Source organism: Nicotiana attenuata, chromosome 1, assembly GCF_001879085.1.
Source record: "Nicotiana attenuata strain UT chromosome 1, NIATTr2, whole genome shotgun sequence".
Taxonomy (NCBI): Eukaryota; Viridiplantae; Streptophyta; class Magnoliopsida; order Solanales; family Solanaceae; genus Nicotiana; species Nicotiana attenuata.
The window spans coordinates 3,553,983-3,609,813 of NC_031989.1; the positions used below are offsets into that span (position 1 = coordinate 3,553,983).

At 43.7% G+C, this 55,831-nt stretch overlaps 1 pseudogene; it reads right to left on the reverse strand.

Annotated features, from left to right (window-relative positions):
• Positions 12,811 to 36,482, reverse strand: LOC109232506 (annotated as a pseudogene).

The following is a 55,831-nucleotide window of genomic DNA, read 5'->3' on the forward strand; positions in this document are numbered from 1 at the left end:
TCGAATTGGGAGAAATGCCAGTTTTATGGTGGAAGAAGGTGTAGTGCTGGGCCACAAGATTTCAAAAAATGGGATTGAGGTTGATAAGGCAAAAATCGAGGTGATTTCTCGACTCCCTCCCCCTACTTCTTTCAAAGGGGTGAGGAGTTTTCTTGGTCACGCCGGGTTCTACCGGAGGTTTATCAAAGACTTCTCGAGGGTTGTGAATCCATTGTGCAAGCTACTAGAGAAGGATGCCAAGTTCATTTTTGATGAAAAATGCATGGAGGCTTTTGAGCTCTTAAAACACAAGTTGACCACTACCCCTATCATAACCGCGCCTAATTGGAGTTTGCTCTTTGAATTGATGTGTGTTGCTAGTGATGTTGCATTGGGGGCGGTGTTGGGTCAACGGGTTAACAAAATGTTCCATCCCGTGTATTATGCAAGTAAGACTATGAATGAGGCTCAACGGAACTACACGGTGACGGAGAAGGAGCTATTAGCCATTGTATTTGCCATGGAGAAATTTTGGCCCTATCTTATGGGGGCCAAGGTGATTGTGCACACGGACCATGCAGCCCTTCGATATCTAATGACCAAAAAGGATTCCAAAGCAAGATTGATGAGATGGGTGTTGCTTCTTCAAGAATTTGACTTAGAGATACTGGATCGGAGGGGAAGTGAGAACCAAGTTGCGGACCATTTGTCCCGGCTAGAGGAAGAAGGGAGGCCATGTGACGGTCTCGTGATAAATGATGCATTCCCCGACGAGCAACTTCTTTCTGTGTCAATATGTGACATGCCATGATTTGCGGACATCGCCAACTTCATTGTGACCGGAACTGCCCCGTCTGAGCTCTCTTCCAACCAAAAGAAGAAACTCAAACGGGATAGTTTGGATTTTTATTGGGATGATCCGTACTTGTTCAAAATTTGCACGGATGGAGTAATAAGAAGATGTGTCCCGAAAGGTGAACAGTTGAGCATATTGGAGGCTTGTCACTCCTCCCCCTATGGTGGCCATCACAGAGGGGTGAGGACGGCTTTAAAGGTTTTGAGTTGCGGTTTCTATTGGCCAACGTTATTTAAAGATGCTAGTGATTTGGTGAAGAGATGTGATGCATGCCAAAGGGCCGCAAAATTTCAAAAAGGGATGAGATGCCTCTCAACACGATTCTCGAGGTGGATATTTTTGATGTTTGGGGCATCGATTTCATGGGTCCATTCGTGAGCTCTTGTGGTAACACTTATATTCTCGTGGCAGTGGATTATGTCTCAAAGTGGGTGGAAGCCGTGGCTTTACCCAACAATGAAGCCCGAAGTGTAGTAGCATTCTTGAAAAAGAGTATCTTCACAAGGTTTGGTACCCCTCGTGCTATCATTAGTGATGGGGGGTCTCACTTTTGCAACAAAGCTTTTGATTCATTGCTTGCTAAATATGGAGAAAATCACAAAGTGAACACCCCCTATCATCCTCAAGCCAGTGGTCAAGTGGAAGTGTCCAACCGAGAAATAAAGAGTATCTTGTCCAAGACGGTAAATGCTAATAGGACCGATTGGTCAAGAAATTGGATGATGCTCTTTGGGCCTATCGGACGGCTTACAAGACCCCAATCGGTATGTCTCCGTATCGGTTGATGTTTGGTAAAGCTTGCCATCTTCCGGTGGAATTGGAGCACAAGGCTATGTGGGCATTGAGAAAGTTGAACTTGGAATGGGATGTTGCCGCAAATCTCCGGGTTGAGCAATTAAATGAGCTTGATGAGTTTAGATTTCATGCCTACTCCAGCTCGTCCTTGTATAAGGACAAGATGAAGTACCTTCACGACAAATATGCTCGGGGAAAGGAATTCAAGGTTGGTGATATGGTTCTTCTTTTCAACTCCCGGTTGAGGTTATTTCCGGGAAGCTCAAGTCTAAGTGGAGTGGCCCTTTTGAAGTGGTATGTGTGACTCCTTTTGGTGCTCTTGATCTCAAGAACAAGAATGGTGAAATATTCCGGGTCAATGGACATCGTGTCAAGCACTATTTGGGAAAGATTGATGATAGCCACGTGGTGGCACTTATTCATTTGAAGTGATATGATGGTAACATGCGTCGTGCCGCGACGTTAAATCAGGCGCTTCTTGGGAGGCAACCCATGTCTTTTTCTTTCTCTTTGATTTTCTTTGTAGATTAGGATTTTTGAGCTAATTGTTTGTGAGATGTTGCAGGGATTGTATTGAAGCAGTGCAAAACAAAGTATAAAAAATGCACAGTTGCTGAAGTTGCCAGTGCGGCCGCGGTGGGATTTGTGCGGTCTGCACCGACATAAGCTGAAGATGCAGGTTCTCTGAAGTTTGCTAACGCGGCCGCGGTCATATTTCTGCGGCCCGCGTTGGTCTTGCGCGGCCGCGTCCCAATTTGTGCGGTCCGCATGGGCTACTTCCTGCAAAGGTTTCAAAATTAAACCCAGCGCGGTCCGCGGTCATTTTTACGCGGCCGCGCTGGTGGGTGAGTATGGGGTCCCACAGTTCTCTATAAGTAGGAACCTTAGGCCTCATTTTACACTTTTTACACTCTGAACTCCTGAACCCTAATTTTCACTGTTCATCTGAGATTTTCTTGTGTATTGCATCAAGTGCTTTGATTCTTCTTATTCCTGGTAACAATTCTTGTTATTATCCTTAATTAGTGTTTATTTTTCATTTTTTTACTATCTCCCAGTAGTGTAACTTCTTGTTCTTTCGTTTTTTCTTGAATTCAATTATTAGGTTAGTTTAAATGTTGTTATTGGATGCTGGGTATGAATTCCATGTAGGGTAATTGAGTAGGGACAACTAGGATTCACGAACTTGAACAAAAATGGACTAATTTGTAAAACCCTAACTCAGTTCCTGTCTTTGCCTCAGCGCGGGCCGCGGTCATTTTCTCGCGGTCCGCGGTGGCCCATTACTTGTAAAGCTAACTTTCTCCAGCGCGGCCGCGTTCCTAATTGTGCGGTCCGCGCTGGTTCAACGCAGCCGCGCTCCCATTTTTCGCGGGCCGCGTTGGTGAGATTCAGAGAGGTGTTATTACTGAGGTTTGTTCAGTGCGGCCCGCGGTGCCTTCCATGCGGCCGCGTCCCTAAATTGCACGGTCCGCGGTGGCCTGTTCTGCACCATGTTCTGCAACTTTTCACCCTGATATTGTGCAATTATTTTCATCAACTTATACACTGCCAGTGCTTCAACTAACAAAGTTAGACATGCTTGTTTGCAGGAAATGGTTAAACTAAGAGGTCGAGGTGCAAAACAACCCGGACGAGGTGAATCCTCCCGGAGAGGAAAAGGGAAACAAACAAAACTCACTTCCCGACCAAAACTGAAAACAAGAAAACAAGTGGTAGTGAGTGATGATGACCAGTCGGGGAGTGAGTATCTACCTTCTCAGGACCTCTCAGCTGATTCAGGGCAAGCCCCCTCAGTCCCAGCCCCACCTACAGCCCAAGCTCCACAAAGTGTTCAGTCTGAGTCGTCTGATGGCTCAGCAGCGGGCAGCGGCGAATACTCCACCTCTCCCACAGCTTCAGTATCTGGGGAGAGTGCAGCAGGGGGGACTCATACTGATGAGAAGGTTCTGGATAGTGGGGTGCCTCAGGTTGGTGGAATCGAACGAACAAGAAAAGCGGAGGTTTGGGAAGACCGGTTTGTTAGCCAGGTGGCTTTCCACAAATTCAGGGAACTGTGGCCTAAAAGAAAGCTGATTACAGAGAGGAGTATAATCACCCGAGATCTATTGCCCTTTCTCCCCAATGTACACAGACAGTTTCATACCAGAGTAGGATGGGAGCATTTTTGTGATGACTTGGTAGATGCCAACGGGCACATGGTAAAGGAGTTTTACTGCAATGTAGCCCACACCAAAAAGGGCTCAATTGCGACCAAAGTGCGGGACAAAAACATAGTATTTTCTGGGAGGGCTTTCAATGAGTATTTGGGTTTTGATGATGAAGACGAAACTCAATACAATGAGAAGTTGGCAATGAAGGAGGAAGTTCGCCCATGGTTGGCTGAGCATTTGGCTCATCCGGGTACTATTCCGGATTGGATACAGGCGGGGGTGAAAATCTTGAGGAAGAATTTGAACTTCGAAGCTAGAGGGTGGTTTACATTTGTGTGCAACAGGCTTGACCCTACCTCCCACGACCAGACTATCCCTCTTCCTCGTGTGGTGCTGATTGCCTCTATCATGGCGGGTTTCCCTATTAATGTGGGGAATGTGATGAACAGGGCGATCACCTCGGTGGGAGTTGAGAGTATTGGGAACTATCCATTTCCCAACACTCTCAGCATGTATTTCCGGGATGCGAAGGTGAAGAAGAAGCCTTATGATGTGAAAGTTCGCCCCGTGTCCCCATTCTCATGGTTCAGCATTCAGGGGCCGGACAACCCAAAGGACAAGAAGCACAAGGCATCCACCTCTACCCCGATTGGCCAGTCTGAGGAGCCAGTTGCGGTAGAGTCTGCTGTGGAGCCTTCTACTGAGCTTCCCTCCATCCCAGCTGCCACAATTATTGCTGATGTGCCCTCCTCTTCTGCGGGTCCTAGTTCTTCAGCTGGCCCGTCAGTCCCTGCTTCCCGGACCAACCCTCTCACAGCCCATCAGTTAGCAAAGACTTTGGCCAGTTTGAACAACTGGATGTCAGCTGCGACATCCAAGTTGTCAACATTGGCTACTTCAGTTGAGGCCCAGTCAGCACCAGCCACTGCTCAGATTCCTCAGTCTATTGAGGAAACATTGAAAAAGCTCCTGGCCAACCAGGAGAAGATTTTAGAGACTCAGGCCACCTTGACTAAGGTGGTAGATTCACATGGCAAAGCTCTGAAAGAGCTTGCCAAGGAGCATAGAAAGATGAGAAAGTCAAGGGCGTCTAAGGAGTCGGTGAAGGCACTTCGAGCAGATGTGGACAAGCTATTGGCAGATCAAATGCCTTTAGACTTGCTATTTGAGGATCCAGCTCCTCCAACAGCAGCATCTGAGCCACGGCAGGAGCAGGCACCCCAACCTCCAAGGAAGAAGAGGAAGCTTCCCAATGCAGAGGGTGTAGTGATTGAGCTTGCGGAGACTCAGAGGATTCCCTCCAGTGATGCACCCACTATTTAGCCGGTCCAGGAGCAGGCCACTATCCCAGCAACAGAGCAACAGCAGGTAGGGGACCAGTCTGAGGTTCCCGCCCATATAGGGGATCAGGGGACCACTGAGGATCCTATGCAGACGGACCAGGACTAGGGAGCTCTTCTATATCCTTTCACTGATATTTTGTGCTTATTTGTGTAGTTGGCATTAGGGACAATGCCAGCTCTTATTCATGGGGTTGCGCCCTACATTTTTTGGATTATCTGGATGATTGTACATATTAGACTTTCATTTTATGTTCTGTTTATTTGATTTCCTAGTTGGTCTGTATATAACTTTACATTTTAGCTACTTTTATCGTACTTTTTCTTCTCTTTTGGTCTGTATATAAAGTTACATTTGGTATATTTTCATCCCTCATTGTATATTCTATTCCCCTATTGTATATATTCATTCTGTTTTTCTATTTTCGCAAATTTTTTCGTTTTTAGCTTCGTAGATAGGCTCGTAGCCTTTTGTGTTGTTTTTGGCGTTTTCAATAAGCCCTTGGTTTTCTTAATGCCACGGTTCTTTCCAAGGGTGGAGTATAGTGCGAACCGGGTGGCTCTTCCCAATGATAGATGGCGTGATAACCTTCTTAAGGGTTTGAGTCCGTTTTTGATTTTTCTTTTGTTTTTGTTATTTCGTAGTTAAGGGTACCTCAGGCAAAGCTTCACTTGGGCCTAATACATTTGCCTTCGATCCCATGATCAAAGACATAATGTTGTGTTTAGGATGGTGAAAGTCGTGGCCTTGAGACTCTTGTGTTGACCAAACAATCATCATGTGGTCTTTTTGGACCATTGTGCGCTTGAATCATAACTGAGGTCGTTGTGGGCCCTCGACTCGATGTCTTTAGCAATCCCCTAGCATGTGTGGTGAGGAATCGAATTGTGAGTCCAAGTCCCGAGCCAATGGTCTAGAACTTGACTTGAGAAGTGATTGTAGGCTCTCCTTGATCCCAATGTTGAGTTAAACAATTCAATGGCCTACCAATGAAATGATCCCTAGTTAACCCTTTCGAGCCTTGAACCTTTTTCTTTCAAGAACCAATGTTACAAGCCTATACCCGTTCTAAAAGATACCCTCTCTTGGCACCCAAAATCTTCCCTTGAGTAATGGCAAATGTCTAAGTTTGGGGGAGGAGAGACAAGAAAGGAAGCAATAGTGGTAAAAGGTACGAAAGCAAAAAGAAAAAAAGGAAGCATTGATTTGAATAAAGAAAAAGACAAAAAGAAAGAACAATGCGAAAAAGAATAAAAAGGGGATACAAGGGAAACAAAAGTGAAAAAAGGCTAGAAGAAAGTAGAAAAAGGAGAAATGATTTGAATTGCATAAGAAAGAGTGAAAATGTGTCCCTCTAACCCCTTGAAAAGAAGTGAAATGCTCAAATGAGTCAAGAAAGTGTGCCAAAATGAATCAAATGAAGTGCTTAAGGGAAGATTGAACCCATTTGAACTAAAACATGTCCTATCCTTACCCAAACGCCTTCACAATGACTCCACAAAAGCCCTATATGATCTTGAGTTGAAGGAAACCTACATTAGTGGATACTTACATAAGGGGCAAGCATATGGTACCTAGAGCCGGACTTGTGACATTATTCTTGAGAGAGATGAGTGAAATTCCATCAACCTCGGTTTGTGTGTCAATACTCTAAAAAGGTAAGGTTCGCTTAGGGAGAGTTGAGGATGCGTGAGTTTGGGTTCCACAATGACCAAGGTATTTGAGAAAAGTTCTTTGATGAAATATGTCAACCCTTGATGCTCTTGTGTCACACTTGATCCATAGTTTTCGAAGTTTAAAATGTGTTAATGATGCATTCGTATTGAGGGCAATTGTTAGTCCCAATTGATGCTTGTTGAGGTTACTTTAGGACAGCTGGAATCACTTGGATGTTCCTTTATGAGGTGGGTTTTATTTTGTTTGCTTGAGGACAAGCAAAGGTTTAAGTTTGGGGGAGTTGATAAGTAGGATTTTAACGTGTTTTATGCCCCTACTTGCCTATGCTTTGAGTATAATTTGATACAAAATAATCCCAAAATGCTCACAGGTTGTGCTTGATTGCAGGTTTGAGCGACAAAGTGACTGAATTGTCAAAGATCGACTCAAAACGGAGTGAAACCTGCTCAAGCATCAAAGGCCAAGAAAAGTGAAGGAAAAAGATCCTAGTGCGGACCGCACAAAAGTGCACGCGGCCGCACTAGGAGAATCAGAGAAGTGCTAATTCAGGTCTCTCACAACGCGGCCGCGGTTGGACTAACACGGTCCGCGTTCAGCTCACGCGGCCGCACCATATTTTTACGCGGTCCGCGTGAAGAGATTCAGAGAGATGAAATTTGGGGACCAAAGCTAGCCACGCGGCCGCGGTCACATTTACGCGGTTCGCGCCAGATCCCACGCGGCCGCGCTACACTTTTGCGCGGCCCGCTATCCTCAACTTCAGAGAGCCAATCTTAAGATTTCAGGAGCCCACACGGCAGCGCTACCTTTTTGCGCGGCCCGCTGACCCCGCATGGGTATTTTTGTCCAAGTTTTTCAGCCACTATAAATAGATCCTTTTTCCATTTTTAGGTTAAGTCTTTGTATACGGAAGGCTGCTGAGCTCGTGAGAACATTGGGTTTAGCCATTTTTGGCATTTTTAACTTCTAATTTTGTATTTCTTCCTTAGTAATCAATTATTATGTTTGCTTCTTCATCTATTTCTTTAATTTTTGCAACTAGCATGAGTAGCTAAACTCACTAGCTAGGGTTGTGGCTCAACCCTAGTGTGTGTAATTAATGGGTGCTGCAATCTAAGGAGAGATTGATATTGGGTGTTTGCTATTTGGGTTAATTTTAGGTTTTCATTAAGGATTGGTGGTTGTAAACACTGATTCTAGCTTGGTGGGTTTGACTCTTCTTGAGAAAGAGAGTCTATAACCCCAAAATTGACCCAACAAGGAATTGGGATGGACCCATGAGAAATTGTAGACCCAATTAACGGGTTAAACCTCGAGAGAGTAATTACCCTACTTGAACCCTAGTTGCTTGGTCAAATTGGCCTACCCAATTAGTCTCGAGAGAGTCAATTGGGCGAAATCACTCTCTCTACCGAGAGGTGTGAGAGTGGGTACAATTGAGCAAAGGTTATAGCATAAGCCCCAAATATGTCAATTTACCCTTAGTAGCATCTACCCGTTGATTAGCCACCTAAGTAATGCCACAACCTTAGTGCTTTTCTCTATATTAATTACAACTTAGCAATATTTCCATAGTATAATTTAGCTTCAAATATTAGTCTTAAAGTAGAAGATATAAAAATCAAAACCGAAAATGTTAGAAGTGATATTAGAAGCTCAACTACAATTCTAGACTAAGCAGATAATACAACTCCCTCTCTAGCTCCCTGTGGAAAATCGATCCCGATCCACTATCGGGTAAAAGTTGTTGCGACCTGCTCTTCCTACCTTAGTGTAGTGTTGAGTCGGCAACGATAAATTTCATTCCTGTTGCAGTCTCCTATTCTTCTGAGAGGTTAGCTGAGATCTATATTCGGGAGATTGTTCGCCTTCATGGTGTGCCCGTGTCTATCATTTCGGACCGAGGTACGCAGTCTACCTTACGCTTCTAAGGGCAGTTCAGCGAGAGTTGGGCACGCGGGTTGAGTTGAGCACAGCATTTCACCCTCAGACGGACGGGCAGTCCGAGCGGACCATTCAGATTTTTGAGGATATGCTCCGAGCTTGTGTCATTGACTTTGGGGGCTCGTGGGATCAGTTTTTTCCTTTAGCAGAGTTTGCCTACAACAACAACTACCAGTTGAGTATTCAGATGGCTCCTTATGAGGCTTTATATGGTAGGCGGTGTCGGTCTCCGGTTGGATGGTTTGAGCCGGGAGAGGCTCAGTTGTTGGGTACGGACCTAGTTCAGGATGCCTTGGACAAGGTCAGGATTATTCAGGATAGGCTTCGTACAGCTCAGTCCAGGCAAAAGAGTTATGTAGACCGCAAGGTTCGTGATTTGGCATTCATGGTCGGTGAGCGAGTATTGCTTCGAGTGTCGCCTATGAAGGGCGTGATGAGGTTTGGGAAGAAGGGCAAGCTTAGCCCTAGGTTCATTGGCCCGTTTGAGATTCTTGATCGAGTGTGGGAGGTGGCTTATAGACTTGCATTGCCGCCGGGCTTATGAGCCGTGCATCCAGTGTTTCATGTGTCCATGCTTCGGAAGTATCACGGTGATCCATCCCACGTGTTAGATTTCAGCACTGTCCAGTTGGACAAGTACTTGTGTTATGAGGAGGAGCCGGTAGCTATTCTAGACCGGCAGGTTCGTCAGTTGAGATCGAAGAGTTTTCCTTCTGTTCGTGTTCAGTGGAGAGGTCAGCCTCCTGAGGCATCGACCTGGGAGTCCGAGTCAGATATGCGGAGCTGTTATCCCCATCTTTTCCCCCACTCAGGTACTTCCTTCTTCTGTCCGTTCGAGAACGAACGGTTAAATTAGAGGTGGAGAATGTGATGACCCATGAAATTCTACGTTCCGAGGCCTTAAAAACTCTCTTAGCATCACCTCGATTTGCATGCGCAGTCCGAGCGCGTAGCCAGCAAGCCTAAATGTGAAAATCTGTGAAAAATGATAAATTTTGACTATAAAGTGAATTAATTTGACTTCGGTCAACGTTTTGGGTAAACGGACCCGGACCCCTGATTTGACGGTCTCAGAGGGCCCGTAGGAAAATATGGGACTTGGGCGTATACCCGGAATCGAATTCCGAGGTCCCAAGCTCGAGAAATGAATTTTCGATGAAAATTGTTTTCTGAAATTGTCTATAAGGTTTGGAAATGAATTTTGATTAGAACATGTTGGTATCGGGCCTGTATTTTGGTTCCGACGTCCGGTACAGGTCTTATATATGATTTAAGATAATTCAGTGAAATTTGGTAAGAAATGGACTTGAAACGACGTGAATCGGATAGTTATTGAGAAAATTGGAAATTTGAAGTCTTGAGAAAAGTTTCATGATTTTGATGCTAAATTCATAGTTGTTGATGTTATTTTAGTGATTTGAATGCACGAGCGAGTCCATCTGATGTTTTTAGGGTGGTGTGTATGTTTGGTTTGGAGCCCCGAGGGCTCGGTAGAGTTTTGGATAGGCCACGGGGTAAAATTTTGGACTTAAGGAATTGCAGGCCTGCAGGCTTCGCATTTCCCAACCTCCCTTCGCAATTCCCTGTTCGCCAGTTCGCAATTCCCACTTTGCATTTCCCAAACTCCCTTCGCAATTCCCAGTTCGCATTTCTCAAACTCCCTTCGCTATTCCCAAGCCAGCAGGGGTCGGGGTTCGCACTTGCGAACCCCTGTTCGCAATTCCCATATCTGAGACCTGTAACTTTTATACTTAGACGATTTAAAACCCATTTTTCACATCTTTTCAAAACACAAACTCCTTAAGGCGATTTTCCAAGAACAACTCTTCTTCCAAATCGATTGTAAGTTAATTTTAACTCATTTCCTTCAATCATTAACATCTTTCAATATGATTTCAACTTAAAATCAATGATTTTCATGGGGGAAATTGGGTGCTTTGGGTAGAACCTAGGTTTTTCAAAAATTGGGGATTTGGACCTCGGTTTGAGGTCCTATTTCAAAACAAATTATATATTTGGGTTCGTGGGGGAATGGGTAATCCGGTTTTGGTTCGAACCTCGGGTTTTGACCATGTGGGCCCGGGGGAGATCTTTGTCTTTTTGGGCAAAACTTTGGAAAACTCATTTTTATGCACTCAAATTGATTCATTTGGCGTTTATTGATGTAATTAAGTAACTTGTGACTAGATACGAGCGAATTGGTGGTGGAATCAAGGGGTAAGGCTATAATTGGATCGTGAATTGTGTTTGTGGCATCAAGGTAAGTGTTTGGTCTAACCTTAGCTTAAGGGATTAGGAGTCGGGTCCTATTTGCTATGTAGTAATTGTTGAGTACGACATATAGGCATGGTGATGAGTATCTATATGTTGGTGTCTAGCATGCCCGTGAGTCTTTATATTATGATTATCATGACTTCGTTGTATCTTTCATGCCTTAGTGGTGGTTTCTATTTGTTGTATAAAGTATGTGGAAGGAAATTGTGACCTATGAACATTGAGGAGTGTTGGCTCAAGTTGCGTAACGAATTGTGAAAGTGTAAATGATAATTGAACCTCCAGAGCATTGGCTCGAGTTGTGAAGTGACTTGTGAAGTAAAAGTGAGAAAGAGAAGAGATCATTATGTTGTCATTCTTGTCGGGCTATTGTTGATTTATTCGTTATCTCCCTTGCCGGGATGTTGATGTTATTGATGTTGCTCCCTTGCCGGGATTTAATTGTTGACTTGTTGCTCCCTTGCCGGGATTCTTATTGTAAATTTCCTTTATTCCCTTGCCCTATTGTTTGTGATTGTTGTTTGGGTGAGGAAGAGAGTTAAAGCACGAAGGGTGATGCCGTGCATTATTTGTTTTGTGAGGAAAGAGTGTAAAGCACGAAGGGTGATGCCGTGTGTGATTGTGAGAAAAGAGTGTAAAGCACGAAGGGTGATGCCGTGCCGCACAATGTACCATTCCGTGCCAATTCTTTGATTTTATGGTGAGGAAAGAGAGTAAAAGCACGAAGGGTGATGCCGTGCACATTTTTATTATATGATTGCATTGGTGAGGACGAGAGTAAAAGCACGAAGGGTGATGCCGTGCATTTATTGAATTCTGATTCGTTGTTGATATCCGGGTTATGTTGTCTCTTTCGTTTACTTGATGTCTTTCTATTCGGAATAGTTATCTCCCCCACAGCATGCTTCCCCTCCCATACTTGACTGGTTATCTCTGTATTTCTTTTCCGCTGTAACTGCACAGATTTATTTGGTAGTCTGGTCCTAGCCTCGTCACTACTTCGCCGAGGTTAGGCTAGGCACTTACCAGCACATGGGGTCGGTTGTGCTGATACTACACTATGCACTATGTGCAGATCCCGGAGCAGCTATCGGACCATAGTTGGAGGTTACCTTCTCCACCCGGAGATCCAAGGTAGACCTGCAGGCGTCCGCAGGCTCTAGCGTCTCCCTCTATCCCTATTTCTTGTTTCATTTTCCTTTTATTCAGAAACAGTGTACTGTTATTTCTTCAGACCTTGTATGTAGCAATCTTAGACCGTCTGTGACTCTGTGACACCAGGTTTTGGGTGGTTAAGGCTTAAGTATTTGTAATAGATACAGTTTTCATATATGTTATTATTGTCTTCCGCGTAAATTTGAATTTTCGCTGTTATCACGTTATCGCCTTATATTTGTTAAAAAGAAATAATTGGTTAATGAAGTATTTAGATTAAAGTTTGGCTTGCCGAGCTCACATTAGTAGGCGCCATCACGAATCCTGAGGGTGGAAAATCCGGGTCGTGACAGCATATGCATTAAAAGTTGATTATGATTTATGCATTACGATATATGAATATGGATATTAAGGACAAATTTTCTCTACGTGTTGCTACTGCATCCTTCCATCTATTTTCTGGCTCTTAGTTTGTTTTTACTATCTTTCTGGCCCTTGTTGTTGATATTACTTGTTTCTACTATTTCTTTCCATCTTTCTTGAGCTGAGGATCTATCATAAACAACATCTCTATCCTCCCAGGTTGGGGTAAGGTCGTAGACACTACCCTTCCCAGACTCCACTTGTGGGACTTCACTAAGTCTGTTGTTGTTGTTCTTGCTTGTACTGCTGACTGACACGTGTGTTTGTTTCCATAATGAGATTGACATCCGCAACCATCTTAGTATACATCAGACTAAAAGAATACAATTGTTCTCGAGAATAACTCACCGGACATGAATGGTATGATTTTAGTCCCTGATGTAGTTCATATGATGAGATCAAAAGCCTCACTGGACGAAACTCAACAAATTGGCCGTGCCCTCTATTGTCAACCAAAGAGATCAATTGGCATTGTAAAAGATGTTCAAATGCCTGGAAAGAAAGTAAATATTTGTCAGTATAACTTTAAAGATCCAAAGTTGAATGTTAGACAAAAATTATTTGTATTTAAGTCCTTGCTACACACACGCGGAGGCATACATTCCGTGCATAATAATCACTTGTTTGGAACGAATCATGTACGCTTTTGTACTCTGGAAGGCATGATAATATGGTCAGTCGCATAACATTCACACTATTAACATAAGAAGGGAGCATGTAATAGTCAAACCTTTCATTACTGAATTGAAGGTCGTCTCTTGCTCTTTGACTTCCAACCTCCTCAAGCAAACAAGAATATATAGCTCTAAAGTGTAGCAATCTGCATCAACAAATTGAGAATTGCGTTGTTTTCAGTTTGATTCGTCTTGGTGGGTCCTAGCGGTGGAGTATATTCATATTTTAAAATGGTTTGCGACTGACTCATACCATATATAAATAGGTCAAATTTTTTTTAAAAAAAAAATATTAAATGAAAAGAGGGGCGTAGTGCTACAAAAATAACTTTGTTCTATTTTTTAGTCTATATATATGAAGAGATACTACGTAACCGATTCGTTGTGAGTGACTCACACCATATCCCCAACAGTATGTACTATTGGGGCCTAATCAAATTTCCAAGTAATTTTACGACTCACAATGTCTGGGACTATTGTGTCGAGAGAAGATATGGGAATAGCTGAAGAGGTCGAGTGTCGAAGGAAATTTAAGAGGAAGTGATGTGGAAAAGAATGTGAGGAGTCCAAACTATTTTAGCTCTACCCCTAAACTTTCCAGAAGTAGCTAGTCAACACTCAACACAAAATGCATAATGACATACCTTTCAAGGTTTCCAACTTGGGTTGCCGTTGAATACTTGAGAGTGCTATTTTAAAGTTATCAAGTGATAAAAATCCAGATTTTGTATCCATATGGCACACAGCAGCAAACCTAATGAAAATTATTATACAATGAGTTTTCATTAAAAGAATAAATGTTTGATAAAGCACTATGAATGCAGCAAATAGGTAGTTGGCGACTTACAGAAATCTCAATAGATGGTTCAAAGTTGAATCAGAATCACATAATGACATAATGACGTCTTTGAATTTATCATCCGATAAAGTATTCTAATAAATATTAAGGATAATTAAATATCTGCTAGCAAAATACTGATCGCGATGCGTAAAATTATAGCAAATTTGATGCTTGTTTTTATGTCTAACCTAAAAGAGGGGTTTCCAAAAGGAAACGAACTATTTTAAACCTTAGCTTACAAGAAGGACAAGTATTTGGAGTATCTAGGCTTAGCACAAATGAGTTGTTACCGATGTTCTCTCTCTTTTCAATTTTTCCTGGTCATGTGTGTATCATATAACTTTAATTCATTCCTTGACAATGAAAAGTGTAACGAGTAAAAAGGATACAAGAAGCTTAGTGTTATAAGCAGCTACATATTGAGGAGGAAGTTCTAACTCTGTTGGCAGTAGTAAAGCGTGCTGCAAAATTCTGATATACAGATTGTCAGTATTGATAAAATTTCTTGTAGGCAGTAAACGAGGAACCAAGGTATGCAACGAGAAGTTACTTTTGCAAGTCTTCCTGCGAAGGGGGTAGAAACAACAGCTTTCTATGTGAGAAACGAGACCTTACTCTCTTCTCTAAGTGTTGATCGGCATCCTGCACAACAAAAGTTTCACCACTCTTAATTTACTCAAAACTTCAAAAAGTTCTCTAATGGGCTAGCTATATGTAGTCAATGTGCATTAGTGACAAGACAACTATTTAAGAAATTAGGGAATCTTCCAAAGTTGATCTTGCTCATAAGCAACTCAAAACGAGATACTCATTTGATTTTTGAGGTCCCAAAAAAAACCCAAAAACATCTGGATATAATGATGTTGAGTAATGTATGGTTCATAGAGAAATAAAATGTGCCATAAAAAATAATAATGCTAAAACTAAGCAACATACCAATCTGCAACTCACACCAATGAGAACAGCTTGTGACGTTACAGACTGCATTGCATCTAGCAAGCTATAGAGTAATCGTTGTTTACCCTGCAATTTACGGATACATCCAATCCTGAAAACTTGACATATTTTCTCATATGTTTTCTTCACTATATGAGAATCTTACATGTGTAAAAAGGTCAAACTCGTCCAACACAAAGATAATGGTTTTATGTGCCAACCCGCACTCCCTGATGAGAGATTACTGTAGAATGAGCACACCCACCAGGAGAAGAAAAAATGAGTACACATTTTATTTGAAGATTATAAAATTTGAACATTCTTTTTCAAAAGGAAAAGAATCTAATTTCAACATTCTCAGGCACTTTGAAAATAGCCTATTCTCTTTCGTCAGCAAAGCAAAGAAGGAAATTACAGGCCATATAGACTCACCTTAACATAGATAATACAAACTGGGAGTTATCGTCAAATGATGCATGTTAAAGAAAAATACGGTGACTGGTTGATGCCTTTGGTTAAAATGTAAAATGGATATCATAACCAGAATGAACACAGTACCGTTTTTGAGAACATCAAGTGATGCTCCATACATAATTGCCTTGCAATCTCCTGCGAGTGAATAAGCAGTTAGATTATTTAGTTGAAGTCTATATAGAGTTAGTTAGACAGTAGGAGCTATAGCTGCATCTGCACACACGTCGTCTCTTAAGATTAACATCCAATTTATCCATTAATAGCCTTGTATATTCAAATGAGAACAGTGACTAAAGAACTACATTTCCTTCCTTAGTTACACTTCTATCCTCTAAGTTGGACTTCTACGTTTAGAAGTGGAGATATGGCCAGTCACATATCTGGAGAAGGTTGATGGAGATCAAAGATGCAGTGGAATCTTTCATTCTCTGGAAAATAGGCGATGGTGATTCTTCATTCTGGTGGGACAACTGGACTGGCTTGGGACGATTAGCCAAGCTAACAGATGGCAGGACAACTCCAATGAATATCAAAGTCAAAGATTTCATATCAAATGGTAGGTGGATTTCACAACCCAAACCGATGGGCCGCGGCGGGCACCCGGTACCTTACTCAACTGAGTACCAACTTAACGTATCTTTCTTATTACATCATCATATGCACGTGACATACGGGCCTAATAGACCAACATAATCATTTATAAACTCAAACATAGGACGACAAGGTTGTACAATCTTTTACGTACATGACATCTGTCTACAAGCCTCTAAGAACACATAATTTTCATAAAGGTAGGGACAGAGTCCCGCCATACCAAACAGTACATGTCTAAATCATACTAACCAAACAAGCAACTCCGAAGCAAGTGGAGCGCACCAACATCTTCCGCTGAGTTGATAGCCTACTTGGAGGGCTCTCGACTGTCTATCGGGACCTGCGGGCATGAAATGCAGCGTCCCCAGGAAAAAGGGGCGTCAGTACGAATAATGTACTGAGTATGTAAGTCACATAAATAAATACATAAGAGACATGGAAGACATATAGAGTACATGACTCAACCTGTAAGTCTGAATAACTTTGTAAATCATAAATTACTTTTAGCTTCATGCATATGCGTATGAATGTCATGTCGTGCATAGGTACATGTTTCATAACATCATCAGCCTCTGAGGGCATCCCATCATATCATATCGGTCACCGTAGGCAAAATCATCATCGTATACCAGCTGATCAGGTGGTGGTGCGTATATAACGCCATAACCTTTCCCATATCTCATATACATATATATATATACACACACACATATACATACATATATACGCATATATAACGTCGTTTGAATCATATTTCAGCCACTGTGGGCAACATCATCATCATATACCGGCTGATCAGGTGGTGGTGCGTATATAACGCCATAACCTTTTTCCATATTCCATATACATATATTTACATATATACGTGTATATAACTCCATCTGGTCATGGGTCAATGCACATGTATGAAATGCATGAAAAAGTACGTTAATAAAATCTTTCGGAATTTTCATAAGACCATTTTGTCTTTGAGCAATATCATAAAGTAAACTCTTTTTTTCTTCAACTTTCATATTTTTCTGAGACCCATGAACAGATGATAAAATATTATGACACATGGAAATTTAAGAACATAGATATCTCCAATACTTCTATGAATAGAGTCATTTATGGAATTTATGCATTTGCACGTTTCGTTCGTATTGTATGGATCATGCCAAAAGAAAGAAGGGATAACCTTAACATACCTGGAGTAGGGAAAAATTCGTATAATATTTCTTGAAAAAGATTGTACCGTTCTCCTTTAGAACCGCACAATTTAACGTTGCTATGGTTCTAACAATTCTCGTTGGAATTGTTTGGTTGCAAGAATTTTATTGAAATCTTGCTGGATGGGGTTTGAATCCGTAATGTTTATGAAACCAAATTCTGGTTTGAAAATATCTTGAATAGGATTTTAGGAAGAAACTAATTTTTGAAATGTTATGAAACTAAGCTTTGTAACGTCTTACACTTACTTTGGTCAAAAGACACTAACGAAGAGTTTGTAAACTTTGGTTGGGAATTGTTAACGTTCTTGTTTTGTATTGAAGTGTTTTTAATAAAATCTTAAATTGATATCTTCATTCTTTTGGTGGCTTACATAATTAATGCTTGGTGTCACCTTTCTTTCAAAGTGTGACACCTTGCTTTCTTTATTAGTTAGTCATTATAAGGAAGGGGTTGCTTGTCACGTTGGGGGGTTAAATCTTATCTCACTTATTAGCTAACTGGGTAATGTCCTGTTACCCGGTAATTAATCAATTACCCGTATAATTTAAAAATTATCTCAACTTAATTAAATACTAATCTCTTTCAATATACCTTGTACACCTTACTATCATGGCTATGTAGTACATTGTATGGCACTAGTCCATAAATACCGGGTATTTTAGCTCGTCACGAATTTGATCCCAACATGCTAAACTTGGACGAAAATTCATTTTCTTTGACTTGCTTCCCCTCTCACCTTCACGAATTTACTCATCACTTATTTGAAATAGCATAATCCTTATAATCTCCAAATAATCTTTTCCTTGGACTGATGTCAATTACCTTACGACAAATTCAACGTACAATACTACAGGGTACAACATCGTCGTAATTTAATATTGGGACGCGTAACATCATCGTAATGTAGTACTGTAAGGCGTAACATGATCGTAATATAATACTGCGGGACGTAATATCAACGTAATATTGCGGCGCGTAACAGTGGAGATGGGATTTGCTAAGTCTTTTATTACCTGCCGGTGTTGTTAACAAGATACAAAAGGTTGAAGTGGCTCAGAGTAGGAAAGATTGGGCCTACTGGACTTTGGAAAACTCAGGTAGTTTCTCTACAAAATCAGCTTTGCAACAATTAAGGACATCTATAAGTGAAACCTTCATTGGCAAATTCTTATGGCACAAAAGAATGCCTTTTAAGGTGTCTTTTCTGATGATGAGACTTCTAAAAAACAAAGTCTCAACAGATGAAGGGATTTAAAGAGTTGGTATCATGATTCCCTCAAGATGTAGTTGCTGTACCAGACATCAACAGGAGACAAGGTCACATCTATTTGGTGATAGTAACATTGCTAGACAGGTTTAGAACTATTTCCCCAGTACATGTGGCATAAGGAATACAACAAGATCAGTTAGGAGTTTGGCGATGTAGTGGTGGCTGACCATACCAAAGAACGAAGTGCATAGGGTTCTATTAAAATGTTTTCCATCTGTAATTTGTTGGAAAATATGGAAGAACAGGTATGCAACAAGGTTTAAGAATTTACATATGTCTAGTAGGTATATCATCTAGCAGGTGTGTCACTTAACGTCATTGATTCTGCAATGTCAATTCTCTAAGTTAAATTTACCTGTAACAGGGGAGGACAAGTGTGCTTATGTGGAGAAACTACAACAAGTTATCCACAGTCAATTGGTGATATGATCCAGTCCTGAGGAGGGGTGGATGAAAATGTATGTAGATGGCTGTAGCAAGGGTAATCCTGGAAGTTCTGGAGGGGGTGGCATAATAAGGGATCATCGTGGACATATGATTTTAGCATTTGCTGATTACTTTGGTCTTTGTAGTAACAATGTGGCTGAAGCTATGGCAATTCTACAAGGGTTGTGTATCTGTATTGATAGAGGTTTTCTTAAGATTATTGTTGAATCTGATTCTCTTATGTTGGTTAATATAATCAATAATAAAGTCAGACCTCCATGGCAGATTCACAGCATCATGGCACAAATAGGGCAGTTGATACAGAAGGGATCCTTCCTTTTTGTTCATATATTCAGGGAAGGAAATGTGATTGCAGACCAAATGGCAAGTTTGGGTGAGAAAGTCAGGAACCAGATTGCCTTCACTGAAGATCTTTCATTGCCTAGGCAAGTTAGAGCTTACTTGAAGCAAGAACACGATGGCTTCCCAAAATTTCAGATTTAGGCCAAAAAAGAATCTCTTCTCTGTTAGTAATGGCTGAGATGAAGGATCTTATCTATGTTATACACTTAAACTGTTTAGCTTTGTGCTTTATAGTTGACTCTTCAAATATTGTAATGGAGGAGTCCTCCCATATCTTAGCTACAACTCTTTTGCATTTTTGCATAGGAATGTCTAGCAGCAGTGTTCATCATGCTCTGGAGGCTATGGTGTATGTCCTCCTCCATGTACTTATGTTATTTGATTTTTATACAGGTTAGGGCTACTCCTAACTCCTATCAACCTGGTGGATCTTTTGAAAAAAAGAAAAAAAAAAAAGTTTAGACCGCTGAACCGACATTCCACCAGTAAAAAGAAAAGCGTTATCGGATTTCCATCGATGACTTAAACCTCTTTCTTTAGGGCCTTTAAAGACCGGCCATGACCGGACTCTTCCTTTGCCTTTTTTATCACTATATTCTTTTTTTTAATAAGATAAATTATATTAATCAAAAGGGAGAGAACTCCCGTATACAAGAAGTATACCAAAAAGTAAAGAATTTACAGTGCTTGGCATCACCCATTGAACACCAAAAAGGTTCAGGATCGTCCTCCACAAAGCCGAGGACACAGGGCAATGCAACAAAAGATGATCAACTTCTTCCCCTGAGCTTTTAAATATATAGCACCAACTAACAAGTGTAATTCCCCTCTTTTACAGATTCTCATCAGTCAAAATCACTCCCCTCGCCGCTAGCCATGCAAAAAAGCACACCTTCGTGGGCGCCTTAGGAATCCGGATGGAAAAGAGGCCTCCTCTATCACCAACATACTCTGGTAAAAGGACATTACGGTGAACAGATCATCGCCACGCAAACCCCATCTCCAAGAATCACAAGATGGATGAGGCCTGTCTTGCCCATATAGCAGTGTCAATAAGTTTTGGAGCTCCGTAATCTCCCAATCTTGCATGTTCCTTCTAAATTAGAGGTCCCATACTACCCCCCTACATGTTCCTTACGAATTTGTTGGACCATCAATTCCTTCTGGTTTGAAACTCTGAAGACGTGGGGGAAGGAGACCCTCAGAGTATCCTCTCCACACTACCTATGATTCCAAAAGCTTATTCTCCTTCCATCTCCCACCCTGTAAGAGATGTTGGCACTGAAGGATTTCCAATTCTTCATGATGCTCCTCCACATGCCACACCCGAAAGGTGTTGTGATTGCCTTGGTCCTCCAACCCCCTCTCGTGGAATCGTACTTTTCTACTATGACCTCCCTCCATAGAGCATGCTCTTCTACCCCGAATTTCCACAGCCATTTCTCCAACAAAGCTCTGTTGAATACGCTAAGATCTTTTACTCCAAGTCCACCCCACTTCTTTGGGGAAGTGACTGTGTGCCAATTCACTAGATGATACTTTCTAGTTCCACCCGCTGCATCCCAAAAAAATTCCTTTGAAGCCGCTCCAGTGTCTCTGTGATGCTCACAGGAGCTTGCAACAGGGACAAGTAATAGGTGGGCATACTCGATAGAGTGCTTTTAATGAGTACTTCCTTTTCGCCTTTTGACAAGTACCGTTTCTGCCAGCCCGCTAATCTTTTTTCAACCCTTTTGATCACTGATCCATATCGGCATCACAGAAAACTAGGGTGTCGTCCGTGAAAAGCAAATGAGAGACTCTTCGGGCACTGGGCACCCTGATCGGAGCTGAGAATCCTCTCAAAAAGCCTCCGCCCGCCGCTCGATCCATCATTTTACTCAAAGCATCCATCACTAGAATGAATAGCATGGGGGATAGGGGGTCTGTTTACCTGAGACCCCTGGAGCTGCTAAAGAAACCACACGGGCTACCATTAACCAGGACAGAGAATCTGACTGAGGAAATGCAGAACTTGATCCATCCCCTCCATCTTGCCCCAAACCCCATCCGCATCATATTGAAATCCAGGAACTCCCAATTGACATGGTCGAAAGCCTTCTCAAGGTCCAACTTGCATAGTAAGCCGGGATCTCTATTTTTCCTTCTGGAGTCTACAAGTTCATTTGCCACCAAAGCGGCATCCAGGATCTGCCTACCTTCTACAAACGCATTCTGGGAGGACGAAATAGACACGTCAAGAACCTTCTTGAGTCTATTAGAAAGCACTTTAGAAATAATATTGTAAATGCTCCCCACGAGACTAATAGGCCTGTAGTCACTGATAGAAGACGCACCTTCTTTCTTAGGCACAATAGTAATAAAAGAAGCATTGATACTTCTCTTGAAAACACCATTCACATGGAAGTATTCAACGGTTTCCATTAACTCCCCCTTGATTGTGTCCCAACAGAGATGGAAAAAGGCCAAGGAGAAACCATCAGGGCCGGGGGCCTTATCACCAACACAACTCAACACAGCCTCGTGCACCTCCTCCTCCTCGAAAGCCCTTTCTAGCCACTCACTATCTCCCTCCCCTATGTGGTTGAACTCTATTCCCCCCAAAGTCGGCCTTCAACTAACTTCCTCTTTGTATAAGTTCTCATAAAACCCCATTATCGCCCCTTTTACCTCCTCCTCTCCCTCAATCCTCACCCCATCCACAACTAAGGACTCTATGAAGTTTCTCCTTTGATTTGCAACCGCCACCCTGTGGAAAAATTTGGTATTCGAATCCCCTTCCGTTAACGATAGCGCCCTCGATTTTTGCCGCCAACTAGTCTCCTGAGCTATTGCTAACTCGACTATTTCCCTCTTAACCTCCCCCTCTCTCTTTCTCAGATTCATCCAACTCCCTCGCGCCTTCCCCTCTCTCTAGATCCCCCAATTCATGAATAAGCTCCCTCATTTTAACCTCTACCCTCCCAAAAACCTCCTTATTCCACCTAATAATATCTCCCTTGAGCAATTTAAGTTTCTTCGAAAGATGGAATGAAGGTGTCCCTGATACCCCATAGCTTGTCCACCATTCTTTCACCTAGTCACTAATCCTGGCACCTTCAACCACATGTTCTCGAATCGGAAGGGAGCACGCACCCCCTCCTTCTGCATCCATCTAGCAAGATAGGCAAATGATCCGAAGTCAGCCTAGGTAAAGGAATCTGCAGCACATTGGGCACCAGCTCATCCCAAGAGGGCGATATTAGAAATCTATCAAGTCTAGACCTTGAGTTGGAATCCTCCGCCATGGCCCAAGTAAACCTTTCCCCTGACAGAGGAAGATCAATGAGAAAGTGATCATTGATGAATTCAGAAAACTCCTCCATGGCCCTCGAAATCATACTACACCCTAATCTCTCCTCCGGGAATCTAATAGTGTTAAAGTCTCCCCCCAGAACCCATGGAATGTCTCATTCCCCCATCATATTGGCCAGTTCCTCCTAGAAAAATACCTTGGACCCTTCTCCTACCGGTCCGTACACTCCCCCAAATCCCCACTCCACCCCACTCACTCTATCTTTGACAAGAGCTGCTAAAGAAAAAACTCCCTTCTTAATCTCCTTTACCTCCAAGCTTCTATGATCCCACATTAGAAGAATGCCCTGACACTTCCCACTGCTGGAACCCAGTCATATTTTACCCAACTACCTCCCTAGACACTCCTTACAATCACATCCGACAAAACTTCCATTTTTGTCTCCTGAAAGCAAACTAGGTTAGCACCCCACTCTCTAACTCCCACTTTGATGATGGCCCTTTTGTTTGGGTCATTCATCCCCCTCATATTCCATGAAAGAATCTTAACTTCCATAAGAAACAATATCCCCCTTTTCCCTACCCCCTCTAACCGAGCTCCCTTCCTCCCTGTCACACACCCGGCCCCTTCTCTGGTACACCACTACATCCCCTAAATTATTTTGCTTAACACTTTGACCCATCTCCCTGCCTGCACCATCATAACAAGATTGTTGCTCAATCTTCCTCAACAGTTCTAACACCCTATCTTCCTTCCCTTCAAAAGAAATACCTAGAAACTTCCCAAAGTTTAATAGTTTATCCTCCATCCAAAAAGGCATATCCCCTCCTCCAATCCGTGACGAGATTGGACATGCGTCTTCTATATGTACCCTTTCCTTGCCCCTACCGGAGAAATACAAGACCATAGCATTGCTAGCAATAGGAACTTTAGGTGCCAAAAGGATCTCGCCATTTCCTTGAGGGGTATCAATCTCTGAAATTAGCACCCCGTTGCTACATGAATGACCAAGAACACCAGTAGGGTAGCAGGAAGGAGGAGAGCATGGGGCCCTTGGCGGCATCTTCTAAGAGAGGGTTGATGCGAAGGATTGGATCGAAGATCTTCGCGAGACAGCCCCGGGGCACCATAGATAGCATGTGGGGAATAAGGGGACATAGTGAACATAACCACTCCCTTAGTTGGGGGCTGTGACTCTCCTATCCTTTCAATCTTTTGTTTCCCAAGTCTTTTTTCATGTTCCTTAGTGTAGTCTCGGTCCATAGTTATTGACTCTGTTCCTCATATCCTAGTCTATATCCATAGTTGACGTGACTCTGTACCCACACCTTTCCCTTTGTATAATATACGGCTGAGTGACTTCGTAACTTCAATGTATCTTTTTCTTACTGTAGCATAGGTCACTTCTCGAGCTGCCATAACTCGTCAATTTCCTACCTCCATTTCTCTTGTTCAAGCTTGTGCTTTGTCACACAACATCACAAATAAAACTCTTTGTCATACAACAACCAATACTACTATACTATTACTATACACCTCAGTCCCAAACAAGTCGGGGTCAACTATATGAATTATCACTGTCACGACCCTAACCCCGAACCCCGGTCGTGATGGTGCCTCTCGTGAAGACAAGGCCAGCCAGTTAAACCCAATTCACCTTTTTAAGCAGTTAATCAACACAAATATAGTCTAAACATGATTTAATAATACTGAATAGCGGAAATATCAATAACAATGCGGAAAATCCAACCCGACACAGCCATAACCGGGGTGTCACAAGTCACGAGCATCTATGAGCCACAATACAGTCTGCTAAAGTCATAAACTACTACAAGTGTTTGAAAAGGAATAGAAATGATAGAGGAGTAGAGACACGGGGCTGTGGACGTCAACAGCTACCTCGTAGTCTCCGAAAGGCCGCCTGGGACTGGAGGAAATCAGCACTCCGGAGCGGAACCAGCTACGACTGAATCTGCACACATGGTCCAACTAAGTGAGTAACGAATATAAATAATGACCGAAAGTAAGAAAACACGTAAACACAAGGTATTCTATAATGAAGCAGTAAAATCAGTTAAAATCAGGAAAAACCAGTGAAAATCACGTAAAATCCTCTTTCAACCAGTAAAACAGGTAATTACCGATAATTAAGATAAAGTAAACAAATAGAAATTCGCCCCTCGGGCACAGTATCAACAAATCTGCCCCTCGGGCAACAGCTCAGAACAATACCAGCCCCTCGGGCTCAATCTCACATCATAATGGGTACCCGCGCTCACTGGTGGTGTGCAGACTCCCGGAGGGGCCCTTTACGGCCCGAGCGCAATAACAAGCCATCTCGTGGCATCAAACTGGCCCTCGGCCTCATATCAAATCAAACCACCTCGTGGCATATATATCTTTGGCCCTCGACCTCAATTCAGTATCAGTGTTTCCTCACAACATAGGCCATCAGCCTTACTCAGTCAAAACACTCACAAGTCCCTCGGGCAATAGTAAAACAGTGTTTCTCAGCCCAAACATCATTTAAAATGTCATTTAAGTCTTAAAACTGAGTAAACATGGCTGAGTAGTAAAACGGTGAAAAATAACATGATTGAGTTCAAGTAATAAATTAAAAACAGTGAGGAAATATCAATAAAAGCCCCGAAGGGTTCAAATAGTTGGCACTAGGCCCAAATATGGCATTCAGCCCAAGTAATGATGATAGCAAATAGTTTTCAATCAAATACGCGGTAAAATTATCAATCAGGACGGACCAAGTCACAATTCCCAATAGTGTACGATCCCACGCTCGTCATCAAGCGTCTGCCTCACCTCAATATAGCACTACGATGTACAATCCGGGGTTTCAATACCTCAGAACATCATTTACTATCATTACTCACCTCGAACCGGCTAAATCTCTAGCTCGCGACGCCTTTGCCCCTCGAATCGGCCTCCACGTGCGTCGAATCTATCCAAAATCAGAACGAGAGCATCAAAATATGCTAAGGGAACAAAGCCCAAGCGAAAACAATCAATAAAGGGCACAAATTCCGAAATTACCAAAACCCGACCCCCCGAGCCCACTTCTTGAAACTCAAAAATTTTCACATCATTAGAATCCTCGTCTCCCCACGAGTTCATACATATCAAGAATACAGGAATCGGAGTCCAAATCACCCCTCAAATCCCCATTTAGAAGTCTCTTAAACTCAAGCCCTAATCCTTCATTTTTAGCCCTTTAATTCTTTTAATTACAGCCTTAATCCATGAAATACTACCATAGAAAGGTGTTTTTAGGTCCAAAAATCCTTACCTTAATGAAGTCTCTTGATTTCTCTCATCGGAATCGCCCAAAAAGCTCCAAGGTCGAAGTCAAAAATTGTGGAATAACTCAAACTCGCGAAATGAAATAACATATATGTTCTGCCCAGGCCTTTCCGCATCTGCGGCCCAGGGCCCGCTTCTGCGGTACCACATTTGCGGCCCAAACCACCGCTTCTGCGGTTCCTCACTTAAGGCCCAAAATCGCATCTGCGATAGAACTTCCCTTGACCGCTTCTGCGGTAGCTGCATATCTGACCCCTTTTCGCTTTTGCGATAAATCACCCGCATCTGCGGCGCCCCATCTGCGGTCCCCAAACCGCAGATGCAAAAATACTAGAATCTGAAGCTGCAATCAACATCTAACTTCTCCGTAAGCACCGGAAATCATCCCGAGGCCCCCGGGACCTCAACCAAAAGCACCAACATGACCCAATACCTTATCCAAACTTGTTCCAATCATCAAAACACCTCAAACAACATCAAATCACCCAAAACACATCAGATTCAAGCCTAAGTTTCTAAAATCTCCCGGAATACGCTTTTGATCAAAAACCCAACCAAACCATGTCCGAATGACCTGAAATTTTACACACACATCCCAAATGACATAGCAAAGCTACTGCAACTCTCGGAATTCTATTCCGACCCCTGGATCAAAATCTCGCCTATCAACCGAAAATCGCCAAAATATCAACTTCGCCAATTCAAGCCTAAATCTACTCCGAACCTCCAAAACCCAATTCGATCACACTCCTAAGTCATAAATCACCTCCCAAAGCTAACCGAACCATCAAAACTCACATCTGAGCCCTCTAACACATAAGTCAACATCCAGTTGACTTTTCCAACTCAAACTTCCTTAAAAGAGACTAAGTGTCTCAAACCTTATCAAAATCATTCCGGACTCGATCCGACCAACCCGATACCACAAAACACGGATAACGAAGCATAAAGAAGCAAAAATAGGGGAAACGGAGCGGTAACTCATGAGACGACTGGCCGGGTCGTCACATCCTCCCCAACTTAACAAACGTTTGTCCTCGAACGAGTCAAGAAACGTACTTGAAGCCTCAAACAGGTGAGGATATCTGCTCCGCATCTCCCGCTCGGTCTCCCAGGTAGCCTCCTCCACGGGCCGACCTCTCCACTGCACCTTCACTGAAGCTATATCCTTTGACCTCAACTTCCGAACCTGACGACCCAAAATAGCTACTGGCTCCATACCATAGGTCAAATCATCATCCAACTGAACCGTGCTGAAATCCAGAACATGAGACAGATCTCCAATATACTTCCGGAGCATAGAAACATGAAATATCGGATGCACACTCGACAGGCTGGGTGGCAAAGCAAGCTCATAAGCCACCTCCCCAATCCTCCGAAGTACCTCAAAAGATCCAATGAACCGCGGACTCAACTTCCCTTTATTCCCAAATCTCATAACACCCTTCAAGGGTGAAATCTTCAACTGAACCTTCTCACCAACCATGTAGGACACATCTCGAACCTTCCTATCAGCATAACTCTTTTGCCTTGACTGCGTTGTACGGAGCCTCTCCTGAATTACCTTCACCTTCTCCAAAGCGTCCTGCACCAAATCAGTCCCCAATAGCCTAGCCTCACCGGGCTCGAACCAACCAACTGGAGACCTACACCGTCTCCCATACAAAGCCTCATATGGAGCCATCTGAATACTCGACTGGTAGCTGTTGTTATAAGCAAACTCTGCGAGCGGTAGAAACTGATCCCATGACCCTCCGAAGTCAATAACACAAGCACGCAACATGTTCACCAATATATGAATAGTACGCTCGGACTGCCCGTCCGTCTAAGGATGAAAAGCTATGCTCAACTCAACCTGAGTACCCAACTCTCGCTGCACAGACCTCCAAAACTGCGAGGTAAACTGAGTGCCCCTATCTAAAATGATGGAAACGGGGACACCATGCAAACGAACAATCTCCCAGATATAGATCTCTACCAACCGCTCTGAAGAATAAGTAGTACAGATAGGAATGAAGTGCGCGGACTTGGTCAGCCGATCCACAATCACCCAAATAGCATCGAACTTCTTCAAAGTCCGTGGAAGTCCAACAACAAAATCCACAGTGATCCTCTCCCACTTCTACTCAGGAATAACCATTTGCTGAAGCAAGCCACCCGATCTCTGATGCTCATATTTCACTGCTGACAATTGAGACACCGAGCTACAAATCCCACAATGTCTTTCTTCATTCTTCTCCACCAATAGTGTTGCCTCAAATCCTGATACATCTTCGCGGCACCCAGATGAATAGAATACCGTGAGCTATGGTCCTCCTCCAGAATCAATTCCCGAAGCCCATCCACATTGGGCACACAAATCCGGCCCTGCATCCTCAACACTCCATCATCACCAATGGTCACATCCCTGGCATCATCATGCTGCACTCTATCCCTAAGGACAAGCAAATGCAGATCATTATACTGGCGCTCTCTGATGTGATCATATAAAGAAGACCGAGAAACTACACAAGCCAACACCCGACTGGGCTCCGAAATATCCAACCTCACAAACCGATTGGCCAAGGCCTGAACATCAACTGCAAGAGGTCTCTCCCCAACTGGAATGTATGCCAAACTCCCCATACTCACTGCCTTTCGGCTCAAAGCATCATCCAACACATTAGCCTTTCCCGGATGGTACAATATAGTGATATCATAATCCTTAAGCAACTCCAACCATCTCCGTTGTCTCAAATTAAGATCCTTTTGCTTGAACAAATGCTGAAGACTGCGATGATCGGTGAATACCTCACAAGACACGCCATACAAGTAATGCCTCCAAATCTTCAATGCGTGAACTATGGCAGCCAACTCTAAGTCATGAACGGGGTAGTTCTTCTCATGGGGCTTTAACTGACGAGAAGCATACGTGATAACTCTACCCTCCTGCATCAACACACGACCAATCCCTACTCTCGAAGCATCACAATACACTATATATGAACCTGAAGCTGATGGCAAAACCAACACTGGAGCTGTGGTCAAAGCTTCTTGAGCTTCTAAAAGCTCTCTTCACACTCGTCCGACCATACAAATGAAGCACCCTTCTGAGTCAACTTGGTCAAGGGCGATGCGATAGATGAGAATCCCTGAACAAACCGGCGATAATAGCCTGCCAAACCAAGAAAACTGCGAATCTCAGCAGCTGAGGACGGTCTGGGTCAACTCTGCACCGCCTCTATCTTCTTTGGATCAACCTGAATACCCTCACTGGACACCACGTGTCCCAAGAATGCCACTGAGCTGAGCCAAAACTCACACTTGGAGAATTTGCATAAAGCTTCTCCTCCCTCAATCTCTGAAACACAAACCTCAAATGCTCCGCGTGCTCCTCTTGACTACGCGAATACACGAAAATATCATCAATGAAGACTATGACAAACGAGTCAAGATAAGGCCGGAACACGCTGTTCATCAAATGCATGAACGCAGCTGGGGCATTGGTTAGCCCAAAAGACATAACCAGGAACTCATAATGACCATATCTCGTCCTGAAGGATGTCTTAAGAATATCCGAATCCCTGATCTTCAACTGGTGATAATCCGAACGGAGATCAATCTTGGAGAACACCCTCGCTCCCTGAAGCTGGTCGAATAAATCATCAATGCGAGGCAAAGGGTACTTCTTCTTAATTGTTACCTTGTTCAATTGCCTATAATCAATGCACATTCTCATTGTGCCATCCTTTTTCTTCACAAACAGAACCGACGCACCCCAAGGTGACACACTAGGCCAGATGAACCCCTTATCTAGGAGTTCCTAAAGCTGCTCCTTTAACTCCTTCAACTCTGCTGGTGCCATACGATACGGCGGAATAGAAATGGGCTGAGTGCCCGGCACCAGGTCAATACCAAAATCAATATCCCTGTCCGGTGGCACGCCCGACAGGTCTGCAGGAAATATATCAGGGAAGTCCCTCACAACTGGAACAGAATCAATACTGGGAGCCTCAGCTCCGACATCCCTCACAAAGGCAAGATACGAGAGACAACCCTTCCAATCATACGCTGGGCCATCAAGAAAGAGATCACTCTACTAGGAACATAATCAGTCACACCTCGCCACTCGATCCGTGGCACACCTGGCATAGCCAATGTGACTGTCTTAGCATGACAGTACAGAATAGCGCGACACAGAGATAGACAATCCATGCCTAGAATGACATCGGAATCCACCATGCTCAATAATAAAAGATCAACTCGGGTCTCCGGACCCCCAATAGTCACCACACACGACCGGTACACACAGTCTACAACAACAGTATCACCCACCGGGGTAGATACATGAACAAGTAAAGCAAGAAACTCACGGTGCGTACCCAAATAACAAGCAAAGTATGATGACACATAAGAAAAGGTGGATCCGGGATCAAATAATACAGAGGCATCTCTGTGGCAGACTGAAACAATACCTGTAATAACAACATCTGAAGGGATAGCATCAGGTCTGCCTGAAAGAGCATAGAAACGGGCCTGACCGCCCCCTAATCGACCTCCCCCTCTAGGGCGACCCCTGGCTGACTGACCTCCACCCCTAGCTGGCTGGGCGGGTGGTGGTGGAGCAACTGGCGCTGAAGCCGATGACTGACCCCTATGCTGGTATGAACTAGCAACACGACGAGGATACTGCCTCTACATGTGGCCTATCTCGCCACACTCATAACAACTCCCGGGTGCTGGAGAAGAGGACTGAAGGGAACCCCTCGCACCAGAGTGACTAGCAGATGCGCTCGGCATAGAAGAGCCCTGAACCGAAGGAGCACGGGATGAACTCTAAGCTGGAAGGGCGCTAAGTGATGACTGGCCCTGCTGAGATCCATGATAACCATGACCTGAAGATGCCCCATGATAACCTGGGCGAGCTGACTGAGCAGGCCTGAATGAACGGCCTCTGCTGTGCTGAAACTGGCCCCTCGAAGGAGCACCACTATAGCTGCCAGATCCTCGAGGCATCTTGGCCTCCCTCTCCTCTCGCTCCTGACAGCGAACAAACTCAATCTCTCGGGCAATATTCACAACCTCCTCGAATGTAGCACCAGATACCCTCTCCCTGGTCATAAGAATACGGAGCTGATAAGTAAGACCATCAACAAACCTCCTAATCCTCTCTCAATCTGTCGGGACCAACCAGATGGCATGACGAGCCAACTCAGAAAACCTCAACTCATACTGTGACACGGTCATCTCCCCCTGACGCAACCACTCAAACTGTCTACGCAGCTCCTCTCTGCGAGACTACGGCACATACTTCTCCAGAAGGAGAACGGAGAACTACTTCCAGGAAAGGGGTGCTGCACCAACAGGCTTACGCCTCTCGAAATCCTCCCACCAAGTGAAAGCAGGTCCTGAAAACTGATAGGTGGTAAAAGCGACCCCGCTGGTCTCCAGAATACCGGCAGTACGAAGCATCCTCTGACACTTTTCCAGAAAGCCCTAGGCATCCTCTCCCTCTACACTACTGAATGACGGAGGCTGAAGCCTACCAAATCTGTCCAACCTACGCTGCTCATCCTCTGGCATGGCAGGAACTACATAGTCCTGAGCAGCTGCAGCCGGCTGGGCGGGGTGTGCCCCCGGCGTCTGAAGTCCCTGCATGACCTGCTTAGGTGTACGAGCGGCGGGAGTCTGACTACCTCCCCCGGCCTGAGAAGTAGCTGCGGCTGTAGTGGCTGAAACCGCCTGAGCTAGGCCAGTGCAAACTGATAAGATCTGTGCCAAGGCCTCCTGAAGACCCGGAATCACGATAGGCACAGCTGGTGTGCTGGAGTGTCCACAGTTGGGACCTGGTCCTGAACTGGGGCAGCTGGTGGATCTACAGGTGCTGCCCTCGCTGCTCTGCCTCTGCCACGACCACGACCGCATCCACGGCCTCTGGTGGCCTGAGCTGGTGGCACTGGTGGTCGTCCACCCCGTTCGGTAGCGCGTGTCCTCACCATCTGTGAGAGAATAGAATAATAGAAGTTTAGTACTCGGATCAACAAGTTCGCACGACAAGAATTTCAAGGATATGAAGTTTTTCATAAAGGTTCTGCAGCCTCTCGAGGATAAATACAGACGTCTCCGTACCGATCCGCGAGACTCTACTAAACCTACTCATGACTCGTGAGACCTATGTAACCTAAGATCTGATACCAACTTGTCACGACCCTAACCCCGAACCCGGTCGTGATGGCGCCTCTCGTGAAGACAAGGCCAGCCAGTTAAACCCAATTCACCTTTTTAAGCATTTAATCAACACAAATATAGTCTAAACATGATTTAATAATACCGAATAGCGGAAATATCAATAACAATGCGGAAAATCCAACCCGACACAGCCCTAACCGGGGTGTCACAAGTCACGAGCATCTATGAGCCACAATACAGTCTGCTAAAGTCATAAACCACTACAAGTGTTTGAAAAGGAACAGAAATGATAGAGGAGTAGAGACACGGGGCTGTGGACGTCAACAGCTACCTCGTAGTCTCCGAAAGGCCGCCTGGGACAGGAGGAAATCAGCACTCCGGAGCGGAACCAGCTACGCTTGAATCTGCACACAGGGTGCAGGGAGTAAAGTGAGTACTCCAACTCAGTGAGTAACGAATATAAATAATGACTGAAAGTAAGAAAACACGTAAACACAAGGTATTCTATAATGAAGCAGTAAAATCAGTTAAAATTAGGAAAAACCAGTGAAAATTACGTAAAATCCTCATTCAACCAGTAAAACAGGTAATTGACCGATAATTAAGATAAAGTAAACAAATAGAAATTCGCGCCTCGGGCACAGTATCAACAAATCTGCCCCTCGGGCAACAGCTCAGAACAATACCAGCCCCTCGGGCTCAATCTCACATCACAATGGGTACCCGCGCTCACTGGGGGTGTGCAGACTCCTGGAGGGGCCCCTTACGGCCCAAGCGCAATAACAAGTCATCTCGTGGCATGAAACTGGCCCTCGGCCTCATATCAAATCAAACCACCTCGTGGCATATATATCTCAGGCCCTCGGCCTCAAATCAGTATCAGTGTTTCCTCACAACATAGGCCCTCGGCCGTACTCAGTCAAAAATACTCACAAGCCCCTCGGACAATAGTAAAACAGTGTTTCTCAGCCCAAACATCATTTAAAATATCATTTAAGTCTTAAAACTGACTAAACATGGCTGTGTAGTAAAACAGTGGAAAATAACATGACTGAGTTCAAGTAATGAATTAAAAATAGTGAGCAAATATCAATAAAAGCCCCGAAGGGTTCAAATAGTTGGCACTAGGCCCAAATATGGCATTCAGCCCAAGTAATGATGATAGCAAATAGTTTTCAATCAAATACGCCGTAAAACTATCAATCGGGACGGACCAAGTCACAATTCCCAATAGTGTACGACCCCACGCTCGTCATCAAGCGTGTGCCTCACCTCAATACAGCACTACGATGTACAATCCGGGGTTTCAAACCCTCAGAACGTTATTTACTATCAATACTCACCTCGAACCGGCTAAATCTCTAGCTCGCGACGCCTTTGCCCCTCGAATCAGCCTCCACGTGCGTCGAATCTATCCAAAATCAGAACGAGCGCATCAAAATATGCTAAGGGAACAAAGCCCAAGCGAAAACAATCAATAAAGGGCACAAATCCCGAAATTACCAAAACCCGACCCCTCGGGCCTACTTCTCGAAACTCAGAAATTTTTACATCATTAGATTCCTCGTCTCCCCACGAGTTCATACATATTAAGAATACAAGAATCAGAGTCCAAATCACCCCTCAAATCCCCATTTAGAAGTCTCTTAAACTCAAGCCCTAGTCCTCCATTTTTAGCCCTTTAATCCTTTTAATTACAGCCTTAATCCATGAAATACTACCATAGAAATGTGTTTTTAGGTTCAAAAATCCTTACCTTAACGAAGTCTCTTGATTTCTCTCTTCGGAATCGCCCAAAAAGCTCCAAGTCGAAGTCAAAAATAGTGGAATAACTCAAACTTACGAAATGAAATAACATATATGTTCTGCCCAAGACTTTCCGCATCTGCGGCCCAGGGCCCGCTTCTGCGGTACCGCATTTGCGGCCCAAACCACCGCTTCTGCGGTTCCTCACTTAAGGCCCAAAATCGCATATGCGATAGAACTTCCGCATCTGCGGCTTCGCAGATGCGGCCATCTTGACCGCTTTTGCGGTAGCTGCACATCTGACCCCTTTTCGCTTCTGCGATAAATCACCCGCATCTGCGGCGCCGCATCTGCGGTCCCCATACCGTAGATGCGAAAATACCAGAAGCAGCAAATCTGAAGCTGCAATCAACATCTAACTTCTCCGTAAGCACCCGAAATCATCCCGAGGCCCCCGGGACCTCAACCAAAAGCACCAACATGACCCAATACCTTATCCAAACTTGTTCCAATCATCAAAACACCTCAAACAACATCAAATCACCCAAAACACATCGGATTCAAGCCTAAGTTTCTAAAATCTTTTGGAATACGCTTTTGATCAAAAACTCAACCAAACCACGTCCGAATGACTTGAAAATTACACACGCATCCCAAATGACATAACGAAGCTACTGCAACTCTCGGAATTCCATTCCGACCCCTGGATCAAAATCTCGCCTATCAACCGGAAATCGCCAAAATATCAACTTCGCCAATTCAAGCCTAAATCTACTCCGAACCTCCAAAACTCATTCCGATCACACACCTAAGTCATAAATCACCTCCCGAAGCTAACCGAACCATCGGAACTCACATCCGAGCCCTCTAACACATAAGTCAACATCCGGTTGACTTTTCAAACTCAAACTTCCTTAAAAGAGATTAAGTGTCTCAAACCTTACCAAAATCATTCCGGACTCGATCCGACCAACCCGATACCATAAAACACGGATAACGAAGCATAAAGAAGCAAAAATGGAGGAAACAGAGCGGTAACTCATGAGACGACTGGCCGGATCGTCACAATCACTGATCATGTTTCCTATTTGAATATGTTATACAACTTATAGTGCCCGAAAATCCAACCTGTAAAAAAAAAGATAAAAAGGGGAATTGTATTCATACCTTTAAAGCACAATTGTCGTCGATGTGCAAGAGTCCATTCAGTTTAATCTGTAATCAAAATAGCAATTACTCTCAATAAAACCATAAATCTAGTGATATTTTTTTCGTATAGATGTATCTCACCGCTAATTTCCACAAAAGAATGCAAAATCTAAAAGTTGGAGATATAATGAAGATATTTAATTAAACTAAATCAATACCACACAGATTATATCAGGATATTCTTGCAGCAAATCCTTGATAACCAACTCCAAAATCTGACATAAATAATAAAATTTTTTTTTAATAATTATTAAATCAGGTTTACATTTTTATCAAATTTCACAGCACAAATATAAACTTTTGTGCAAAATCTCAAAAAAAAGGTGCCTAGCTCGTAATTTTTTCAAAAATATGTATATATACTATATAATGACACCCCTTGACTTCTTGGTGAGTTTTTTTTTATATTTTGACTTCCCTTAATAAAAATTCTGGATCTGTCATTGTCTATAACAGAAACCCTATATAACAACACTTCATAATAAAAGCCAAACTTTTTTCTGGAACCAATTTTCATATTATATTATAATATGGGGAAAATGCATAAGTACCACCCTGACCTATACCCGGATTCCCAACTACACACTTTTTCTTTGCGGGAATCCTATTACCCCCCTAAACTTATTTTAAATGTAATTATTTGCACCCTTAACGCTGACGTGGCAGAGTGTGTGTATTTCATTCTCCCAAAGGAGAGTGAGAAGCAAGAAAAAATAATTTTCAGATTATTTTTTATTCTTTTTTACCATTTTTTCTTACTTTTTTTTCTTTTCCCTTTTCTTTTTCTTTGTCTTTTTCCTTTTACTTTTTTTTTCGTTTCTTCTCTAATTCCGGCGGATATTCATTCACCGGCGACTTTGTCTAACTGTTTTTCGTCCATTTTTTCTTTTCACACACAAATTAAACTCTCAAAAAGATCTATTCGTAAGCAAAGCAAAATACACTAAAGAAGAGAGATTCAAGTAATATTGCCGGCGCGTAACAGTGGAGATGGATTTCTTTGCTAAGCTTTTATTACCCTGCCGGTGTTCGTTAACAAGATACTAAAAGTTGAGTGGTCAGATAGGAGATTGGGCTACGGACTTTGGAAAACTCAGGTAGTTTCTCTACAAAATCAAGCTTTGCAACAATTAAGGACATCTATATAGTGAAACCTTCATTTTGGCAAATTCTTAATGGCACAAAAGAATGCCTTTAAGTGTCTTTTCTGATGAGAGACTTTCAAAAAACCAAGTCTCCAACAGATTGAAGGGGATTTCAAAAGTTGGTATCATGATTCCCTCAAGATGTAGTTGCTTGTAACCAGACATCAACAGGGACAAGGTCACATCTATTTGGTTGATAGTAACGATTGCTAGACATGTTTAGAAATAATTTCCCAGTACATGTGGCATAAGGAATACAACAAGATCAGTTAGGAGTTTTGGCGATGTAGTGGTGGCTGACCATACCAAAAAGACGAAAGTTGCATAGGGTTTTCTATTAAAAAATGTTTTCCCTCGTAATTTGTTTGGAGACAATATGGAAGAACAGGTATGCAAACAAGTTTAAGAATTTACATATGTCCTAGTAAGGCTTATATCATCTACAGGATGTGTTCACTTAACGTCATTGATTCTAGCAATGTCAATTCCTCTTAAGTTAAATTTTTACCGCTGTAACAGGGAGGACAAGTGTGCTTAATGTGGAGAAACTACAAACAAGTTATTCAGCACAGTCCAATTGGTGATATGATCAGTCCGAGGAGGGAGGTGGATGAAAATGTATGTAGATGGCTTAGCAAGGGTAATCCTGGGAAGTTCTGGAGGGGTGTGCATAATAAAGGGGATCATCGTGACATAATTGATTTTAGCATTTGCTGATTAAACTTTGTCCTTTGTAGTAACAAATGTGCTGAGCGCTATGGCAATTCTAGCAAGGGTTGGTTATCTGTTATTGATAGAGGTTTTTCTTAAAGAAATTTATTGTTGAATCTGATTCTCTTATGTGGTTAATAATATAATCATAATAAGTCAAGACCTTCCAATGGCAGATTCACAGGCATCATGGCAACAAATAGGGCAGTTGATACAGAAGGGATTCCCTTCCTTTTGTTCATTATATTCAGGGAGAAATGTGATTGCAAGACCAAATGGCAAGTTCTTGGGTGAGATAAGGTCAGGAACCAGATTGCCCTTCACTGAAGATCTTTCATTGCCCTATGGCAGTTAGAGCTTAACTTGAAAGCAAGAACACGATGGCTTTCCCAAAATTTTCAGATTTTAGGCCACAAAAAAGAATCTCGTTCTCTGTTAGTAATGGCTGAGATGAAAGGATTCTTAATCTATGTTATACACGTTAAACCTGTTTAGCTTTGTGCCTTTATAAGTTGACATTCTTCAAAATATTGTAATGGAGGAGTCCTCCCATATCTTAGCTACAACTCTTTGCATTTTTGCCATAGGAATGTCTAGCAGCGTCAATGCCGAGTAGGTTATTCCCCTATCTTATACATGCTTTGATGAAGAGCGTTATCAGGAGCTATGTTATGTCCTCCTCCATGTACTTATGTTATATTTGATTTTTATACACGGTTAGGGCTACTCTAACTCCTATCAACCTGGGTGGATCTTTTGAAAAGAAAGAAAAAAAAAAAAGTTTAGACGCTGAACAACCGACATTGCCACCAGTAAAAGAAAAAAGCGTTATCGGATTTCCAAATCGATGACTTAAAACCCTTTCTTTTAGGCCTTTAAGACGGCCATGACCGGACCTTCTTTCCTTTGCCTTTTTAATACTATATTCTTATTTTTAAAAATAAGAAAATTAATATTAAATCAAAAAGGGAGAGAACTCCGTATACAAGAAAGTTAATACCAAAAAGTAAAGAATTACAGTGCTTTGGCATACATACCCATTGAACACGCAAAACAGGTTTCAGGATCAGTCCTCCCACCAAAGCCGAGGACACAGGGATGGCAATGCAACAAAAGATGATCAACTTCTTCTTCCCTGAGCTTTTTAAATATAATAGCACACTTAAAAGTGTAATTCCCCTCTTTTACCAGATTCTCATCATCAAAATCACTCCTCTGCCGCTAGCCATGCAAAAAAGCACACCTTCGTGGGCGCCTTTCAGGGAATCCGCTGGAAAAGAAGCCTCCTCTATCACCAAACGATACTCTGGTAAAAGGACATTACGGTGAACAGATCATCCCCAACGACAAACCCCATCTCCAAGAATCAAAGATGGATAGGCCTGTCTTGCCCATATAGCCAAGTGTCAATCAAGTTTTGGAAGCTCCGTAATCTCCAATCTTGCATGTTCTTCTAAAAACTTAGAGTCCCATACTACCGCCCTACATGTTTCCCTTACGAATTTGTTGACCATCAATTCCTTCTGGTTTGAAACTCTGAAGACGTGGGGAAGGAGACCCTCAGAGTAATCCTCCTACACTACTATGATTCCAAAAGCTTATTCCCTCCATCTCCACCCTTAAGAGATGTTGGCACTGAAGGATTACCATTCTTCATGATGCTCCTCCACAATGCCAACAGCCCGAAAGGTGTTGTGATTGCCTTGGTCTCCAACCCCCTCTGGGAATCGTAACTTTTCTACTATGACCTCCTCCATAGAGGCATGCCTCTTCTACCCGAATTTCCCAGCCATTTCTTTCACAACCAAGCTCTGTTGAATACGCTAGATCTTTTACTCCTCAAGTCACCCACCTTTTTTGGGGAAGTGACTGTGTGCCATTCAAGTAGTGATACTTTTCTAGTTCCACCCGCTGCATCCCAAAAAATTCCTTTGAAGGCCGCTCCAATGTCTCTGTGATGCTCACAGGAGCTTGCAACAGGGACAAGTAATAGGTGGGCATACTGATAAGAGTGCTTTTAAATGAGTACTTCCTTTTCGCACTTTTTGACAAGTACCGTTTTCTGCCAGCCCGCTAATCTTTTTCAACCCCTTTTTGATACATGATCCATATCGGCAATCACAGAAAACTAGGGTGTGCGTCCGTAAAAAGCAAATGAGAGACTCCCTTCGGGCACTGGCGCAACCTGATCGGAGGCTGAGAATCCTCTCAAAAAGGCCTCCGCCCGCCGCTTCGATCCATCATTTAACTCAAAGATCCATACACTAAATGAATAGCTGGGGGAATGGGGTCTGTTTTACCTGAGACCCCTGGAGCTGCTAAAGAAACCCACGACGGCTACCATTAACCAGGACAGAGAATCTGACTGAGGAAATGCAGAACTTGAATCCACTCCCCTCCATCTTTGCCCCAAACCCAATCCGCATCATAATTGAAATCCAGGAACTCACATTGACATGGTCCGAAAGCCTTCAAGGTCCAACTTGCATAGTAAGGCGGATCTCTATTTTTCCTTCCTGGAGTCTACAAGTTCATTTGCCACCAAAGCGGCATCCAGGACTTGCCTACCCTCTACAAAACGCATTCTGGAGAGACGAAATAAGACACGTCAAGAACTTCTTTGAGTCCTATTAGAAAGCACTTTTAGAAAATAATATGTAAATGCTCCCACGAGACAATAGCTGTAGTCCTGATGAAAGACGCACCTTCCTTTTCTTAGGCACAATAGTAATAAAAGAAGCATTGATACTTCTCTTGACAAACACGCATTCACATGGAAGTATTCAACGGTTTCCATTAACTCCCCCTTGATTGTGTCCCAAACAGAGATGGAAAAAGGCCAAGGAGAAAACCATTCAGGGCCGGGGGCTTTCATCACCAACCAACCAACACAGCCTCGCTGCCACCTCCTCCTCCTCGAAAGCCCTTTCCTTAGCCACTCACTATTCCCCCCCTAATGTGGTTGAACTCTATTCCCCCAAAGTCGGTCCCTTCAACTAACTTTCCTCTTTGTATAAGTTCCATAAAACCCCATTATCGCCCTTTTGACCTCCTCCTCTCCCTCAATCTCACCTCTCATCCACAACTAAGGACTCTATGAAGTTCTCTCTTTGAATTTGCAACCGCCACCCTGTGGAAAAATTTGGTATTTCGGAATCCCCTTCCGTTAACGTATAGCGCCCGATCGATTTTTGCCGCCAACTAGTCTCCTGAGCTATTGCTAACATCGACTATTTCCCTCTTAACCTCCCCCTCTCTTTCTCAGATTCATCCAACTTCCCCTCGCAGCCTTCCCCTCTCTCTAGATCCCCAATTCATTGAAGTAAGCTCCCTCATTTTAACCTCTAACCTCTACCAAAAACCTCCTTATTCCACCTAATAATATCTCACCTTGAGCATTTAGTTTCTTCGAAAAGATGAATGAAGGTGTCCCTGATACCCCATAGCTTGTCCACCATTTCTTTCAACCTAGTCAACTAATCCTGGCACCTTCAACACAATGTTCTCGAATCGGAAGGGAAGCTACGCACCCCTCCTTCTGGCATCCATCTAGCAAGATAGGCAATGATCTCGAAGTCAGCCTAAGGTAAAGGAATCTGCAGCACATTGGGCACCAGCTCATCCCAAGACGGGCGATATTAGAAATTTACAGTCTAAGACCTTGAGTTGGATCTCCGCCCATGGCCCAAGTAAACTCTTTCCCCTGACAGAGGAAGATCAATGAGAAAGTGATCTTGATGAATTCAGCAAAGCACTCCCTCCAATGGCCCTCGAAATCATACTACATACCCTAATTCTCCTCCGGGAAATCTAATAGTGTTAAAGTCTCCCCCAGAACCCATGGAATCATCATTCTCCTGCCATCATATTGCGCCAGTTCCTCCTAGAAAAATACCTTTGGACCCTTCTCCTACGGTCGTACACTCCCCAAATCCCCACTCCACACCCACTCACTCTATCTATTGACAAGAGCTGCTAAAGAAAAACTCCCTTCTTAATCCCTCTTTTTACTCCAAGCTTCTATGATCCCACATTAGAAGAATGCCCTGACACTTCCCACTGCTGAAGACCCGATCGTCATATTTTTACCCAACTACCTCCCTAGACACTCCTTACAATCAATCCGACAAAACTTCCATTTTTGTCTCCTGAAAGCCAAACTAGGTAGCACCCCACTCTCTAACTCTCCACTTTGAATGATGGCCCTTTTGTTTGGTCATTCATCCCCTCAATATTCCATGAAAGAATCTTAACTCATAAGAAACAATACCCCTTTTCCCTACCCCCTCTAAACGGGGAGCTCCCTTCCTCCCTGTCACAGCACCCTGGCCTCCTTCTTCTCTGGTACACTCACTACATCCCTAAATTATTTTGCTTAACACTTTGACACCATCTCCCTGCCTGCACCCATCATAACAAGATTGTTGCTCAATCTTCCTCAACAGTTCTAACACCCTATCTTCCTTCCTTCAAAAAAATAACCTAGAAACTTCCCAAAGTTAATAGTTTATCCTCCAATCCAAAAAGGCATATCCCCTCCTCCAATCCGTGACGAGATTGACATGCGTCTTCTATATGTACCCTTTCTTGCCCTTACCGGAGAAAATACAAGACCATAGCATTGCTAGCAATACGAACTTTAGGTGCCAAAAGGGATCTCGCCATTTCCTTGAGGGGTATCAATCTCTGAAATAGCACCCCGTTTGCTACATGAAGACCAAGAAACAACCAGTAGGAGTAGCAGGAAGGAAGAGACCATGGGGCCCTTGGCGGCATCTTTAAGAGAGGGTTGAATGCGAAGGATTGGGATCGAAGATCTTCGCGGAGACAGCCCCGGGGCAACCATGATTTAGCATGTGGGGAATAAGGGGACATAGTGAAACAATAACCACTCCACTTAGTTGGGGGCTGTGACTCTCCCTCAATCCTTTCAATCTTTTGTTTCCCCAAGTTCTTTTTTTCATGTTCCTTAGTGTAGTCTCGGTCCATAGTTATTGACCTCTGTTCCTCATATCCTAGTCTAATATCCATCGTTGACGTGACTCTGTACCCCAATCCTTTTCCCTTTGTATAATATACGGGCTGAGTGACTTCGTAACTTCAATGTATCTTTTCTTACTGTAGCAATAGGTCACTTCTCGAGCTGCATAACTCGTCAATTTCTACATCCATTTCTTTGTTCAAGCTTGTGCCTTTTGTCACAACAACAATCACAAAATAAACTCTTGTTCATACAACAACCAATACTACTATAATTAACTATACACACCTCAGTCCCAAACAAGTCGGGGTTCAACTAATATGAAATTACACTGTCACGACCTAACCCGAACCCCGGTCGTGATGGTGCCTCTCGTGAAGACCAAGGCCAGCCAGTTAACCCAATTCCAGCCTTTTTAAGCAGTTATATCAACACAAATATAGCATCTAAACATGATTTAATATACATGAATAGCGGAAATATCAATAACAATGCGGAAAAATCCAAACCCGACACAGCATGAACCGGGGGTCACAAGTCAAACGAGCATCTATGAGTCCACAATACAGTCTGCCTAAAGTTCATAAACTACCTTACAGTGTTTGAAAGGAATAGAAATGATAGAGGAAGTAGAGACACGGGGCTGTGGGAACGCAACAGCTACCTCGTAGTCTCCGAAAGGCCGCCACTGGACTGGAGGAAATCAAGCACACTCCGGAGCGGAACCAGCTTACGACTGAATTCTGCACCACATGGTCCCAACCTCAGTGAGTAGAAACGAATATAAATAATGACCGAAAGTAAGAAAACACGTAAAACACAGTATTCTAATAATGAAGCAGTAAACTCGTTAAAATCAGGAAAAACCAGTGAAAAATTACGTAAAATCCTCTTTCACCAGTAAAACAGGTATTACCCATGAAATTAAGAATAAAGTAAACAAATAGAATTCGCCTCGGGCACAGTATCAACAAATCGCCCCTCGGCAACAGCTCAGAAATACCACGCCCCTCGGGCTCAAATCTCACAATCAATAATGGTACCTCGCGCTCGACTGGTGGTGTGCAAACTCCGGAGGGCCTCTTTACCCTATGCGCAAAACAAGCACATCTCGTGGCTCAAACTGGCCCTCGCCCCTCATATCAAATCAAACACCTCGTGGCAAATATATATCTTTGCCCTCGACCTCAATTCAGTTATAGTGTTTCCTCACAACATAGGCCATCCAGCCTTACTCAGTCAAAAACACTCACAAGTCCCGTCGGGCATAGTAAAAAGTGTTTCTCAGCCAACACATCATTAAAAATGTCCAATTTAAAGTCTTAAACTGAGTAAACATGGTGAGTAGTAAAACGGTGAAAAATAACATGATTGAGTTCAAGTAATAAATTAAAAAACAGTGAGGAAATATCAATAAAAGCCCCCGAAGGGTTTCAAATAGTTTGGACTAGTGCCAAATATGGCATTCAGCCCAAGTAATGAATGATATGGCAAATTAGTTTTCAATCAAAATACGCGGTAAAATTATCAATCAGGTACGGACCAGTCACAATTCCCAATAGTGTAGGATCCCAACGCTCGTCATCAAGCGTCGCCTCACCTCAATTTAAGCACTACGATGTACAATCCCGGGGTTTCAATTACCTCAGAAATCATTACTATCATATTACTCCACCTCAGTAACCGGCTAATCTCTAGCTCGCGAGCCTTTATGCCCCTTCGAATCGGCTCCACGCGCGTCGAAATCTATCCAAAATCAGAAACGAGATGCATCAAAAATATGGCCTAAGGGAACAAAGCCACAAGCGAAAAAATCAATCAATAAGGGCACAAATTCCGAAATTACAAAACCCGACCCCCCGAGACCCACTCTTGAAACTAAAAATTTTCACATCATTAGAATCCTCGTCTCCCCACGAGTTCATAATATCAAGATACAGGAATCGGAGTCCAAATCACCCCTCAAAATCCCCATTTTAGAAGTCCTCTCTAAACTCAAAGCCTAATCCTTCCATTTTTAGCCCTTTAATTCTTTTAATTACAGCCTAATCCTGAAATACTACCATAGAAAGGTTTTTAGTCAAAAATCCTTTACCTTAATGAAGTCTCTTGATTTCTCTCATCGGAATCGCCCAAAAAGCTCCAAGGTCGAAGTCAAAATTGTGGAATAACTCAAACTCTGCGAAATGAAATAACATTTATAATGTTCTGCCAGGCCTTTCCGCATCTGCGGGCAGGGCCCGCTTCTGCGGTACCACATTTGCGGCCCCAAACCACACGCTTCTGGCGGTTTCCTCACTTAAGGCCAAAAATCGCATCTGCGATAGAACTGCCCTTGACGCCGCTTCTGGCGAGGTAGCTGCAATATCTGACCCCTTTTCGTTTTGCGATAAATCACCCGCATCTGCGGCGCCACCACCCTTGGCGGTCCCAACCGCAGATGCAAAAATACTAGAATCTGAAAGCTGCAATCAAATCTAACTTTCTCCGTAAGCACCGGAAATCCATCCCGAGGCCCCCGGGACCTCAAACCAGAAGCAACCAAAACATGACCAATACCGTTTATCCAAACTTGTTCCAATCATCAAAACACCTCAAACAAGCATCAAAAATCACCAAAACAATCAGATTCAAGCCTAAGTTTTCTAAAATCTCCCGGAATACGCTTTTTGATCAAAAACCCAACCAACAACATGTCCGAGATGACTAAATTTTACACACAATCGGCATCCACAATGACAATAGCAAAGCTACTGCAACTCTCGGGAATTCTATTCCGACCCCTGGATCAAAATCTTCGCCTAATTACCGAAATTCGCCAAAAATATCAACTTTCGCCAATTCACAGCCTAAATCTACTCCGAACCTCCAAACCCAAATTCGTGTGACACTCCCCAGTCATAAATCACCGTTCCCAAAAGCTAACCGGAACCAATCAAACTCACATCTGACGCCTCTCTACATAAGTCAACATCCAGTTGACTTTTCCAAACTCAACTTCCCTTAAAAAGAAGACTAGAGTGTCTCAACCTTATCAAAATTCATTCCCGGACTCGATTCCGACCACACCGATACCTACAAACAATCGGATAACGAAGCATAAAGAAGCAAAAATAGGGGAAACGGAGCGGTAACTCATGAGACGACTGGCCGGGTCGTCACATCCTCGCCCAACTTAACAAACAGTTTGTCCTCGAACGAGTTCAAGAAACGTACTTGAAGCCTCAAAGCAGGTGAGGATATCTGCCGCATCTTCCCGCTCGTCTCCCAGGTAGCCTCCTCCACGGCCGACCTCTTCCACTGCACCTTCACTGAGTATATCCTTTGAACCTCAACTTTCCCGAACACTGACGACCCAAAATCAGCTACTGGCTCCATACCATAGGTCAAAATCAATCATCCAATCTGCACCGTGCTGAATCCAGAACATGAGACAGATCTCAAATATACTTCCGGAGCATAAGAAACATGAAATATCGGATGCACACCGTCGACAGGCTGGGTTGGCAAAGCAAGCTCAGTAAGCCACCTCCCAATCCTCCGAAGTACCTCAAAGATCCAATCTGAACCGCGGACATCACTTCCCTTTATTCCTCAAATCTCAATAACACCTTCAAGGGTAAATCTTCAACTGAACCTCTCACCAACCAGTAGGACACATCTCGAACCTTCCTATCAGCATAACCTCTTTGCCTTGACTGGTTGTACGAGCCTCTCTGAATTACCTTCACCTTCTCCCAAACGCGTCCTGCACCCAAATCAGTCCCCAATAGCCTAGCCTCACCGGTGCCTCGAACCATACCAACTGGAGACCCTACACCGTCTCCCATACAAAGCCTCATATGGAGCCATCTGAATACTCGCTGGTAAGCTGTTGTTATATGAGCAACTCTGCGAGCGGGTTAGAACTGATCCCATGCCCACCTCCGAAGTCAATAACATAACAAGCACGGCAACATGTTCACCAATATATGAATAGTACGCTCGGACTGCCCGTCCGTCTAAGGTGAAAAGTCATGCTCAACATCAACCTGAGTACCCAACTCTCGCTGCAACAGACCTCACAAAACTGTGCGGAGAGTAAATCTGAGTGCCCCTATCCTAAAAATGATGGAAACGGGGACACCATGCAAACGAACAATCTCCCAGATATAGATCTCCTACCCAACCGCTTCTGAAAGAATAAGTACGTACAGAATGAATGAAAGTGCGCGGAACTTGGTCAGCCGATCACAAATACCTCAAGGGATACAGGCATCGAACTTCTTCAAAGTCCGTGAGTCAAACAACAATCCACAGTGATCCTCTCCCACTTTACTCAGGAAATACAACCTTTGCCTGAAAGCACAAGCCACACCGATCTCTTATTGCTCAATATTTCCAACTGCTGACAATGTGAGAGACAAGACCGAAGCTACAAATCCCACAATGTCTTTCTTCATTTTCTCCAAATAGTGTGCCTCAAATCCTGATACATCTTCGCGGACCACCAGATGAATAGAATAACGTTGAGCTATTGTCCTCCTCTCCATCGAATTGCCAAATTCATCCAGCTAGAAGCGTCCATCTGTGCAGCCATTGGGCACACAAATCCGCGCTCCTGCATCTCAACAGCATGTGTACCATTCTAGAGATGGAGTGTGAAATCAGCCTGGAAATTGTGTGCCTCATTAATCCCTAGGACAACGCACAATGGTCTTCATATTCTGCGCTTCGGAGATGCATCATATAAGAGACGAGAACTTACACAAGCAACACCGCCGACTATGCTCCGAGATATTATCAACCTGCCAAACTCTCGATTGACATAATAGGTCTGAAGCAATGACTAACACTGCAAATCACCTCATCCGCAGACTTGGATGTATGCCGAAAACACTCCAACTCACCTTGAGTGTGCAGGAGCCTGGATCAAAGAGACATCAATGGCACAAGACCTCCTGAACTGATCTAGCCCTACTCACCGGATGTACCAATAAGTGATTACATAATTCTTACGAGCAATCCCAAATTTGGCGTCTCGAGATTTCTCCACGCAACCCTTAAGATCGCTTTTATGTCTCCGAAGGGTAAATGCTGAAGAGGATATCTGTGGATCTCACATGACGCCAATGTGAACATTATGGCGTCCAAACTCTTCAAAGCGCATGGAGCCACCTAGTCCATGAACCCGGAGTTCTCACTTCGTATGGGGCTTGAACTGGGACGGATGGCAATTATGATAACCGTCTAACCTGCCTGCTCAACCAACTACGATTCCTATCCTACTGAAGCATTCTTTATGCAGATATTCTATCGTATGAACCTCCCAAGAACGAGCGAGTGGCATACAACAAGCGCATACTGAGGCTAGATGTTGTCAAACTCTCTTGCGAGGGCTATGCGCTCAGCACACTCTCGTCTTTACACTCGGTCGTTACATCATAATGCACTCTAGATCTGAGAAAGCTACCTTCCTGATAACCCTACCTTGGCAGTTGGTTCGGGGTGAATGCGAAGGGACATACCTGAACAACACCGAGCGTTACAGTTAGCCCATGACCAACGCACCAAGATATCATCTGCAATCTCAGCAGGACGGGGAGCGGCGTCCTGGTACTTGAAGCCCCATGGATCCGTGATTCTGGAGCAAAACCAACGATAAGGTCCGAAGAGACTGGCATCTGAGACTGTTGTGTGAGCCTAATAAGCGTAACTCCTTGAGAGGGTAGGCATCAGTTCTGACCCCATACAAATAGCTTCTCTGCGTCGGCTTCAGCTACGATATCTCTGAAATCGACAAATCCTCAAATCCTCCGCGTAAAGCATGCCTACCTTAGAAACTGATAATCCGCAGAGGCTTAGGTCTGGACCTCACGCGCCTATCTTCTTGATCAATGAATCACCTCAATGGAAGACGCTACACTGTCCTAAACGGGGTAGTCTACTAGTTTAAGGCTCGCGAAGGCCGCTGTGTCCAGAGAGCTTCGACACTGCTAGGATGAAGGGCAGCTGGCGCACTCCTGGTAGCGCCTCAAACATGGAATGAACGAGTGAAGACACTCATAAATGCCTGATATTCCTCCTTGAAGATGTGCTATAACGAATATCCCTGCCGAACAATCCTAGGATCTATCGAAAACCGGCAAGATAGGTGCGACTATTAGCGTTCATCGACTAGGAGTAGAGCCAGGAATGATTGCATTTGGTAAGGGCCTACAATTGAGAACAAGCCAGTCGCAATCCCTATTCCAGAATGGACTGTAAGAAGATTGTAAGGCTTGATAAAAGAGATCCAACCTGGTATTTCATGGACCGTGTATAATCGCGATACTGGAGATGGGAGAGATGTTGTCGGTATACTCTGCTCCTCTGACACCTCGGAGTATAGAGTTCAATGCACAGGGGGACTCTTTAATTGTTGCTGTTAATTGCCTATAATCAATGCACATTCTATTGTGCCATCCCTTTTTCTTCACAAACAGAAACCGAACGCACCCCAAGGTGACACACTAGGCCCAAGATGAACCCCTTATCTAGGAAGTTCCTAAACTGCTCCGTTTAACCGTCCTTTGCAATCTGACGTGTGTGTCGTGTGATGAATGATACATAGTAATTATCGGCGGAAATAGAATGGCGCGCCATAAGTGCCCGGCACCAGGTCCAATACCAAAATCAAATATTTCCCTGTCCGGTGGCACGCCCGACAGGTTCTGCAAGGAAATATAGTCAGGGAAAGTCCCCTCACAACTGGAACAGACATCAAATACTGGGACGCCTCAGCTCCGACCCCTCACAAAGGCAAGATACGAGAGACAACCCTTCCATATCATACGCTGGCCATCCAAGAAAAGAATCCACTCTACTAGGAACATAATCAGTCACACCTCGCACTTCGATCCGTGGCACACTCTGCATAGCCAATGTGACCTGTCTTAGCATGACAGTAACAGATAGCGCGACATCAGAGATAGACAAATCCATGCCTAGAATGACATCGGAATCCACCATGCTCATAATAAAAGAATAACTCGGGTCTCCGGACCCCCAATGTCCACCACACACCGACCGTACACACAGTTACAACCACAGTATCACCATCCGGGTGATACATGAACAAGTACGCAAGAAAACTCACGGTGCGTACCAAATAACAAGCAAAGTTGATGAACATAAGAAGTGGATCCGGGATCAAATAATACAGAGGCATCTCTGTGGCAGACTGAACAATACCTGCTATACAACACATCTAAGGGATAGCATCAGGTCTGCCTGAATAGAGCATTAAGAAGGGCCTGACGGCCCCCTAATCGACCTCGCCGCCTCTAGGGGCGACCCCTGGCTGACTGACCTCCACCCCTAGCTGGCTGGGCGGGTGGTGGTGGACTGGCTGCCTGAAGCGATGACTGCACCCTTTGCTGTATGAACTAGCAACACGTCGAGGATACTGCTCTACATGTGGCCTATCTCGCCACACTCATCATAACACTCCGGGTTGGCGGAGAGAGGACTGAAGGGAACCCCTCACATGCAGAGTGACTACGCAGATGCGCTCGCATAGAAGACCTGCAACCGAAGGACAACGGGAATGAACCTCTAGCTGGAAGGGCGCTAACGGTGATTGACTGTCACGTCACGGGTGACGTAGTATTGAATAACATGACCTGAGGATGCCCATGTAACCTGGGCGAGCTGACTGAGCATGCGCTGAATGAACGGCCTCCTGCTGTGGCTGAAACTGGACCGGCCTCGAGAGAGCACCACTAATAGCTTGGCCAGAATCTCGAGGCATCTTGGCCTCCCTCTCACTCGTCGCTCGCTGACAGCGAACAAGACTCATCTCTCGGTGTCAATATTCACAATCCTCCTCGATATGGTAGCACCAGATACCCTCTCCCTGGTCATAAGAGAATACGGAGCTGATAAGAGTAAGCACCATCAACAAAACCTCCTAATCCTCTCTCAATCTGTTCGGGACCAAACAGATGGCAATGACGACCAACTCAGAAAACCTCACTCATACTGTGACCGGTCATTCTCCCCCTGACGCACCGACTCAAATCTGTCCTTACGAAGCCTCCTCTCTGCGCAGACTACGGCACATACTTCTCAGAAGGAGGAACGGAGGAACTATATCTTCCAGGAAAGGGGTTGCTCCCACAGGCTTACGCCTCTCGAAATCTCCCACCAAGTGAAAGCAGGTCCTGAAAATCTGATAGGTGTAAAAGCGACCCCACACGCTGCTGGTCTCCAGAATACCGGCAGTACGAAGCTTACCTCATATACATACTTTTCCAGAAAGCCCTAGGCGATGCTCTGTTCCTCTACACTACTGAATGACGGGGCTGAAGCCTACCAAAATCTGTCCAACGCTACGCTGCTCATTCCTCTGGCATGGCAGAAACTTACATAGTCCCTGAGCAGCTTGCAGGCCGGCTGGGCGTGGTGTGCCCCGGCGTCTGAAGCTCCCCTGCATGACCTGCTTAGGTCGTTAACGAGCCGGCGGGAGTCTGACTACCTCCCCGGCCCTGAAGTATCTGCGGCTGTAGGAGAGGCTAGAAACCCCTTGAGCTATGGCCAGTGCAAACTGATAATGTCTGTGCCAAGGCCTCCTGAAGACCCGGAGATCAACGAATAGGCAAAGCTGGTGTGCTGGAGTTGTCCAGACAGTTGGGACCGTGGGTCCTCGGTTGATACTGGGTGCAGCTGGTGGATCTACAGGTGCTACGGGTTTACAGCGCGTACGCATACTCGTGCCTCTGCCTACTGCGACACGGACCGCATCCACGGCCATCTGGTGCCTAGAGCTGGTGGTCACTTGGTGTGGTTCGTCCACCAGTCCAACGCTTGCGGTAAAGCGCAGTGTCCGTCACCTATCTTGAGAGATAGAATATATAGAAGTTTAGTACTTCGGATCAACAGTTCGCACGACAGTAACTTGTCAAGGAATATGAAGTTTTTCATAAAGGTATCTGCAAGCTCCTTCGAGGATAAATACAGACGTCTCGTACGATCCGCGAGACTCTACTAAACCTATCTCATTGAGACTCCGTGAGACTATGTACCTAAGATCTGATACCGGAACTTGTGTCACGACTCCTAACTCGCGAACCCCGGGATCGTAGATGCGCCTTCTCGTGAAGAGACAAGGCCTGCCAGTCTTAAAACCCAATTTCACCTTTTTAAGGCATTTATAATGCAACACAAATATAGTCTAAAATGATTTAAGTATATACGAATAGCGGAAATATAATACAATGCGGAAAATCTCAACCCGACAACAGCCCTAACCGCGGGGGTTGTGCAAAATCCACGAGACTCTTGAGCCACATACAGTCTGTCTAACGTCCATAAACACCACAGTACCAGTTTTTCGAGAAGGAAACAGAAAAATGAAGATCAGAGGAGAGTATAAGGAGACACGGTCGGCGCTTGTGTGAACGTCAACATAGTAGGACCATCTGGTGAGCTCATCCGAAAGTTGCTGCCTGGTGGAGACAGGGTTCAGGGAAAATTCTAGCATTGACTACCGGAGTCCGGTTTCGGAGAACAAGCAGGCGTGAACCAGGACACTTCTTTTAGGATCGATGTTAGGAATAAGATGACTATGCAACACAGAGGTAGCAGGGAGTACAAAGTGAGTTACCTCCAACTCAGTGAGTAACGAATATAATTACATGACTGAAAGTTAAGAACAAACACGTAAACACTATGGGCGGGGGTACTTCTATATTTGAAGAGGTGGCAGAACATCAGTTTGAGAAATTAGAAAAACCACTAGTGAAAATTATACTGTAAAAAGTCCTCCATTAACCAGTAGCACACAGGTAAATTGGACGCGATGTAAATGTAGAGATAAAAAGTAATCAAATAGATCTCGCGCGCCTCGGGCCAGATTGCAACACCAATCTGTCCCCTCGTGGGCAGCAGCTCAGAACTATATATCTAGCCCTCGGGCTCATCTCACTCACAAATGTGGTACCCGCGCTCACATGGGGGGGTGTGCAACTCCTTGGAGGGGCTCCCTTACGGCCCTAGAGCCAATGTGAACAAAGTTCATCTCGTGGCACTTGAGAAAACTATTGTGCCCTGGCCTCATTTAATCTAACCTGGCTTCAGTGCAATTGGACTATCATCAGGCCCCTGTTCGGCAGAGTCATAAATCGCTCTATTCAGAGTCCCTCACGCATCATAAGGCACAGTGTTTCCGTACCAGTAATAAAGCTGACACTCGATCAGCCTCCGGTCATGCAATGCTAACAGGTCATATTCGCCAACAGCCCTAGGGAGATAATCATGACAATCACGTTTCGTCACAGTCAGACCAACTCATTTGAACAATATTTTGAGAATTCTTAAAACTGACTACAAACATAGGCGGTGTAGGTAAAACAGTGAGAAACTAACAATGACGAGTTCAAGTAAGTCGGAATAAAAACGAGTGAGTGAGAGAATACTATCAATAAAAGCCCCCGAATGGGTTCAAGATAGTTGGGCATTCTATAGCGTCTCCCAGAAATTGAGATACCACTAGAGTGAATGGATGATAGAGCAAAATAGTGATTTTCAAAATCTAGAAATACGCCAGTAAAAACTATATCAATCGGCGGGATCGGAGCATCAAGCTTCGAAGCTAATTTCCTGAAAGTGTACGACCCGCACGCTCGTGCATCAAGAAGCGTGTGCTCCCTCACTCAATACCAGCATACGATGTACAATTCCGGGGTTTCAAACCCTCAGAACGTTTATTTTACTATCATACCTCACCTTCGAACGGCTAAATCTCTAGCATGTCGTCGACCTTTGCGCTCTCTCGGAATCAGACCTCTACACGTGCGTCGAATTCTATCCAAAATCAGGAACGAGGGCAATCAAATATATGCTAAGGGAACAAAGCCCAAGCAAACACAGATCAAGTATAGGGCACAAATGCCCGAAATTACCAAAACCCGACCCCTCGGGCCTACTTCTCGAGGGAACTCAGAATTTTTACACTATCTATTAGATTCCTGCGTCTCCCAGCGAGTTCATAACATATTAGAATACAAGAATCAGAGTGCCAAATCACCCCTCAAATCCGCCATTTAGAAGTTCTTAAACTCAAGCCCTAGTCCTCCAATTTTTAAGCCCATTAAATCGTTGTGTGAAGCTGTACGCCTTAATCCATGAAATACTACTATAGAAATGTGTTTTTAGGTTCAAAAGAATCCATATACCTTAACGAAGTCTCTTGATTTATCTCTTCGGAATCGCCAAAAAGCTCCAAGGTCGAAGTCAAAATAGTGGAATAGATCACTTACGAAATGAAATAACACTATATGTTCTGCCCAAGACTTTCCGCATCTGCGGCCAGAGGCCGCTTCTGCGGTACTGCGGCGGGGGGTTCGATTTGCGGCGCCCAACCACCGTCTTCTTGTCGGTTCCTCACTTAAGGCCAAAATCGGCATATGCGATAGACACTTGTCCCGCATCATGCGGCTTTCGCAGACTGCGGCCCAATGTCATGACCAGCTTGGCCTTGGGTAGGCATGCAGCATCTATGACCCCCTATTTCGCTGTCTGGCGATAATATCACCCGCATACTGCGGCGACCCGATCATCGTGCGGTCCTCCTCAACTCATACCTGTAAGATGCGAAAATAACCAGATTAGCAGCATAGATCTGAAGTTCTGCAATCAACATCTATGAGCGTTATTCCCGTAAGCGGTACCCGAAGATACATACCGAGCGAGCCTCCGAGGACCGGTTGCAACCCAAAATGCGACCAACATTGACCCAATACGTTAACCAAATACTCTATGTTCTCAATCATCAAAACAGCCTCAAAACACAGTCAATCACCCAGAGAACACATCGGATTGGCAAGCACTGAAGTTTCTAAAATCTTGTTGTGGAATACGCTTTGGACTCAAAAAACGTCAACCAAACACGTCCGGATGACGTTGATAGAATTTACAGACACGCATCCCAAATAGACAGTAAGCGAGAGCTACTGCTACTCCTCGGGAATTCCTATTCCGAGCCTCCTCTGGATTCAAAATCTCGCCTATCAACGGAAATGCCAAAATAATCAACTTCCGCGCAATTCAAGCCTAAATCTACTCCGAACCTCCAATACTCATTCCGATCAACACACCTAAGTCAATAACTACCTCGGAAAGCTCGACCTATCGTGAAGTACTTCACATCCGAGCCCTCTAACACATAAGTCAACATCCGGTTGCTTTATTTTTTTCAAACTCAAACTTCCTTAAAAGAGATTAAGTGTCTCAAACCTTACCAAAATCATTCCGGACTCGAATCCGACCAACCCCGATACCATACAAACACAGGATAACGAAGCATAAAGAAGCAAAATTGGAGGAAACAGAGCGGTAAACTCATGAGAACGGACTGGCCGGATCGCAAATCACTGATCAATGTTCCTATTTGAATATGGTTATACACTTATAGTGCCCGAAAATCAACCTTGTAAAAAAAAAGATAAAAAGGGGAATTGTATTCATACCTTTAAAGCACAATTGTCGTCGATGTGCAAGAGTCCATTCAAGTTAATCTGTAATCAAAATAGCAATTAACTCTCATAAACCATAAATCTTAGTGATATTTTTTTCGTATAGATGTAATCTTCCCGCTAATTTCCACAAAAGAAATGCAAAATCTAAAAGTTGGAGATATATATGAAGATATTTAAATTAAACTAAGTACAACACAGTATATATATCAAGGATATTCTTGCAGCAAATCCTTTGATACAACTCCAAAATGTGCATCAATATAGTCATATATATTTTTTTTAATAATATTAATGGTTTTGAAATGCTATTTTTAAAATCAAATTTCACAGCACAATATTAAACTTTTGTGGCAAAATTCAAAAAAAGGTGGCATAGCTCGTAATTTTTTCAACAATATGTATATATACTATATAATGACACCCCCTTGACTTCTTGGTTGAGTTTTTTTTTATATTTTTGACTTCCCTTATAAAATTCTGGATCTGGTCATTGGTCTATAACAGAAACTATATAACAACATTCATAATAAAAGCCAAACGTTTTTTTGCGGAACCAATTTTCATATTATATATAATCATGGGGAAAAATTGGCATTAAGTACCGACCGCTTGACCTCTACCCGGATTCCACGTACACACTTTTTCTTTGCGGGGAATCCTATTACCCCCTCAAAACTTATTTTAAATGTAATTATTTTGCACCCTTAAACGCTGACGTGGGTCAGAAGTGTGTGTATTTATTCTCCAAAAGGCGAGTGAGATAGCAAGAAAAATAATTTTCCAGATTAATTTTTTATTCTTTTTTACCATTTTTTTCTTACTTCTTTTTTTCTTTTCCCTTTCCTTTTTTCGTTTGTCTTTTTCCTTTTACTTTTTTTTTTCGTTTCTTCCTCTGAATTCCGGCGGTATTCATTCAACGGCGACTTTGTCTAACTGTTTTTCGTCCATTTTTCTTTTCACACACAATTAAACTCTCAAAAAGATCTATTCGTAAGCAACGCAAAATACACTCAAATTTGGGGGGGGGGGGGGGGATTCATCATCGAAAAACCTTCCTATGCCGGAAAAAAAGTGATGTATTGAAATTTTTAACTGGAAAAGGTTTCTTAGATTCATATTCGTTTTTAATTTATATTTTGCTCTTTCTCCCACACATAAATTTACATTTCAGAAAATTAATAATATAATAAACAAAACAACACTTGAGTTGGTGACTAAATTCGTTAAATTCACCGGACAAAAAGTATATTGCCGAGAGAAAAATTGTATTCGAGCTGAGCTTACCCAAAGTTTTGAAATTCCACACCATCATACATGTGGGGGCGCGTGTAGCCTCCCACTTGCCCCAAGAGTTTTGGTTGTCAGCGTTAAGCGGTA